The following is a 72,089-nucleotide window of genomic DNA, read 5'->3' as shown; positions in this document are numbered from 1 at the left end:
GTACAACCTTCAGTTCTATCCCTCTCTTTCGTTCCTCCTCTGTCATTCCTTTACTTCTGCTGATATCCATTAGATTAGATCAGATTAGATTAGACAGCTTTATTAATTCTCTGAAGTGACGTCACCCATCCCGTGCACAGAGTCACACAGGCTCCGGCTCACTATCCGTCACGGGAGAAACTCAGGAACTAACACATGCAACCAAGCAGGAGCCTGCCAGCAACACCCATCCACCCATCCATCCATTCATTTTCCACCGCTTTATCCTCCACAGGAGGGTCACGGGGGTGCTGTGCCAAACTCATCTGACATAGGCCGATAGGCGGGGTACACCCTGGACAGTTCGCCAGTCCATCGCCACACATAGAGACAAACAACCATCAATCAATCCAATCAATAACATCTAACCACTGAAGAAGTGTCCACGGTGAATGTAACACAGAGCAGCCATGCAGAGTGGTATTATTTTCAATCACAGTAAATGTGAATTTAACACTCACACCCCTGAGGATTCATATGTATTTGGCCAAGTTTGAATGTGACCAATATTGTTGAAATTCAATTAGACACAGCGATGATAGTAAAGTATATAAAGCCTATGGTGCAAGGGTTCGACATGACTATTACACCAACTATACTGCAAAGGTGGTTTAGGTTAACCAGTGGAAGCCACTTGTGCATTGAACTAAACTCGTAAACTTGAAAGTCATGCCCTCTGTTCATTTAGACATAATGACCAGCTTTGTCATAAACACCATTCTCCAGGCCTCCAAGATAAATCTTGAGTTACAAAGCCAGGCTTGTATCTTGTGTTTGTGAGCTCTAAAAAAAAAAAAGGAGAAAAAAAAGAAAAGCATGGAAGTACGTCTTGAAAGAAAGTTTTGTATAATTCCTGCATGACTGACTGACTCATGTAAAGTGTGATCTCTGTGGCTTGCAGGAAAAGCATGCTCACTCATGTATGTCCTCATTCCCTGCATCGTTTCAAACAGACAGTTGAGGAATCAGCCAAAGTCAACAGTGGGTTTTCAGCAAGGTCAAATAAACAAGGTCCTTTGGCTCAACAATATAAACAAAGAGTAAATGAAAGATGTTTTCCTCCTCTATAGGAGGCTGTATGTGGACAACATTCATCACTCGTTTCCTGTTTCCAGAGTGTGGTGCTACAACATTTCTAAAGATGTTGCTTATCTTTTGATTGAATATGAACTTTGAACGTTAATACACAGCACAGTGTAAATAACTTCAGAAAAAAACTCTGAAGCATCCAGAACGGCGATGTGGCCGACGCCATGCTGATGTTTAACACCTGGAAGTTCACAGACGTGACCTGCAACCAGGCTCATACCAGCTGTCAGTCACACTGGTGTCCACTCATATGTGCCATACTTTATATTATGTGCTACTGAAGACCTGAAACTAACAATTCATACAATTAACTCCACAGAAAAATGTTTAAAGACATAAATCAGGTGGGTTTCCCGTAGACTTTAGTTTAAACAAAGTTATTTTTGTGACCAGTGGTGTTGCCCCCTGGTGGTTTTTCGATATATTCTCATTTTCTGTTTGGCCTGAAAATAGACCTCCCTTGTGCCTGTGGAGGCCATTTCGTGCCAGTCAGTTCAAAGAAGACATGCAATCATCGTCATCATTTCTCCCTCCTTTAAAAAAAACAACCTGAACTCTCAAGCAATTTATCCTTTGTTTTTATTTCCTAAAAACATAATATCATGAGCTGCATTCAGTCCATAGGTCAGACAATATGATATTCTAAGAATGCAGAGTCAACTTTAAATTAAAAAGACAATAAAAGATTAACAGGTAATGCATGCATATCACACAACCTTGTTTTTCTAAAAATCACATTGCCACACACATTCTAAATAACTGACTTCTCAGTTTCATTTTGTATGGAATACATTTTCTAATGCAAAACTGCATCCAATCTTGTTTACGTATGTGCATATTAAGTATCTGTGTGATAGTCTAGTGGCACTTCTTATGGGGCTGATAACTATTTCCTGATTCGAGTCACAAAAAGCACTTGGAAAGGACTTGGAAAAAAATCATGGCCCCATTTAGGCCTTGTATTAACATCTGTCCTGAGAGCTCCAATCATAAGTGGACAGCGTTAAGTATGGCTGTTTACACCGGGCATTACAAATAAAAACGTAATCAGATACACACATTTCTGTTTGAGTGAACAGAAATGATTTGTTTGACTGTACATGATCAGACCAGTGGACGCATTCAGGACACATTGACCACAGACCTGTTCAGACCTGTACTCCCCTCTTGAGATTGAATCACTCGGTCAGATGTTAATAGCAGGTCTATACTGGGTCCAAAGTCTCTCCCCTCAAAGAATTGCAACCTCCTCTCCATTGCAACATGCCATAAAATCTTGATTATACCACTACAATCCGCAACAAATCTTGTGATGTTTGGTCTTGAGCTGGTCTCAAAGTGTGGTCTGCTGACTGCACGACTCCCAAGTCTGCGTGTTAAGAAAGTCGATTGGTTCATTAAATCCTGGGAGGTTTGAAATGAAGATACAATAATAAATTTAAAAAAGAAAAGAAACCGCTGCTTGAGCGAAAATGTGGACATAACAAGAACATAAGGTGCAGTCTGGAGAAGCACAGTTGTAGCCAGATGACTGGAACACGCTTGTGTTGTGAGGCAAGTTTCAAATGATTTTTTCACTAATTTTCCACATATTGAAGTGACTCAGAGCTGCTGTTCTCCTGGTCTGAAACTATTATACAGTTTTAAAGGCGCCATATGTAAGAATGTGGCCAAAAACGGTTACTACACTCAAATTCAAAATACAGAGGTCTTTTAGGTTTCGTTTTCTGACGTAACTGGCAACCCGTGGTTGCTCGGCAGATGAGACTCTACTGACTGCAATGATTGGTAGACGACGGTAGGTGGCGCCCCATGAGAAAATATGATTTCAAAACATAAACATGATTTGCAGTCCGCAAAATATATATTTTTAATGCAAATATTTTGGCTGTACTGTTGTTGTTGGTGATGTATGTTATATGAACATTATTACTAAGTCTCTGTGACATATTTGGAGGATTTTACGGCCAGTTGCTTTCGATTTATTACATAATGCACCTTTAACTGGAGCTGGAGCATATCTCCCATAACTGGGATAATCAGTTGCTGATCTGCTCATAAAATGTGTTTCTCTTGACATGACAGCTGAGATCTCCATCATTGCTTACCAGCTAAAGTAGGAGGTCAGAAATGTCCTGTTAAGTGTGACTTCAAGGTCCAATATCTATATGAGATATCATTACATGACATGAACTACTAAAAAGCACAACTGTAAATGGACATTCAGGTCTTACAAACAATATATAATCAGATATTTTGATTGTTTGTTTCCATGCCTATTAGTGATCCATTGATTTAATTAAAGGACCAGTTTGTAAAAAATAAACAAATGGAGGACTTCAAGGAACGTAACGGTTCAAATAGCAGAAGGAACCCGCAAGACATACTGAGTGGGGGTGTAGGGCAGATTTTGCTGGATGGTGAGATGGTTGGAGAGATGGTTGGACGTGGCAAGCAGAATGATGGAATGTTCTGATAGCAAAATGGAAAAGTAGGCAGGCAAACAGACACAGCGTTCTTTCAGGGACACAGAGAACTGATCCCAAATTCCAGTTTTAAATCAAATTTGTGTCACTTAAAATTCTGGTCTTAGATAAAATATATATCCAATATGTGGCCATGCAATATGACAGTGGTAATCCATGCAGCCATTCCATATAGGCCTGTATACATGTGCTGAGTGTTGACATCTGTCCAGCACAACAGCAAAATCAAACAGCAGCGGAGGAGCGTGTTGTCTTCTAGTGCTAAATCTCACTCACAAATTCCCTTTGATTGCTTCCATTACTGATTCTCACCCATCGAGCACTGGGCATTGACGTCACGCAACTCAGGTAATGCCTCTGACGCTCCACGTGCCCGGGAAACAACGCGGTTCATCCCATAGACGTCTGCAGTAGAAGGTACATAAAGCAGGCAATATGTCAGAAAACTGGTGGATAGATGCCAAAAAACAGTCCAAGTCAGCCAAGCTAACGGGAAAACGTTTTACCAGATCCCCACAGAGACAGCAAATGTGAATCACTGCTATGAAATGTGCTCACAGTGAGCAGCAGAAGACAAACACAAGTGTTTTGCAGTTAAAGACCTTTTAGATACTCAGTACAAGTCTGCACAGCAATGTTAAAGTGATAGTTTGGATGGAATTTTGGACATAAGACCTATTTTCCAACTCAGCCGGTGTGATGGAGACGTCTGGAGACGTTTTGAAGAAACTTAATTCAGTTCTTCTAGTTGCCGAGTTCCCTGGTGCTATGGCTAGCGCAAGTCAATGGTACCTGCTAGCATGGCATTAGAAACACTCATACCGACTCCACAGTGCACCCGAGGCAAATCAATTGTCCCGGCAGACTATCGATGTACATATCTGTGTTGATAGAATGTTTGAAATAAAACCAACCTTGCAATTTGAAGGATTTATGTCTCAGCAGCAGCGTGTCATTCTTCCTATTAGGCTATGGCAGCGGCGGACTGATTCCGGTGCTGCTGAGAAAGTAGTCTCTCAAAAATGCATGCGATGCGAGATTAGTTTTGTTTCAAATATTATTCTATCAACACAGATATACATCGATAGTCTGCCGTTACAATCGATTTGCCTCGGGTGCACTTTGGAGTCGGTATGAGTGTTTCTAATGCCATGCTAACTTGTACCATTGACTTGCGCTAGCCATAGCACCAGCGAACTCGGCAACTAGAAGAACTGAATGAAATTTCTTGAAAACGTCTCCAGACGTCTCCATCACACCGGCTGAGTTGGAAAATAGGTCTGATGTCCAAAATTCTGAACTATCCCTTTAACACAGCAACTATTTACATGACACTACCCTTTGCAAATGCTAATGTTATGCTAACGCAACACTTACCTGCCCAGTGACAACAGCGCTATCTTTAGCCGGCTTCAGACTCCAGAGTTGAATGTTGGTCACAAAGACAGAAATCGTCCAGTTGTTTCCCTCCAGGCTCTTGTAAACTTTCTGTGACTCTGCGGAGTAAAATGGAGGGAAGTTGAAGATGTCATTGAAGCTGCAGGTCTGAAATAACGGCCTCTCCCGTTGTTTTCAAACTCTTAAAAAGCATTATTTATAAGGATCAGATATATATTCACTCACAGTGAACTCTGACACGTCAAATCCAGCACTGGCGCCGTTCATTTTTCCATATCTGAGGCTGCCAACATGGAGTTATGTAGTCATAAATGTATGGAAAGAACTGGAGAGAGAAGCTGGGGATTGATACTGCAGCAGGTGAGTGGTAATTAGGATGATGGGCAGCAGGTGTGCAGGTGGAGCAACAGGAAGCCACACCCACACACAGTTAAGGACACACTGGGGACCACCTGTGTAATTTGCATAGCAGAAAGGACGATGTACTTTGTTTTTGTCGTAAAAACCCCTGCTTCAAAATGCAAAACACACATGATGTGGGCGGCTAAAGATGTACATATAAAGGCTTTTTCTAAAGCTACATAACTCAAACAATTTGTATTTTAAACTTACGTATGGAAAGTATGTTCAATTCCTGCCAATAAACCTTCCCACGCGATGACAAAGTGGACCTTTAAGTTGGCTAGAATATACAGCTATGATAACAGCCATCTATCTCAATGAGGTGTTGGGGAAAATCCACCTCAGTTTGTCATTCTGCATCAAAGGCTCAGCAGAATACAGTATGTCCACCTTCTTTAAACACATTAGCTAACATGCACTTATTGACACCTCTGAGTCCAGTTACTTTCTCTGATTAAGCGATTCCCTCTTTCAATGAGCGGTGACGGGCCTTCCAATGAGCGAGCAGCACCGCGTGCGATGGTAATGTGGGGTGAAATAACTGAGATTGACTATTGATCAGGTGGCCGTGTTCGGCCTTGAGGCAGCTCAATACAATCACTTCCACAGTTGTTCTGTCTGCTCGTGAGTGTGGCTGATGGAGTGATGACAGCGGCGGCAACCACGCCGCGCCGGAGCGTGATTTGTCATAATTCAATGCGCGCAAACACTGCGCGCCGTCTCTCGGAAGCCAGTTATGAGAGTGAAAACTGGTTACACTCACTGATCCAGACGCATCATAACATAATTGTTTTGTTCATCCATATTAAAGGTGTGAGATGTAGATTAAATAGCAGGAAAATGCCTGACTGTACTGAAATTGAAATGAGACTCGGTTCCATCCATTGAATCCAGGATTTTTTTTTTCTTCTGCAGCACAAGTTTAATTGAACTGTGTCAGCAGTGTTTAAAAAAAAAAAGTGGTGGTCTGGCTGAAAAAGAGAGTGTCTGAGAGGCATATTGATTAGCCACTCCTGGAGGAATGGATCCTCCTCATCACACTTCCTGGCATCACATCCCAAAGGGCATCCATCATGTGATATGACAACCCTCAGCCAAATCAAAACTAAATCTGCACATTGATTTCAACATTCAGAGTCAGAGTTGAAAAACACTTTTCTGCTTTATACACACACAGCTAGAAGCAGGGGGTGTTTGTCTTGGTGAGGCTGAGGGATTCCTGCTGAGGCGTTACACAACGAGCGCTGGATACGCGTTGTACTTTGCAATATTTTCAACTAAACGGCCCATGGAGTCATAAAGGTTTAAAGAAAAAGGTTACATCAATGAAAAGTTATGTTTCAGCTTTGTTCCTCAGCGTGAGTTTTATGTCGTAATTTAATAACTGACCTCAGACAGCTAATTAATCGTCATGCAGAATCCTGGTGTTTTTGGTATGCACCTGCCAAAGAACATACCATTCCAGTTGCGATGTTCCTCATGTGTGTTTTTTGGGCTTTTGGCTCAGACCTGAGGAGGCAATAAAAAGTCCAGACAGCAACAAGTTTTGGTTTCAGTTGACTTGGCCGCAGAATGTAGAATAACGTAATGACACAAGCAGAGCTGATGGTGTTCAGCTCACCATTTGATACACGGATTAACGGCATACCTGAGCAACCTGAGTGCGTGTGAGTTCAGCTGTGTGTTAAATGTGCTGCATTACTCCTGTGACTGAGACGTGTGCACAGTTAAACTTTATGTCTCTGAAATGTCATCGTTTGAGAGAATTATTGAGAAACAGCTGCGAAAGTCGATTTCAGTAAAGTTTCATGTACAAGTTGAATCGGTCACTGATGTGTTTTTACTTACTTCACTGAAAAATGTTGAAATAAAACTTTAAGGGCTATTGAAAACATTGAAGGACTATGAGAGTATGTATGTGTGGATATTATGCTATATATAATTATAATACCCTGGTATTGGTGGTGTGAATTAGCACTAAATTAAATAAATAAATAAATAAATACAATTAATATTAATAAAGGTTCACCCTTGGAAACAGAAGAAACAAGTCCAACACCATTGGGCTCTTATTCCAGGATGGTGCTGGTGTCAGAGGCACCTGGAGAGTTATGATAATGTTTAATTATGATAATCTTAGGTATGTATTCAAATTTCCATTTCTATTTCCATTTCTGTCCTGATAATGACAACTGTGCATACTTAATATACGGCGGAAATACTGTGCGATGTGAGCAAAGCGTCAGAATGAACACTACATGGACTTACACTGCGGTGACAAATCCTTTCATAAACGATGAATAAGACAGTGCTTAGTCATTTCGGTGACTTTTCTTCAACGGTTTGCAAAAGTCAAGGCCGGCACTGTTGTTGTTGAGTAGGTGAGAGTGTGTGTGTGTTCACCTTTATTTGAGTATCTTTCTGTGTTCTTTGGTTGCAATAATGTTGGGGCAAAACAACCCGACACACACAACACAGTGTCTCTGTCAATGTAGCCGTCAGTCCTTGACTTCACTAAACTGTCAGTCAAAAAGAGGGCGGTTACTTTGTTACTTGTTGTAACACATACTAACACATAAACATAAAAAACTGTGATTCACAGAGGATGATAAGAGGGACTGGAGAACCTGTTTCTCACTAGTATGACGCTGCGTACATAAACATAACCTTCCCTTGATAATATATGGGGCAGTTATGAGCACACAGATATGTAGATATGTACCATATTTCACACCAAATAAAGATGAACCTTTTTGGCATGTGAGGTGTTTAAGGAACTCTTCTTGTTCTTGTTTTTTAGTGTCACATGCCGATCCTTTCATGATTAATACTCTGAAAACATGGCCGGTGACTTCTTAATTAAGTCAATTGAAGGCAATTTAGAAAGCGTGACTTTTACACTTTAATTCTTCATTCAGTATATCTAAATTGAAATGAGGCTTTTAAAGACGTTCCGAGGAAACTTCTTGATTTGTGTGTTCAGGGGAATAAATGGAATGAAAGGCACTGGAAACACGGCCTGTGGCCCATGTTCCTTCAGAGAACAACATTCGAGGACATTTCAGGACAGTGCCAAAGATATAAAAAAATAAAACAACATTAAAAAAAACAAAAAAACATCCAGACTGTGTGATGATGAAAGCAGCATGTGTGATGGTATGGGGGGAGCATTAGCGCCCATGGCACGGGTGATTTGCATATATGTGAAGGTACCACTGATGCAGACGCTTAAATTGGACTTTTGGAGAAACATATGCCGCAGCGAAGATGACGAAAGACGACGACAGCAGGACAATAATAGGCCTCATTCTGCTCAAGTCACAACAGCGGGGCTCAGAGACACAGAGCGCAAGAGCCTGACTCGACCCTGTCCTATTAGAAATGTACGGTGCATTATAAAGAGAAGAGCCTGTCGACGACAACCACGGAACAGCTCAAGCCTTGTGCACGGCAAGAATAGGCAGACATTAGACATAAAAGAGGGTCGCTGCTGACATAGGGCGAAAGGTGGGGTACACCATGACAGGGCCACATAGGATCAAATCCACTCTCACGGTCAATTCAGAGTGTCCAATTTACCTAATCCTCAAATCTGCATGTTTTTGGACTGTGGAAGAAAGACTCTTGTTCTGACCACGTCTCGAACCTGGCTCAACTACACCATTCTAAATGTGTTTCATGAATAGTTAAAGGTCCATTATGTAATAAATCTAAAGCAACCGGCCATAAAATCCTCCTAATATGTCACAGAGATTTAGGATTAATGTTTATATAACAAACTGAACTCACCAACAACAACAGTACAGCCAGAATATTTGCATTAAAAAAAATCTTTTGCAGACTGCAAATCATGTTTATGTTTTAAAATCATGTTTTGGCATGTGGCGCCACCTACCGCCGTCTACCAATCATTACAGTCAGTAGAGTCTCAGCTGCCGAGCAACCACGGGTTGCCAGTTACGTCAGAAAACGAAACCTAAATTACTTTGGTATTTTGAATTTGAATGTAGTAACCGTTTTTGGCCACATTCTTACATATGGCACCTTTAAGGTTGTCATTGAAAACACTTAAAATCTTGCCTTTGTCCTTGCGTCCGTTAAATAAAGGGTCTCGTGAATTAACAAATTAAAGATTTAATTGCTTTTTTTTAGAAAGGGCCCCATACTTTTATGGAAATAGGATTGAACATAACCTGATTCAATGAGTCGCGTTAAAGCGCAATAAATGACCTTGTTAGAACAAATCATTGACTTTAATTCATCAATAACAGGCTGACCCTTACACCTAACCTTACCTTAACCTTTCCTTAATTTACACCTTAATCACATCACACTTTACCCTATCCTTAGCCAGGACATCAGAAATGATGGCATTTGTCCTCATTAAGAACAGGCTTTTACTTCAATGAGGTCCCGACATGGTTTGCATTTACACAGGGAAAAGATTAAAAGATCCTTGTGAGTGAACAAAAACATGCTGATACACACACACACACACACACACACACACACCCTCGTCCTCTTGTCGAGCACCTTGAAAGTTACTATAAATCCTGTGTATAGTGCAGATAAATATTCCAGATAAAAATGGGTGACATGTAATTAGCTCTTGGGTGATTCTGTCTTTAAAGCAGAGCCACTTGGGTGAATGATGTCGGAGCGTGAGCAGCTCTCTACTTTAACTTAACCCTGTGGCTCACTGGTGTAACTGAGGTGCCACTAGATCAAGAGCAGCTCCGTGAGTTTTGTGCCTCAGCTGAAATCCCTCTTGCCATTGATTAAATTGGTCTCTGATTCAATAACAGTTTTTCAGGTAATTGCAGACGCTCATTGAATTACACCATCAACCAATCACGTCCGTTAGACCAAAACAAACGCCGCAGTGCTCATATATCATGACATCATTTCACGTCTGCATCTATTGGTCTTGTCTGGGAGGCGGAGGCGATTTACCCGCTAAAAGAAACTTTTGGATGGAAACAAAACAGAAGGGTAAAAAAACAATAGATTTCCCCCGTATCAGATAAGGACACTGACATGCACACTCATATAACATCAGCGATTATTTCTTATACCGACTGCAGTAAGCCTTCATGTCAATAATTCCCTCGTGCCTCTACGTCTCTCTGCTCTCGCTGATATGAAAGAATGCCTTTGACTTCACCACATGAAGAAGCTGGGAGCTGAGTGCTGTCATGTGATGTCTCCTTCTCCAAGTTAGCCTACGCAGATGCTTACGTCACCTGCCGCTGAATGAGTGCCTTTGAGAGTTCACTCTGCAGAATGTATCAATAAAATCAATTGCCGTCCATGCAGAGTGGGACTAACAGCTGTACCTGGAGGCGGACACGGGTCTCCACCGTCCTGGACGAGCACAGGGACTTTTCCCAGCGCCTCAGTGGAAGTTTACCTTGATGACAAAAGCACACTCAAATCAATCAGTGGGTTTTAAGCGGACCTAGACCGGAAGTTCCTATTAACGCTGTTTTTTAGTGTGTATCTGCGTCATTACCTTGTTTAAGAAGCCCTGAAGGTTAAAAACAAACAGTTCAGCCATTGCTGAGAACGCTGTGTTTTATTGTAATCTCGGGCTCAGCGAGATCTCTGAAAAAACTCGGTCCGGTTACGTAAACAGCGGTTCTCCGGAACAGCAGATCGTCCTGCTCCGGGCACTAGTCCGTGCACATCAGGTTGCGTACATTGAACCGCAGAAGAAGAATAACGTCCGTTGTGGAGGTGTTTCACGAGCGACAGTGTCTTCTGACTCTGGGTCTGACTCTGGGTCAAAGTCTTAAAAGGGACTGCGGCGGGGAGTCGTGAAGAAGCTATTTTTAAACACTTTTAAAACAATGTTTTTATAATGAGTAGCAGTGCATCCACCGTTCCAGAGGGGGGAGCTGTGCTTCTGAGAGCTGGTGTGCTGATTATGTCACTTCCGGGTACTGGCCAATCACAACACACTCTGTCTTCTGGGTGCAAGAGTTGAGTCTGAAATATCGCGGCTGGGGAACAGCGTCAGAAAAGAGGATTTCTATCGGCTCGTTTACAGCAACTAGGAGGTTTTTGACCATAAAAACAAGTTAATGTATGTAATTAGACCTCCATAACTAACATATATGTGCAACAGGACCACTCTATGTGACCTTTAAAGCTTCATTCCTGTGTTCATTTAGAGGCCATGTTTGTGTTGTGACTTTGATTCATTTCCATTTTGTTGGAATAGGAGGAATGTAGTTGTTGCACATGAGATTATTAACAGCATGAGCGGCATTAATATTGCACAACTTTAAATTTATAATCATGCCATTAAATGTGCTGAAGACTATTTGAAAGTAAAAAAAAACAAAACATTTCATTTAACTTGGATTGTTCCGTTAGGGAAACCCAGTTACAAGTTGAGGGTCGTCTTCTTTTAGTATCAAAACGGGGCCAATCAGCTCTTGAAGATTCCCACCAGCAGCCCCACCGTGCTCTTTAATTGGCTAATTACAAACTGTGTGGTACTAACTGAGCGGCTCAGGGGAGGATTGAAACAACTTAGTAAAATCCTAAGCAGAAACATATAGAGCTTTACAGACATTGAGTGAAAGTCAGAGACTGCGGGGATTAAAGGATGTAGCTGTGGCCTATTTTCCCCCGCTGTCATTTGTTTGATCACATCTATACGGAAGCGGAAGAGTGAGAAATCTCACTGATACATTCTGCAGAGAGGAGAACACTCATTAATAATGTTGTGGACGAGGCTCAAGACTCTGCAACACACCGTCCACAGCCTAGTAACACTTCAGTATCATCAACTGCAATGTTTTAAAGCTCCCATAGTGTGGTCCTATCACACATATGTGAGTTATGGAGGTCTATTCACATACATTAACTTGTTTTTATGGTCAAAAACCTCGTAGTTGCTGCAAATGAGCCGATAGAAATCTCTCCTCACTGATGCTATCGTCAGCCTCGCTGTTTCAGACTGAAATCTCACACCCCAGAAGACAGACTGTGTTGTGATTGGCCAGCCTATGAGAGCTTTCCCAACTGTCTTGTGATTGGCCAATACCTGGAAGTGACGTGCACTCAACAAAAATACAAACGCACAAAGAAAAACTTGTAGTTATTGTTATGTGACAAAACTATCCAAAAATAACAGTACAACTTTATCAATAAAGTGGTTTTAATTTGTGAGCATTAGGATCAATTTCAAAACAAAAGTCCTGGCGTAATGGCAGGAAGAACACAATGGGGGTCGATTATCCAAGTTCACAAACTTCAATAACGTGTGTGTCCACCATTAGCCTCACGCAGAGCGGTACACCGGCGACGCATGGACATCACCAGGTTGTCGATCGTGGCCCCGGGGGATGTTGTCACATTCCTCCTGCAGAGCCACTTGAAGTTGGCGGCCATTCTGGGGAACTGGAACTGGAACCCGCTGGCGGACACGCCTATCCAGAACATCCCAAAGGTGTTCGATGGGTGACATGTCTGGTGAATACGGCATCATTCAGTTGTGTTGCCACAGCTGTAACGCTCAGCATGCCAATGGCACGCTCCCTCATGATTTGTCACATCTGTGGCATATTGACAAGTGACAAAAGTCCACATTTTGGTGTGCCCTTTTATTGACCAGACCATAAGGAGTGTCTGTGTACTGGTCACGCATATTGACCACCACTCTGCCATGCTCCATGACTCTGGTGAGTTGAAATACTCAATAGGAGTGGCCAAGTGACACTGGACTACTGGGTTTGAGCAAAACAAATCATTCCATAAACAAATGCATCAAGAATCTGAGCAAATGTCATGACATTCTATTTTTGTTCACCATTTCAAGTTTGTGTGTTTAAATTTTTGTTGAGTATAATTAGCATGTCAGCTCTCAGAAGTGCAGCTCCCCCTCTGGAACGGTGGATACACTGCTACTCATTGTCAAAACATTGTTTTAACAATGTTTAAAAAATGGCTACCTCCACAACGGACATTCTTCAATGTACGCAACCGGATGTGCCAGGACTAGTGCCCGGAGCAGGAGGATCTACTGTTCAGGAGAAGTGATCCTTACTTAACGATTCCAGGCTTTTTCAGACCGCTTGCTGAGCCTGAGAATACAATCAAACATAGCGTTCTCAGCAGTGGCTGAAGTGTTTGTTTCGTAGCTTTAGGGCTCCATAAACAAGGTAATGATACACACCAAAAAACAGCGTTAATTGGAACTTCCGGTCTATGGGAATCCACTGGACTACAAGTAAAGGAGTTTCTGAGTGTTACTTCAGATTCAAACATTTTGCTTTTAATATTACATAATATCTCTTAATTTTACTACTTCCATTTTCTGAAGTACATGGATTATTCATGACTATTCTTACGCAACCTTTATTCACGAGCAGTGGGTGGGGGTCAGGGGTCAGTGTGGTGTGGATGGGTCATATTTTCTTTTTTTGAGAAATAAAGAATGTGTTGTGTGTGGACACATTGTGTTGACTTGTTTTACGCATCAGTGTGAGCGAGTCGAGCGCTCGCTCAACCGAACTATCGCAGATTAGAGGCCGTGGAAATAAACAATGTTCAGACTGTCGCTGCACCCTAAAGAGTGAAGAAACCTATTTACTGCACACAAATGTGTGTCACATCCGTGTCCAACATTCCCACCACATGCATCCGTACATGAGACAGACAAGACACCAGTGTAGCACGAGGAACAGTGTGTCGACCGCACATGCGTCCAGGTCAAGAGTTCAGCTGCATTATCAATGCCCTGTGCTCAACAGCAATGTGACGCAGACAACAATGAGAAAGCAGAGGTGTTGTAGCGCGGTGTACGTAGGCACAGCACTCAGCTGCCTTAGGCCCAGAGCTGTGAGGAGGCCCAACGAGAAAAGCTTATTACCTTAAGCCTCGTTTCCACCTAGTGAAAGAGTTACATTCAGATCGGTGCTTCAGGCGATTAAAGCATTCCCACTGTACCAAAAATAACAGATCCGTGCCATCCCAAGTTTTGGCACCCTCCTGCTGGGGGTACTAAGCACAGTAATCTGGCTCCTAACGGCTGGAACTAGACACCGTGTAGTCTGTTTACTCGTCAACAAAGAATGATCGCGTTCTGTGCAACGTGTTAAAGCTCGTCTTCTCTCCTCGTGATAATCAGCCACATACCAGAAAGAAACAATACAGAACACTGGATGTCCTCCATTGTTGCTCTTTGTTTGTGGCTGTTTGTCTCAACAACGTCAGGCTTTGTATGAGAGTAGACAGTGACGCTTTCCCTGTCGACCAATCAGCTGGCTGTTGTGGGCGGAGCCTGTCTAGCTCTACTTGTACCGTACCATTACTCTGGTACTGAAAAATGGAACGGTTGGTGCCAGTTATTATAGGTATTATTCATAAAGGAAACACAACAATAATATGTGCTGTGGATTACCGCACCATTCCCCTTGGTGGAAACACTGTTTTAAGACAGCAAGTGAATCTCAGCTTCCTCTAAAATGCGGTCAAACATGTACCGTGTTGTATTTACATTTCAATACTTGACGTGCGCTAGAATGCGATTAGAACGCGTCACTAGTTCAGAATCAGATGTTTATCACAGATGATGGATCGTCTTACGTGATTTTCGTATTCCCGTGGCAGCCTCCGGATTAAAACCACTCGCACTTGAAGGTCAGCTTCAACTGTCCTCTAGGTTGTTTTGCTCGACAGTAATGTGGCAAAAATCATCACTTCCAGGGAAGCTCGGCTTCCACAGAAGTGGATGGAGGGGTGGGCAGACACTTGCCTTCTGCATGATGATTAGCAGTGACAGCTGGTGATGGAAAATGTTGGGGGTGGGAAGGCATAATTGTAATGAAATGAAAAAAGCACTACACGAATCAAAAGAAAAAAACAGCTGAGGCGGATAGACGTGACGTGTGGGTGATCGATTAAAGATCAGACACGATGATCGTCGTTCAGAGCTGTGAGGGAGAGACACAGAGAGAAAGAGAGAGAGGCAGAGTTTGACGTACACAAATGTAAATGAGTCTGTGTACGTGCTCTTTAAAGACATGATGGAGTCAATGATCATCATGTACCGGTACTTACCGGAGTAAGATGTTAAAGTGGACCTGGACCGGAAGTTCCAATTAACGCTGTTTTTTAGTGTGTATCTGCGTCATTACCTTGTTTAAGAAGCCCTGAAGGTTCTAAACAAACATTTCAGCCACTGCTGACAACGCTGTGTTTTATTGTAATCTCGGGTTAAATTGAACACCGGTTCTCCTGAACAGCAGATCCTCCTGCTCCGGGCACTAGTCCGGGCACATCCGGTTGCATACATTGAACCACACCGGGTCAAAGTCATAAAAGGGACTGCGGCGGGGAGTCGTGAAGAAGCTATTTTTAAACATTGTTAAAACAATGTTTTGATAATGAGTGGCAGTGCATCCACCGTTCCAGAGGGGGGAGCTGTGAGTGGGTGTGCTGAATATGTCACTACCGGGTATTGGCCAATCACAAGACAGTTGGGAATCACAACACACTCTGTCTTCTGGGTGTGAGAGTTCAGTCTGAAATATCGCGGCTGGGAACAGCGTCAGAAAAGAGGATTTCTATCAGCTCGTTTACAGCAACTAGTAGGTTTTTGACCATAAAAACAAGTTAATGTATGTAAGTAGACCTCCATAACTAACATATATGTGCATCAGGACCACTCTATGTGAGCTTTAAGAGCAAATTTTCATATCTGAAAAGTATCTATATAACGTATATCTGTTTGTTGGGCGCAAAGTTTCCTATCTTTTGTTTTGGAGGGGGGTCTACTGTTCATGCACCGTTTATAATGGGAATGCTTTAATCGCCTGAAGCACCGATCTCAATGTAACTCTTTCACTAGGTGGAAACTGGAGGCTTATGGTAATAAGGAACAGGAAATACGTCACTGGACCGTTCACTCGCTGTAAAAGAGTGAGAACATCTTTAAACTACATTTGAATGCAGATTATCCGTGGCACTCACATGTATAGCTAATTTATTTAAATTCTGTTCTCTAACTGTTGTTTTTGTAAAATTATTTTATGTGATTCCTATTGGAGGAAGTGTATGAAAGGCGGAACCAGTTTTTGATTGACAGCGCTGCAGAAACATACACCACAGCAGAGCCTTTTCTGCCTCAGTCCTGTGTGGAGATTGGGAAGGAAGTTTGTAAACTCTGAGTGCGGCCTTCGACACAATCTCTCATACCACCCTCCTCGACAGACTACAATCTATTGGCATCTCCGACACGCCCTTGGAGTGGTTTAAATCTTATCTCTCTGGCCGCACCCAGTTTATCCAGTTGAAAACCTTCACATCCCAACCATCTCCCCTCTCCTCTGGTGTTCCCCAAGGCTCTGTACTTGGCCCCATCCTGTTCACTATCTATCTCCTCCCCCTTGGTCAGATCTTCCGGAAATTCAATATCCACTTCCACTGTTATGCTGACGACACCCAGCTTTACCTTTCTTCCAAACCCACCTCCACCTTCCCGCCCTCCTTCCTATGTAACTGTCTACAAGAAATCAAAACCTGGTTCTCTTCCAATTTCCTGAAACTCAACAGTGATAAAACCGAGGTTCTCCTCATAGGTTCCAAATCCACTCTCGCCAACACTCAAAGTTTCACAATCCCCATCGATAACTCCTTTGTTTCCCCCTCCCTACAGGTTAAGAGTCTGGGTGTCGTCCTTGACGGCACTCTCTCATTCCAGACCCACATCAATAACACCACACGGTCTGCCTATTACCACCTACGCAGCATCAACCGTCTCCGCCCATCCCTTACTCCCAACTCTACTGCTATCCTGGTCCACTCCCTGGTAACATCCCGCCTGGACTATTGTAACTCCCTTCTTATTGGTCTTCCCCACAAGTCCATTTATAAACTCCAATTGGCTCAGAACTCTGCTGCCCGGATCATCACCAGGATCCCTTCTATCAATCACATCACTCCTGTTCTGCAACAGCTTCACTGGCTTCCAGTTAAATTCCGCATCGATTTCAAAATTCTGCTTCTCACCTTCAAGGCCATCCACAACCTCTCTCCCCCATACCTCTCTGACCTCCTTCAGACCAACACCCCTTCTCGGTCACTAAGATCTGGCTCATCTATCAGCCTCATTGTGCCTCCTGCCCGTCTGACCACCATGGGGGCCAGAGCGTTCAGCCGATCTGCCCCCCGCCTCTGGAACTCCCTCCCCCCCGGCATCAGGAACATTGTTTCATTTGCCATCTTCAAATCCCACCTGAAAACCCACCTTTTTAAACAGGCCTACTCCGTCTGACTCTTTAACCCTCTACCCGTTGCTATTACCTTGTTTTTTTTTTGTTTTTTTTTTGTTTTTTTTTGTTTTTTTTTGTACGGCGACCTTGAGTGTCTTGAAAGGCGCCTTAAATATAATGCATTATTATTATTATTATTATTAAACGAATAGCTGGTCATTGTGTGTTATTTGCTCGACGATATAACCCACTTCCATTTGCACATTATACACTGCAAATAAAAACACTATTACAGCAAATCAGTTTTACATAAATATCGCGTTGCCTTGTTCTATTTGTTCATTTACCGAATTTATGCATAAATAACTGGGCCTGAAATGAGCTATTTGAAAGACCAGCGACCGCCATTGCCAGTGAGCTACACTGTGTCACGTTCGCATTGACGTCTTTAGGGGGTGCTATTCCAAACAGTAACATGAGAGAGCTGAGCTGCTCTGTACAGCTCGGTGGAAAGGAGGCTTCTGTCCACAACACAAATCATTTTGTAAGAAGCCCCTTAAATGGCTGTTTACATCGGACTGAAGAGACACACTGACTGAAAACCTCCGTACATGGTCCACTGTAACTGTAAATGTAAATGACCTGGTGTTAACATCTGTCCTGAGTGATCCCATCATGGGTGATCAGCAGGTTCAGATCATATCACAAAAAAAAACACACTTGGAGGAAGTTTGGAGAGGCATGTGGTCACATCCTTTTACATAATGTGAACACAATCCATCCTCAGAAGTATTAAGAGACCTCAGCTGACATCCTTGTTGCCTGGTTGAACGTTTTATTTCTAATACTAATCAGCTCCCATATGTAGCCAGAATAACATTAACACTGATCAACCTATGACTTGTATTTTCTAAGGGTTAAACTCTTTATTTAGACTTTTTCGATCTCTCTCCGATATACAACCACGTCTGTCCGGTCAGAAACAAAATACGATGTTGATTAGTGTGTAATATAATACATACTTGAGAAGAGTTGTGAAGAGTTGTAACTCGCTTTGGTTTTGCTTGGATGTTAACTCGTCCTAATCATTTTTCCTGGGACCCACACAGTCTCATGAGACGCCCCTGGTGGTGCAGCCTTTGCTGTTAATCTGCACTCATGGAGGAAATAAGAGTGTATATCTAGCAGGCATATCTCTGAGCTTCATCTTGGTTATAAAATTAAGCAGTCTGGTTTTGTATGAAAAACTACTGTGCGGATGTAAGGAAGCTCATTGCCGCTGCCCACTGCACTTGGTGCTTCCTGTGCAGATAAAAACACAACCACCACTCATATTTACTGTGCAGATAATGCTCGTGGCAGCAGCTTCTTTAAATCAGATCACAAACGCAGAGTGTCAGTCGCAGTCCTTGAGGCTATGAAACCACATGCTTTATGTAAACGGGCCCAAAACGACATTTTGGAACTTTAAAGATTTACTAGTGATCATCTGTAAGTGTAGCACAGAGGCCATAAAACCAGCAAAGCCTGTGTCCAGTAAGCCACTTGTTCACTGTCCTGGAAACACCTCCACTTTATCCACCCCGCTTGAGCGAGTCGCTTTATCCTTGAGATCCATGATAAAAGAAAACGTCAAAAAATTCCCAAAAATGATGGATTAATTTTGGCATTAATTCTCTGTGATCTCAGCATCTTAATGCAGATATGTTACAACAGGAGAGTGAAAGGGGTTTTTGTAGCTTCCCGCTGCTCTGCAAAGCCCATCAATGACATGCACATAATACACTCACTGCTGCTTTGACTGCTTTGTTTATCTTAGCATACATATTGGTTAGCAGTTGCTGCTTTACAGGATTAAAGGATGAAGTCACTGCACAAGCGTGTCACCCTCTGAGCTCATAGTCACTGTTTGTCTCCCTCTGTTGGCTGATTCATCCATCATGTGATGAATGAAAAACATAAACACAGACCCTCAAAGGAAAGAAAGACTCCCAGTGAAAGTAGTATTCATGCTTGGATTTTGTTCAGCTGTGGTAAAACACAAGGAAACGCTCAGCTCACAAAACGCAGTGTAATTTAAAAAAAATCTACTTTAAGCAAAACTGTCATTGTGATACATCTCACAAGTCTTTGTTGATTTATTTATTACCAGTAATCCAAGTGGCAACTGGTTGCTATGTCACCCATAAGAATCTGAAGTGCCATTATAAAGTCTTGAGATTTTCAACATGACCAGCACCATGTTGAGGTTGTTTTTTCCAGACATATTATTTACAGACGTCAGCCACAAGCAGGCTCCTATTGGACAATAAAGCTGTTTTTCTAGCACTGGCGTCCACTCATATGTGCTGTGCTTCATCAATTTCAATCTAAATGTGACCACATTTTACATAGTGTTCTAATGAAGAGCGGAAACAACGATTGAGACCATTAGCTCATCAGGAAAAGGTTTACTGATGTTAAATCAAGAGATATGTAGACTTTTCCATAGACTTCCATTCAGATGAGTTCTTTTTGCAACCAGTGAAGTCGCCCTCTGGTGTCTGTTCAATATATTTTTACTTCCTGGTTGGCCTCAATCAGCAAACTGTAAAGCCTTGGTTATGCTTGTGTGCGACCCAAGAATGCACGGAGGCATTTATGCTCAACGTGGTGTTTGTTGCAGTTTTTGTTGCAGTTTTTGTTGACTCTCTCTGCGCTCTCGGACAGAAGAGTCATACATGCCACTCATGGTTCTCAAAGTTGATTTTGTGAATTTGTGTGGGCACTATTTCAAATCTGTAAAATGTAGTATTCTGCATCCATTAAGGAGTTAAATAAAAAATAAAACATAAAAAAACACTACTCTGTTATCTTAAATCCTTTAATATATGAAAGAGGCATATTTTAACACATTATACAGTGTAACAGACCATGTCCCACAGTTTTCATGTACAATTCTTTACAAGGCTGCCCATCAGAGCAGACGGGTCTGAACTCAAAGAAATAAGATAGGCAGAACGGGTTTTTGTTGTAATCTGCTGCAATTGTGATACAACTGGAAAACTAAAAACAAGGTTTTTTTTGCTCAGTTACAAAGATATAAAATAACTGTTGCTGTGTCTAAAAAGGTCACTAAACACTGCATGTATGTTCAACTGTGAGCCACTGCACATCTGTAAACATGGTACGTCGTTCACAGACCATTATTGTGTGTCGTTGTGCTCTGATGTGACCAGAGTATGAACATGAGGCGTCATCTGCTCACCTCGAAAACAAACAAACAAACAAAACATAGAAGAACAGAAAGGCTTAGACATTTGCAGACTTGGAGGAGTTCACAGGGCGGATCAGATTAGTCACTCTGTAGTACATGAGTAAAAGGCAAAGAAAATCAAGTCAAAACGTTCATAAATGCATATGCGAAAAAAAAATCCCAAAATAAGTTCAATATCAATAATAATAATAATCATCCAAACACATAAGTAATGATTTTGAATGCTATTTAGAAATCGTCAACATTGATGCAAAGATACGGCGGAGACATGAAAAGGCAAACCATCGTTAAACTGGTTGTTTGTGGTAAGTGCAATGCTTTGTGATTGCATAAAAATGTATGCCTATACCATACCTATGGTCTACAGTCTGCTCACACAGGTGGAAACTGAAGAAATGGAATGCTCATTTGCTTTCATGCATTTAAATTAAGAACCTGAATATCATTGAAAACATAAAAGACACGTCTTAAATCACATTCCTAGACTTCACTTGTTTTGTGCACTGCGCTGCAAAAGGGTAAGAAGATAATTTCTTACTGAGCGTGGAGCACTAGAGTAGGTCCATGCTGATACACACTTAAACATTCATGGTATGCATAAGGCTTGTCCTCAGGAATGATTTAACTGCCCAGATGGGACAGCGGAGAAATTAAGAGAGTGTTTGATGATGCAAGGCTGTTATGATAAAGGACAAAGCACAATTAGCATTGTTCGCTCCCCCACTCCCCCCCCCCCCCTTACATTACATAAAATGAATACAAAACCAGGAGCGGTTTCACCAAACCTAGTGAGTTGCCTTTGTAGAGTCTGCATATTTAAGTCCTGCCATGCTGCTACCACAGATTACTACAATGGCATCACCATCACCAAGGTGACTTTCTGATTATTGTCAGATCGGTCCAAACACGGCGGTGGCTGCAGAGAGAAGGACAGAGCAAGAGAGCGAGGGAGAGAGGGAGGGTAAAGGAGAGGGAGAGTAAAGGATAGCGAGTGCTCCTGTTGCAGAGCTGCAGCTCTGTACTGCAGCAGAGCTGACACCAGTGGCCTCCGTCTGCCTTCTGCCAGACCCTCAGCTTCACTCAAAGGGCAGCAGCCGCTCTGTTGCATCGTGCTCAACACAAAGCCTCCTCATACGCAACATCAGAGTTCCTTTTCAATGTGGAGAAAGGGTGTTTAAGACCCTGAGAAAACACTTTCAATTAAGAACTAATAACAAATTAATTCTAATTGATACGAACACAAAGAAACAAACAAACTTGCGTGGTTCTATCCTAATCTTTCATATCAGAGGGGGACAGTAAGAGAGAGCAAGTAAGAGAAATAAAAGACGCCCACACACTTTTACAATAACAGGATGACAAGGATAAAATAATAACAACAATAATGTCACAACAAAAGCTGCAACTTTAGGTGAGAATTTACTTGAGCTGCGAGTTCCGTTTTATCCTGTAAATGTTTTTACATTTAACTGAAGGGGGGAAAAAGAAAAGAGGCTCTCTCAGACCGCTGCAGGCACCGTGTTTAAAAATACATCAAAATGACAGGCTCGGAAACATGTGCAGTCTGATCAGGTAGTGTTATGAAGAGCGCACATGTGGGGGGTGAAACAACCTGTGACATGTAGTGTACACGCAGCAGGAGATGGTAAGGTGCTGAATGTATTCCTCTATATACAGACTCAGTGAGGTGGGAGGCTTTAGTGTTCTCTTCAAAGATTATTAATGCTACTCATCTGCCACCTTGTGTGCGTTTCAATTCAAAACATGTTTTTTTTGCGTCTGTATATATGGATTTGCAGAGTTTCACTCCCTTACCATCTGCCTGTGCTACATAATAATGGATACGGATAATTGACAATTGAATGATAATCATGCTTCAATCAAGTGGACCCATCTACACAACATGACGACAAAAGCTTCAAGGGCAAATTATAATGTGAGCCAAAGGGTTTTGTCCGTTTTCCTTTTTTAAAACATACAAAGAACAACAAAAGGCAGGCAGCGTGTGATGAGTACAACGTGTAAACATAAACAAATGAAGAATATTTTCTCAAACCGGAAAGGATAACAACATGGCAGATTGTTAAAATGCCTTGACATGAGCTATGTTACTGACCTACATATTGCAAACAATAATCTAGTCGAAGTAAAAGCAGCTTTCATGTTATATTGACATTGTTGCTAACTATGGTAACAGCATGTATTTTTATTTATTAGTATTCTATTTTTCCTTAATAATAGAGCAACATAAAATACATGACAATGAACTTGCACTTCCCAAGTACACAATAAATTCACATTGTGGCAAGAATCAAGAAATGCTAATCGTTGTTGGCATTCCTAATAAAATCTGAATTGTTGTAGACAGATAAAATCTTGGCAGTTAGCTCGCGGCCAGCTACATATTTGGTCTCCATTAGGACTGCTAACAACATCAACAATAAGACGATATTCTGCAGCTGTGTGGTGGAACAAAAGTGAAACAGATGCCTTTTGAAGTCAAAACAATGAACCCAGGATATATATATATATATATATATGTCTATGAAAGGAAAGAAGATAAAGCATGAATAAAAGACAATTTAAAAAGAAAACAAAAAAAAATATATATATTTTCATAAAGCACAGAACAAAACATAAGTATAAGACAAGTGTGGTAACATGAGTCAAGTAAAAAAAGGCCCCAAACTGGCAATCGTGCCTGAGAGATGCTCAGAGATAAACAATAAACTGTCTTTAGCATAGACTTACGATCCGAACCACACCAGGCCATCCAAACAATCTAATATCCTTCAGTAAATCAACTGATAATAGAGTTACTGTAGGGCAAACAGGGTGACCTTCGAGGAACTGTCAGTGTTCTTATGCATTAAGTTAGACTAAGTTCAACAGACATGGATGAAACAAATAGATATGCTTTTTACCAGTGGCAGAAAGCATAAAACAGTCAAAACCACAAGTATTTAGACAGTCGCACATTTTATTCTCCAGGCTCTGAGCTTCAGCACCTTCATTTGTCAGTGGCCTTTCAGCACATAGCACCTACATTTGGAGGTTCAATAGAAATTGGACTGATACAAGAGGAACTTAACGTATGGGGGTTTACTATGGTTTGAATCTGTACTGGTACACAACTGTACATTTTCTGTACTCTCCTCTCGTGTAATAGCAAGAACATAGTTAGAAGAAAGACAAACATGTTTTAGTGATAGTTACAGATGATAATTAATTTATAATGTTCTTTTACTCATTCAGCTGTTGGCGCAGCAGAAGGGTTGGCTTACTGGTGACATCTGACAACACCGCAAGTGTGCAAAGCCGCTCCGGTCAGATCAGCTAAGATGACAGATGTTTCCCTGACCTGAGTGCAATCTAAATTCATAATTTAATTAATCTAAACTATGAATGTTTTCTGCATGTTTTCTGTTCAAGAGAAGATGAATCTCTAGAAACACGCTGCATTGTGTGAGGGTTTTTTTTTTTGTCTCTCCCTGCGCTGTCAGCCAGCTGAGCACAGAACACAGCGAACACCACAAACACCACGGGGGACAGCCCTTGAAATGATAATCAGTTTTAGGTCACGTTCCATCACACTGGCTGAGCTTTTTATTTATATTTATGTGTTTTAAAGGTCATTTCCACTGTATAGACTTGTAATATGGGAAAACGAGCAGTAACTATGCTATGCACAAGGGAAACTCACTGCAGCCTGTGTCTGTATCACTATGAATCTGTACTCATGTAGACCAATGTAATTTGGTCTGTACCATTAAAATGACCGAGAATGGTACCAAACCCATATATTTCCCTGTCAATCATAAAGAGAAATCTTCATGGTCCTAACCTGAGAGGATTCAGCACGAGACAGGAACTGCAGAAACAGAAAGGCCAGTCTGCAGTTCAAAAAAACCCAGACAAATCCAAAAAGCCTTGGACCTATGAAATCCAACCTCTAACTAAATGATGGAAAGAGGCGACGCTCAAAAGCCCATCTGTCAAACATGCTGCCGTTATGGCTTGGACATGTAGAGTATGAGCAGAGTACGGCTCCAGTGAAAGTGGCACACTGGCATTTAGTGATGAATTCACTGCTGACAACACTGAAGCAACAGGTTGAGCGTGGAGGTACAGGAGCATTCCGAGCTCAGATCAAGCTAAAAGCATTTTCATTATTCAGCAGAACAAAGACTCTCAACACAGGACAGACGCAACCAAAAGCTTTTCAGAATGAAGAGGTGAACCTTGACTGGCTGAGTCAGTTACCTGAGCTCAGTCCCACTGAGCAACCACTGATGATGATGGTGATGTCTGTGGAGGACTTTTATCAAGAAATAAATGTGAGGGGTTTGTTGTACGTAGATCCAATTACTTTTGAACCCCTAAATGATAAAACTGATGCTGAATTCAAATTTGCTCTTTCATTATTTTATTTCAAACTGTCCTGAAGCTCCGAGTCTAAAGAACAACTGTTCAGATACTCCCAGTATTGGCTGCGTTTTCGACCAGACCCTGAAGTACTGTGTGGACGGGTTTTTAGGGCAGAGAATCGCATAAAGAACCGGCAGGAAACAAAAGCATCACTGGTAATTAATGGCACTTTCTTTAAACGTTTGGATAGAATTTAAATCTCCTGAAATTATTTAAAGTTGTAGCTGTCTAGTGTTTTCAGTGGTCATGAAAGTTGAAAAAAAAAAGGAAAGAAAAAGACGTGCGTTTGTTGGCCCGCTAACCAGCTAGCCCCCACCACCCTCTGCAGCAGGAAGTGAGATTTAAGCATGTTAAAACTGGCTGTTTTTAAAGAGATATTTAACCCCTTTCAACCCCTCTAAAGTAACACTTGACCTAAAAAAAAAGAGGGACTTGTCCCTTTTGCATCATTATGTTGTTTCTTGCTTTCATTCATGGCTTTCAACCTTAAAGGTCATTGTGCAACTCCGCCCCATAAACAAAACGGTCTGAAGAACAAAATCAGAGGAAAGAGGAAAAGAACAGAATCTAACTCTGAAGTACGCATGGCCATCCTCCGTATATATTTGGATTTAAATCCCAGCTGAGTGGTTAAAGTGTTGACAGTTTGGTTTGCATGGGATATGTTCCCCTCCCCTCATTCAAGTGTCACTGATAAACAGGGAAGTAAACGCTTTGTGTCAGTTTCTTCTGTAAGTGACAGTGTATATGTGCTGCTTAGCTCAGTAAATGAGAGGACGGGGTTGAAGGCTCGAGGCTCCTCTTCCTCGCCAGAGTTTTGGTGTGCTGTGTTGACCTGGTGTCAGCCAGAGAGCAGCTCCCCTTCACTTCACCTTTCCTGTCACCAGTTGGCCATGACAGCTTTGACATCACTCACTAGGTTTTGAGCCAGGCAGATACCAAATATCTGATGAGGAAGGCACACAGGAAATTTGACAAAGTCACATTTACATGAAGTGAGGACAGAATGCAACACTGTGGGGGAAACATGAGCAGACTGCTGTATTGCAGGGGTTTGATTGATGTTGCCTCTTCTCACCACTAGATAGCAGTGATGACACAAAGTCAAAACTCATTCACATTTTTTTAGTTTGTTTCAAAATGCATGTTTTTCAAGGTTTTAAATGCGTTTTCCATCGTGTAAACATTAAAGTTACTTGAGGTCCTTACCTGTAAAAGTGCAATACCAACAAAGATTCCAGCTACAATGATCAGGTTGTCCTGAAGCCACTTCTCAAACTGTCCCACACAGCCCTTGGTATAGATATATTTCTGACGATCCAGCTCCTTTTTAAAAAACAAAACAAAAACACATATGAAGCAGCTCAAAATGAGTGAGTACTTTGTTGTTCTATTTTTTCCAGTTGCATTGAATTGTCCCTCTTGGAGAGAGGACACTGGCCTTTTGCACAATTTAAATAAACAATGTACTTCTGACCTGATCAACATATGACTAATGCAGAACAAAACACAGATACGGCTCATTGACTCCTTCTCCGAAGAGAAGGGCATAGGACGAGTGAGTTATAGTTGAGTCACCCTTAGATCACAATGTGTGTCAGTGTCTGGACATTGTGGAGAAAGTAAAGGCTATGTGTCCACTTTCTGTGTGGACACTGTCTGACTGAACAAACAGGGAGAAGCTGTTTCCTGTTACCGGACAGATGGTTGTTTGCTTTGTCAGATTCAGCTGGTGATGTACGCGGTCTATTCAGAGATAGAAAATAAAAAAGGTGTCATTTAGAGCTGAACACAAAGTGAAAAGTGGAATGAGAATGGGTGTGAACGAGACTTTACAATGGTCCCTTTGTTGCTCTTCGAGACAAGTCAACCAGGGAAACCCTTTGTTCTGTTGCAAAACCTGAAAGCTATCTTTTAACCAATGGGAGGTAAAGCCCCATGGCAGCCAATAAAAACACAGGAAAGAAACACTATGTTGTTGGTGGTGAACTTCCCCAGGAGCTATTTCAGCTGTGCGTTTTTTGTTGTGCTGCTGTCTTTACCATGTCTCCCACTCTTCCTGTGCCTTACCCTGCAGTTTATTTATATATATATATATATATATATATATATATATATATATATAAAAAAGCTGCACAGGAACTGTAAGTCCACCACTGATGGGCAAAATGTCAGCAGCCAGGGCAGTAGCAGGAGAGCACACTGAGAAAATGAATTCCTAACAACTCTGTGGCAGGTGCTTCACTGTATTCCAGTGTGCCTAGCAACAGCAATCTTTCAGACTGCAGTGCAGTGAGTTGTAACCACCACACCCACACACAGAGGAAAAGGGAACGGACTGGCATAACCCACTGAGTTGCCAATTACAGAGTGTAGTAAGGCTGCTCTCTGGGCTATAACTGGAGTCTAATTATCCCCGTTAGAAGAACAATCTGTTATTAAGGCAAGAAGCATGTAGAGGAGGCTGTGTGCTTCTTAACCCTTCACATTCCCCATGTCTGCTGTGTCAGCAAACTGGCTCTATGGAAGCATTTCATTTTTGTTATGCTTCTCACGTAATATATATGAATCTTTGTGTAGGATGACACATACATCAAAAGCTCAAATCCATATTTACAAAGAGTTAGAAATAATAGGGTTTGCATAGTCAGGAACCCTGAAGATAATACCTTTAAATATGTCAGAAAAACTGCAAACTACTCTGTATACATCAACATTAACAAGCAAACACATTTCCATATTCATGTCATCAACCAAAATCTCTACCGTCTAAGCGTTTCTCTCTTTCCCATGCACTCTCCATTGTATTTGGCAGAACAAATGAGGCCATTTCCACACACAAAATTGTTGGGGGATAACACAGTCAGCGTGCTTTGAGCAGGTGGGCCTTTATAGCCTTGAATGGCAACTCAATACCCTACAATACAGCATAATACAAGGACACACACACAAATATACAAACACACTAGCATCTCATGAACTCACACATCAACGTTCCTGGTTGGTTGGTAAACTTTGAACTTAGTGGTAAAATAAAAAACAATCTATGAGTAGTGGTTATGACGGGGCGCCTTCCTACGAATACTCATCAAGATTCACATCATGTGCCTCAATTCAGTTCTGAACTGATCTCGACCTCTCTGGGGCCCTGAGCTCAACTCTGCAAAGGGCCCCTCTGACCTAACCCATGTAAACCATTTGCCATTGAGCCAAACCTGACACCCAATGCTACCACTGAACCCCTCCTCTCTTTAAATTCAGTTTGTTCCATCTGTTCTGTTTAATGAGTACACATATTACAATGAGTTAACAAATGTATAATATTTCCTATGTTTTGACTGTAACATGGAAATGGAATTGTAGAAAACATTAAATATCAAAAGAGAAGAAAGTACCAGTAAATTGCAGATACCAACATCACTATGATAAACTGCATAAACCATTCACACTGGTTGCCTCCGATTCTCAGATTAGGTTACTATTTATACTGTTGCTTGGTTAATGGTTATTTGATGAGTGTTTACTGAGATGAGCGTCCATATTTATATTCACTATACCAAGTGTAAACCCATTAATCTATCATTAGTTTGAAGTCTTAATTGAATCTTGCAGCGGTTACTTTTATAGACTCTCTGCAGTGCTTCACACAGAGGTTGCAGCTGGAAAGCTCCATTTTATGTTTAGTGCGTTTCTTTTCCAAGCTGCAGCTTATAAACACCCTTGTCCTTTAACGTTTATCAAACCTAATAAATAGATGTGGCTCGTCAAAGGAGGGCCCTGGAGGTGGTTGGTAAGATAAAACACAATCTCATAGACACATGGCACAGATTGTTAGCGAGACAGGCAGGCAAGACAAAAATGCACATTCATGTCGCTCTTATTTATTGACATCTGAGTTGAAGAGACACAAATGTGTCAGATGACTGTCTTTTTATGACCAGACTAATAGTTCCTCTTCATCCTCTCAAAGTTGCAAACACTAACACCTGCTTTGGCACAAGCATGTAAGGCCACCTGGCTCTGACTCAGTGGTTTCACACTCTATGTGACACATGTGTAGGAGTCTGCACAGGGAGTTTTATTTTGTAAATACCCAAGAGGTTGTATGACTCTCCTGTGTCTGATTTTCTGCCCAGTTCCATCTGCTCTCAATTGTTTGATGAATCTACACAGAAATGTTATGAAGATATACCAAAAAAAAATCTACCTATAAATTGTATATAAATCAACAAAATTGACAAACAAATAGAAAAAAAGCAACACATTTAATACCTCGTAAAACTTTCAATTAAGATGTTCTCATTCTTTTGAAGGGCTTTAATTCTTACTAAACTGATTGATTGCCTTCTACTTTTTAAGACCCAACAAAAACCCTGGACAAGCAATCAAGTCCAATACAAATGAAGCTGATTGTCACTCCACTCTCACAACAGCACAGATCCCTTCAATCAAACAGCTGAACAGCACATCAATCAACTCCGCCTTGGGAATCATTCCACTCCGGAGCATTATGTCAGTTTAACAAGAGAGGCTGGCTTTGGTTGCTAATCATGCTCCAACAATGCCACTGACCAAATCTGAGACACAACATTTCAGACTTCAGAGAGCAACATCTCTAAAACAGAACAATAATAAGTGAGGAGAAAACAAATACAGGGTTCTATGGAACATGTCTGTTGATACTCACCAGTTGAAGCCGGACATCATAACCACACTGCGTGTTAATGACATCCTCCTGTAAAAAGGAAGAACAAAAAAATGTGAATTCCCCTGTCAGATTATCATATCAGCATCTCATCTACTGATCAGAGATATTGTAAATGTTTGACGACTATCATGGATGAGCAAAAGACGATATTATGACAATTAAAGCAAAAAAGGTGACTCCTTCATATGGAGTTCATAATTATTTGTTTATATATAACATTTATTTATTCTAGGAACAATAGAGTGTTTTACATACTTGATGCTAAAACACACTCCATACCTAAAGGATATATTGCAGTCGTTATTACTCGTGTGGTGCATTTATGTAAATCGACAAATATTACATACAAAGCCAATGCAAAGACACAAGTTGTGTCAAATTCTGCAGTACTGCATGAATTATGCAAATGATGTGATGAGAATAATGTAAAGACATAATTTGCATCATTTGCATTACTCTCGACATGATCTGACATGAACTGTGACATGATGTGATGTGTCATATCTGTGACAGCCAATCAGCAGTGAGACCGAGACCAAAAAGGGTTGAAATAAATGCTGCCCCGCCCCAACCCAATTTTCCACAAGACAGGTTGAATATCTGTTGTGTTACTAAAGTAATCGTGAAAATTCACCTACATTAATTACATCATGTGATATGATTATACACAACTGATCGTGTTTTTTTAATTAAAGTAACTCACCGCAGGGTCTTTGACACAACAGGAAAAGGGGACTCCACAGCGCTCCCTACTGGGGTTCAGCTCAGTACAGTTGAAGTAGATGTTGAGGTTCCAGTCATCAGGCCCGTGAGCGCCACAGCATGACCACTGAGAACAGCAATGATAGGAGATTAAACTGCCAGTTCTAACTCACAGACCTAACTCACAGACCTTGTTTATTTCCTCTGATCTGCTCTGGAAACCGTTCTGAAGAGTCTGGCTCATGTTAGCTTGGGCGTGTAGCAACTAGAGTCAGTTAGACTTGCATTGCATTTACAGTATATGACAGAGCCAAGCATTTTGACAAGGGAGTCAACTGTCTAACCTGCTTCATTCATATAATCGGATAATCATTTGAAGGAAATCAAATCACATTAAACCTGATATATATTGCACAGCTGCAGCAGCTGACTTGTCCTCGTGTCCACCCAAAACTGAGCAAATCAGTTCTGAACCATTTAAACAACTACATTTCTAAATTAGGGAGAGACATTTTACAGCAAAACACATGACATAGAAAGGGATGTGTCTGTTTTTCTTAACAATTAGTCACACACAACTCTCATTCAGTATGTATGCACTCACATATTCCTGGGCAAAGTCAATGAGATTCTGCAAGTCTATGTCATCACGGTAGGCCTTCACATTATTGTTGATGAAAAAGTTGAGCTGGTCTTTGATCCAGTCCTTAAAAACGAAGGCTAGGATCCCGGCAGTCAGTTCCATGAAGAAGATCAAACCCAGGAACACAGAAAACTGGGAAGTACATCACATACATGAGGAAAAATCACAAACACACACAGATACGCAGCCATCCACCCACCCAGAAAATCTGTTACTTCAATCAGGAAATTTCTGTTTAAGAAGGATGAGAAAAAAATTATATTGAGCATTTGTTGTAAAAGAATTAAAAAGAAAAACAGCTCTCATGTGTGATGACCCTGTGTAACTGTGGCTACAAGATCTGTCCTTACAGCCAGAGTGAAAGCATGGCAACATAAACCGCAGTCCCAGAGGTACCGTTATATCATCCCTTTACAGTAAATGTAGGGGGAGACGGGGCTAATGATAAATGCACAAAGCCACATTAGCTGCTCACTCTGACGCCTGACTTACTGCTACTAATGGACATAGGCCTGAGTTAATAGCTACTCAAAATCACAGCCAGCAGCACTGGCTGCTTTGTCTCCGTCAGTCACATGTTGGTCAACATAAACCATAAAAATGGTGTTGTCATAGCTCAAGAATAAGTGCAGAAAAACATTACTAAAGTGAAACTGGCACTTATGTTGAACAATATTTTGGTGGTCTGTATGGAAACGATTTTTCTGACTATTTAATTCTGCTAGAAAAGGAATTATCTTGGGGATGTTGCATCACATCAACAGCATTTGGCTTGGGTGAGTCAAAGTGACACCTGCTACACTGACAGCTTCAGCTCTGGTGTGAAATGCAGATCTAAGGGGTGTGAAGTGGTTAATATAGTATCTGTGCTCAGAAAATGTGGTGCTGACTTACAAATTTAAGCAGGAAGGTGTTCTCTCTGAGTGCTCCAATACAGCCAGCAAAGCCCAGGATGAACATGGTGCCTCCCACAACGATGAAGAGCCACACAGGATCGAAACCCCCTAGATCTGTGATGGACGACAAATTTGCCAGCACGCCCTGAGGGAAAAACAGAAAGACAAAAGACAGTGGTTCAAATTGTGACGATAATATTTCCAAAATGAGTCCCTGGCATCTCTTTTAAAAGGTCTCACTGAAAATGTTCACCCGTCCATAACAGACAAAGAAAAAAAATCACAGTGATGAAGCAGCCAAAAGGGCAACTAGAGTTGCAGTGTTCAGAGATGCAGAAAAAATCTATTAAAATGTAGTAATCTTATCTGATTAGAATGATATCGATCAAATATGTTTTCTATATAAAAAAAAAACAAAAAAAACAGGGAATTTTTCATTAGTTTATCTACACAATTTCACTTTCTGGCAGATCAATGTCTAAAATACAAAACAACCTACTTTATCTGAGACAAATGTTCACAACGGACATCTGTCCTTCCTCTTTGTCCCCACAGCCCCAAGGCCATAGTGTGTACAACATGCTTTCCTGTCATTCTGGCCTCCATCATGCCTTACACTGACATGGAAATGTTTTATCTCAAATGACAGCCCATTTCCCAAATATGCATTACACACTGAAGTTGACTGGAAAATGGGCTTTAATTTATTTCTGTAAAGGCTACACAACAACTTTAAAAGAAATTTAAATAGATTAAAAATCATAGACAGGAAATTACCACAAAATGTCACTTTTTATTATTCATGGGTATAAAAGCTTGTTCAAAATGTAACAGGTGCTCCAAGTCTCTGACCATATTTCTCTCTCTATGTCAACCAACCAGAGTTATTGTCTGTAAATATGGGCACCTGCTCTCAGGTCTGACATCTTCTATGCTTTCAAAAGCAAGTAAAGCTCAAGAAGCCAAAATCTCACAAGCTCTCTTAAGCTTCTCTGCAACAAACTAGGATAATAGTGCATTCCTGTGTTTTTATGACACTTGTGCAACAAAACTGCCTCCATTTGAATTTATGGATAAGACCCCGAAACAATAATGTGGTCTGGGTGCACACAGCAGGCTCACCGAGGCCCAAAGTCACCATTAGAACTTTCGAGTAGCCGCTATTCATCATTTGGCAAAATCCTTTTAAATTATTCACCCTGTTCCACAAAAGGTACTCAGGGGCTGGCTTATTTGGAGAGTTGCTCGCCAGATGTTACAAATGAGTACATAGTTCCACAGCATCAATGGAAAACAATTCTAACCAATAAATTAACAAATTGACTGTAAACACAGATGAAAGAAATTTTGAATGTGCACAGTGCACATGAGAATGATCGCTGCATTTTACACTTGTGGTCTATCCTGTGGAAAATAAACAATAACCTGTTTCCATACAAATTTTAAGGCCCAGTTCATTTACGCTGGAATAGTTACTGTTCTCATTTCAACAGATGAGCCGCAGCAAAGTAGTTCATTTTCTAAAAAAGACTATTATCAGCTAATGTGTATTTAACTGTTACAGGAATGGTGCTTCTATTTTTGCAGCACAGTTATCATGCTATACAACCTAATTTTGGTCAGAAAGGGGAAGAATGTGAGCTATGCTGTTGAGGCAATCATGCTGGAGTACCAGTGTGTGTTAGTGTAAGTGCATGTGTTTGTACTTACCTTCTCCGCCCATGCCCACAATCCTATGGCCAAGAATGTTGCTCCTAGTAACTGTAAAGCAAAGCACAGAGAAGAGGATCTTCAGTCAGATCAAAAGCATATTTAAGTGCCAAGTTTTAAACACAAGATGATGTTCAACTGATTTGGTTTAAGCAACAACATCACTCAGTGAAATTACCACTCAGAAGTTTAACATTCAGAAACTTTTGCCAGGCCTACATAGATGATGTTCACTTGATTTTAATCAACTCAAAATGTCATCAATCTCTGATGTTTGTATGGTTTGTTAAACTCTGATTGATCTATAGTAATCCATGACATTAAATTCTCCCCAAATACAGCTTTGTCAAAAAAAAGGCCACAGCAAAGAAGGTCTATCATTGATATACAATACCCTCTAAGCACTCTACAACTGACAGATAATAGTGTTCATGTTGAACTCTAATCACTTATAGGAAGAGGATAACTGAGAAAACTGCCTTTAAACAAAAGGGAATTCTCTGAGGATATATTTGTCGATTAGCTTGCAGTGGACAGATTGAATCATTATATTTGCAGCAGGTGATAGCAGGTTAAAGTCATCGCACTGTGCTGTCTTAGAGATAGGAGAATCTGATAACCTGAAAGCTAAGGTAAATCCCTCCTGTATTCTCCCATCAAGGAACGAAGAAAGAAAGGGAATTAGGGCTCAGTTTAAAATAAAGCAAGTTGAAGAACTTCAGAAACTAAAGTGTGATTGCCTCAGATGGCCACAGCACTGAACCCCTGTGTGGAAATTAAATTTCACAAATTAAACCTACCTAAATTAAACAAATTTGTTGTTTCAATCGCGTTACAGCCGTGGCACGTCAACGGCGCGGTTTTGCACAGCGGTGCCTTAGGAGCCAGCGGTATTCGCGGAAGATCACGAGACAATCCTGAACGGACGCGAGATTCCGCGATAGATTGTGCATATCAAGGAAACAACAACAACAGCAACAACAGCAACAACAACAACACATCTTCTTTCATTCCCAGACGTGGAGGAACTGTAGATCTGGTGTCATAAATGATTTTATGTTTCTCCACTTCAACAATCAGTCTCTCGTCGTACATTATGACTTTCTGAGACGCTCTGATTAATTGACTGCACCGGTCACGGCGTAATGTTGATGAGAAGCTGTGATAAGCTATATGACCTGCGTATTGTGTTTTATTTTGAAAGGGGGGCGGAAGTGTTTTACTTTGAGTCTGTGTCAGACCGTCTGGTGCGATCTGCTCTGTTGTACTTGGCGGGACTCAGCAGCGGCAACGGCAAAACTAGAACTGCTACCTATCGATAGCACTGCAGCGCGGTGAGCCACTTCAAGGACATTGCTGAGACGCGCCGCAGCATTCCATGGTTGGAATGGAAGTGATCGGCAACGCCAACTGCGCCGCTGACGTGACGCGGCTGTAACACGTCCAGTGGAAATCCGCCTTAATAAGACACACCATTAAAATCAGGCACTTTTCTTTATGTAAAGACTGAGAGGTGGATACAGACATATAAGTGAGTCTTTAAGTTTATATAAGGCAGTGTGTCATTAAAAGAAAAAAAATCTTAGCTGAGGCACATTACAATGGAAATTACAAACTGGGTTAAAGTATACTGCTGGGGAGCTGATTAAACCGAGAGAAGCCAGTGAAGTGATGACAATAAATCAATACATACTTAATAACACCAACAGTGTAACCCAAAAAATAAGAACAGCAGCAACTAGGAGGGAATGCAGCCGAGTTTACTTTGCAGTTATAAGTGACTGTGAAGAATGTGGTGGCTTGAGTTTGAAAGTGAAACACAGGAAGAGTCAAGCAAGCAGCTAGAGATCAGCCAAAAGCGATTAAACTGACAGAGTGGGACTATTAATCCACTAAAAATAATCCACACAGATTACTAAAACCAAAAATACCCAACATGACAAAGACAACAGCTTTGAGGTAACAGGTAAATCAAATGTTGTGAGGACACAGTTAGATCTCCAAATTCAAAATTAGTTCATCTAATAGAACATCTGGGTCAAATTGAAGAAATTAATTTTGAACTGTATCAATATCAAACAAATAATAGCAGTTTTGGTGAACCAAAATTGATTTTTTACATTTTGGGATTTTAAAGAGAAAAACCTAATCTGCATGCTAACCATTGAGGCATGGTATTTTTGCTACTTCTCACCGACTATACTGCCATGCTCTCCAACATGTAGGCTTGGTAAATCAAACTCGAGTCTCTCATTTATGCATAGTGTCACTAAATAAAGCAGAACAAATGTGCATTTATAATAGGGTGTGAAGTGACTTGCCGAAGGTACGGGAACTTTCTAAGAAAACAGCCCACAGAGGGAATGTGCTTGGAACCACCTGAGGGCCAACCTGAACCTGCACTTACAGTTTAAACTTTCCTAAGGGTGCCACTAGGAAGCTGCTCACACAGAGTATATTTTAACATTTTAATCACTCAGCATAATGGCTGATGTTATCCCTGTCTCACACACCATGCTCTGTACTCCACAAGAAATGTGTCAGTTGATGGAAAAGAAATGCACAAAGTATTTTCATTAACTATATCCATCAACCACACAGGCATTTCAAAAGGTGTTTCGTAACGTTTTGAGGGAAAGCAGGCATTTATAAGTGTATACAGAGCTCCATACTGATGTCTCGTTCTTTTCCTTTGCTATTTCACATTCATTCCATGAGAAGATAATTTATATAGTTAATATCACTACATTGTAGTGTCTTCTTTCTTTAGCACTTCATGTCAGTCTCGTGTGAATTGTTGGCACCATAATTAAATAAACATTTTTTCTGATTAATTGCTCTCATCACCACCATGGTCTGATGATTAGGTACAGACACTTCCCATCTCTCCTGCTTATTCTCTACTGTGGATTTCACTAACTTACTAAAAAAATGAGCACAAAAGCACACCACCAAGGCCACTGTTTACAACAGTGTCAATATGACACATTTCAACCAAACTACATTTTTAGCAGAATTATAAACAAAAATGTAAAAAAAATCCCAAATCTAGTCAGGTTTACAATAACATCCTATAAAATATCTCCATATCACCACCAAAAATCTAATAATCTCTTCTTTGGGCCATAACCTACATACCAAGGAGATTTCATCAAACTCCATCCTTTCATTTTTCAGTTAAGCTGCTCACAGACCAACAGACAAACATGGCCTCTTGTTGAAGGTAATAAAGCAGAGAAAGAAAATTGCCTCTTCTTCTAAAATAAAACACCAGCCATGTGGTAGGAGGAGAACCTTTTTTATATGACCAATTTTGTTATTATTTCCAAACAACAGTACTTCAAAGCATGTCAAGTTCCATTGTTGCAGTTTAGGGTGACCTAAACTGAGACAGCTACAGAGGTATCAATGCCTAGACTATCATTTGAAACTACCATGTAATTTTCAGTCAGTGAACATTCCCAAAAACCAAAAAACACAACCACACACAGGTTAGCCCTACCCACCTAATAGCGCTAACAATTGAGCCTTTTCAGAGAGAACATAGTGAACAAAACCAAAACATTCCATCCATCCATTATCTACCACTATCCTACACCAGAGGGTCGTGGGGGATGCTGTGCCTATCTCAGCTGACATAGGGCGATAGGCGGGGTACACCCTGGACAGTTCGCCAGTCTAGGGACAAACAACCATTCACTCACACTCTCACACCTACAGTCAATTTAGAGTGACCAATTCACCTAATCCCCAAATCTGCATGTTTTTGGACTGTGGGAGGAAGCTGGTGAACTTGGGAGAAAAAAACATGCAAACTCCATGCAGAAAGGCCCTTGTTCCAACCAGGGCTCAACCCGGGTCTTCTTGCTGCAAAGGCAAGAGTGCTAACCACTACGCCAACCATGTGGCCCAAAACAGTCAATTAAATTTTAAAAGATACAACTGCTATTACCCCGGTGAAACACAGTGCAGAAAATATGCAAGGAGCTCACAAACCCAAACCGTGAGCAAAAATCTTTACTCTGTTGGTCTCTTATCTGAAGTCCAAATTAATCATACTCTCACTTTACATAGTCTGGAGATGGTGGAAGGTTAGACTGATCCTCGTCCCGTAATCCTTAAGTTTGTTACCCGTTTGTTAAACCACTTCGTCACATTTAGTAAAAGCAAGAGCAGAAATGTAAATACTGACTGCAGTTCACTTAATGGCCACTGGTGTCAAAAATAAGAAGGCTTTTCTAAATGCTACATATACAGAAGAGCCTTCAAGCTAAATAAGATGAATCAAGTTTAACTAATTTATTTTATTTTCCAGAAACTGGATCAACCACAATTTTGAAGTACAATTAATTGAAGTTGTTAAGACTCTGTTACTGTTAAAGTGGAACATGTAAACATAAAAGATAATATTGTAAAGTAGTGTCAGCATGTTTGCCATATCTGCACAGTTTCTGTTTCGGGACAATGTGGTTAGGATTGAACTGAATTGATTGAATGAGTACATTGAAACTGGACTGAACTTTGTATAGGACTTAAGTTGTTTTTCCTAGCAGGTACTGTGAGCAGGCAATGTGAAATTTAAGGTCAACTGATGCAATGAAACACATACACTACACTACAAACCATTGTTTTACTCTACTGCTGTGAGAAACATTAAATGTCCAAATAATCTGCTTTCATGAAAAAAAGTGAAGCTGTAACATGAAAAGATCATCTCTGTACATCCACAGATAACATCTTAACAACTTGACAATAAAACCAAGAACTGTTTAGTACTGATACCTTTTTACTCGTGTGATGAAAATATGTTTTAAAAGATTCTTGGGTTTCTTTAAATCTCACCTGCTCTAGTAAGATTTGCTTCCCAGTCCTCTGTGTATTATTATCCGACAATTTAATCCCAGGGCTTTTATCACTGTACTACTGTTGATCACTAAGCAAATAAAGTCTGAACTTGGATGCATCTTATCTACCTTGTTATTCAAATGGGGCTGCTGCTCAGGTGACTTCTCTGTCAAGTACTGCTGTCAAATGAGTATATCCCAGTCCAGAGTAAGAGCTTTCTCTGCACATTGACAGAGAGATTATTAACACTTGAGAAGATGGCTCTCTTAGCCATCTGATCCCATTAACCTTGACTAAGTCGCAGATCAACCAAGCTTCACAATGCCTAAAAACACACACAGTATAGACTTTCTCAAGTGCAACTGCCTTTTGTACTAAAAAGCTGAATATTCCGACAGGCATTCCACTTGATACGATTACAGTTGCACTGCCAACAAGGCTAACAAAATTTGAAGTTTACCTGACTCAAAAGTAAATTAAAACTTAATAACACCACAATCTTGGTATTCATACTACTCTGCACTGCTGCAAAATCAGCGTACCCATTTGGCTGATTAACTGCAGCAATGAGACAAGAGTTTGGGATTGGTTTCAGGTTCAAAATATATTTGACTGAAATGAACTAATGGAGACGAAATCATATCTTGGTCAATGCCATCATCTTTTAGCCAGAGACATTGTGCAGTGTAGACCCAGCTGAGACAGACTTCAGTTGACACACTTAACACTATCAGAGCAGAAATCACAACAACTCGAAAAAGAAAATCCCCTGAGTGGACTTTACTTCCAGGTTTACACTTGATTTTATCTGTGATAGCAAATACAACTGACCATAAATACATATATAAAACACATATTAAACTTTAGAAAAAAGGATTACAAATTGTCAGGGGTCTTGCCATGTACCCGGTGAGCATGGAGATAACAGTGATATGAACACTGCATATCAAATTACACAGCAGTGTCTTGCATAACGTCATGCAGATACAGGTCAGGAGCTAATGTGAAGACACTGATAAACACATGATTGTTGGTGCCACAAAAGCTCGTCTGATATAAAGTGCTGATCATCTGGTATATCCTGGGGGTGAAGTGGTGTGAAAACTAAAGACAGACATCCACTGAGCACTGTTCTGCAGACAGAATAGCCTTGATGATGAGAGAGGTCAGTGGGAAATGGTCCCACCGGTTGGAGCTGACAGAAAGGCTATGATGACCGCTCTTTAAACTGTGGTGTGTGGCAAAGCATCTAAGCTGAAACAACACCTCAAACCTTTTGGTAGATCGACCACAGCTTCATCAAGACTGTGACTTTATCAATATATTATATTTGATTTATATATGAATATCTACAGCCTTGCTGTACTCTGCGTCTGAATAATCCAACATGACACATCCAAATGCGTCTTCAAATATCTGCATTTACACCTCTGCTTTCCCCTGTGATGTGATCCCCAAACACGCATTTTGTTGCCAAATGCGAACAGACATTTAGCGCTGTAGCTGGCTAATAACACAAAAGCTGTATCCAACCAAGTCAGTGCCGTGGTTACAGCTTAACAAGCTCTTAATTACAGCACGCAGAGCTTCCAAACATTTCAGCAGCTCAGGCAGAAAATGTGATTAATTAAGTTGATGTGAGGAATGTGTCTATTCTAGGGACAAGAGAATGTATGTTGTTCCTGGGTGAAAATGCCTGGCAGTAAACAGTGTAACCGGTTGCTCCAAGAATTCTCATAGAGAAGAAGCACTACCGTTTATTGCTCCATTCCGTTCACAATATTTAGGGTCTTACAAGCATTCCGTCTCAATTTAGGCAGCATTTTCGAGCCTGACAAGATCAGGATGAGAAAGACAAATGGGTTGATTTGTGGAGAATAAACCCAATCTCTCTCTATTTCAGCAATGCACTGGCTTGTCTGTCATATCCAGTTTCACAGCATACAGACAAGAGAACATCTTCTCGTGATTATTAACGGAAACATCCAGCGAGCTGGAACTTGTTTCACAGAGAGCTCAGACACAAGACAGTTAGCTTACCCTGAGAGTCCAACAATTTGAAGGAGAAAAAAAGGAAAACAACTGCTATGAGTCAGAGCTAACACTACAGCCCTATGACTCAACATTTCCTGGGTTTTTTGCTTAATCCAGTTTAATTATAGGGTGCTTCCCATTTGCGGGGCAAATTGTAAAATGTATCTTCACATGTTACACTGACTTGTAGCATGTTTTGCAGTTCATACAACCTCACTTGACACAGAGGGGGAATAATATGAGAAACGGGAAGTGGTGATGAAAACAGGGCGAAAAAGGAAGATCACCAGTTGCACGAGGATACCATGGGCCTAATAAGTTTGAGAGCACAAGAATACAAGGGGATAAACACAGAGTCACACCCAGAGCCCCCCAAATCTTTGTTCTCACCATCGTCTTTGTGCGTTAGTGGGTGTGTGAGTTAAGAGAAACAATGGTGTCCCACCGAGTGTGAGCACTATAATGGTGGAGGGAGTGAAAAGGGTCCTTGGAAAGTAGAGGGCCGGGTGGTATTCAGGCCTGTGTGGCTTTTTCCTTCAAACAGTGTGTGGGTAGAGCCTCCAGGCAATACAGACACGCCATTCCTTCACCCACAAACATTGTACTACACCAGTTGCACAGAGGCAGTGCAGATGGGTGATTAGGGAGGGGTGAGAGATACGAAACAGAGGAACTTTTCAGACTGAGGGGGATAAATATGGTGGAGGCATTGTAAAGGAGATGTGGGCTCACTTGCCACTGGCCTCACAATGTAGATTAGCCTCATGCCATTTCTCAAGCTCAGACACAATAGTACGACTGCCCACTGCCAGGTCAATGCAACGAGACAAAACCAACATCAGACAGGCTTCAGTCTGTGGTTGCTTATGGTCTGACAAATCAAATCAAATCCAATAACAGAGGTTTCTCTACAAAATATAATTTTACATACTTCAACACAGACAAGCACTTTTATTGGACAGAACTTCCCTGATTTTAATTGACTTAAATTCTCTACTTCTGCCTTCACACACTTAAATTGATATGATGAACCAACTTCTTTAACCAGTTCCTCTTAAAACTGATCAAATTATATAAATTGCTGAATTTTATGACCTGGTTGTTTTTGCTTCTCTATATTGGGAAGCAATTTATGAAATTATTTTTTAATTGCTCTATAAATTAAGTAATAATAATAACAACAAATGGAACTATTATCATCATATAGTAATATATAGGTGTGGTTGTGACTGAGATTTATTTACCACGACTTAATAAAGGGAAACGTTTCAGCTACCAACAAAGAGAAAAGGCTTGATATGCTAAAACTAACAGTATTATTGTTTTAAAGTGTATCAGAAGTATTGTGACATAGTGCTCATTTATAACGTGTTAAACTTGTTTAACTCTTTCCTTCTGAAAGCCAGGTTTTACGCAAGTTTTCACATATTATTTCATTGCTCAAATCATCAAAAGACACATATGGAGTGAAAATAACTCCGACAATACACTGAACAGATAAACATGAGTTAACCTGGTTAACTCAACTTAATAACAACGGCCAGACATTATTACATTATTTTTAGTTTAATTCGCCAACTCCACCAGGGTTTCCCATGTTACTTTACATTAAGCAAATTAGTTTTATTATTGTGTTAGAAAGAATGTGAACAGTTTTAAAGACAGCGTTTACTTACCCAGAATAGAATGTTGAATCCAAATAAGAAGTATTTTACACAGCAGCTGACTTCTGCCCCTTTTATATGATGGTGTTTTCTGCTCATTCTTTCAAGGATAGTGGTGGCTAACGCATAAGCTAACTTCCTAACTGCTACGATACTTAAAATGTTTACTCAAAGCTGCAGTTCTTGAACAACTGAAGCTGGCGTTAGCTGACTCCATTAGCTATCAAACAAGGCATAGTTTACTCGACACGGAGTAAACCAAACACATTTGGCGAACTGTCTTTTCCTCGCTATGCCAATTAGCATGTGCTAGGCCAGCTAGCCCACAACTTCTTTGGTTAGCATTAGCAGCTAACAACAACAAATCCAGGGACATTCATCTGCAGTCCAGTCTACAATTAAGATGTCTGGCGCTAAAGTGGTCGCGTACAGCGGCAGACAGAGGTGACGAGACCGAGGGGCTTTCAGCTGTCAGTCTTCTCCATTATAAGTGCTTCTGTTCGTCGCTTGAAATGTTCATCCTTGTTGTTTTGTGCTGTAAAACAACAAGCCACTGCTGTCAAACCCTGAACGAGGAAACCACTGCGCTGATTTTCGCCCTTTTCACCTCAAGAGCGGCACCTTGTGTCTAAGTGAGGCTCTTCACGTCCTTGCGTCGACAACATCACAACATTACATGATCTTATGTACAGTCCTTATTGAGCACAGAGGATGTAAGTGCTTGTATGTAGGATAACACATGCATAACAGGTGCAACAGGAACTCAAGAACCTCAATAAATACATTTGCAGATTGTGGTTCATTGTTTCAAGATATTAAATGACTCTTGCATAAAATTAATTTGGGAATCAATTTTATTCAACATACCTTGGTAAAAAGCTGGTTTACCTATTTAGACTTCAAGCATTTCTCTTGGAAATAGCTGGTTTGACATTTCAAAATAATAATTGGTGTAAAGCAGTGATGATATTTATATATATATATATATATATTTGTCGTCTTAAAAACAAATGATGTAAATAAAAAAATCTAATCTAATGTCTAATCTAAATCCTGTTTTATCTTTTCTATATTTTTCAAGCATTGCATTTTAATCTTCCTGTAGTTGTGTTTTTGTGTGTGTATGTGCATACATGAATAGGGTGTATAGGGGTCATTTACCTTTTAAATTTTTAAATGATATAGGTTTAATGTTGACCTTATTTCTACACAATAAAGGCTTTTTCCCCTGCACATATTCTGATATTTCATTGGCGTAAAGTAAAACATTAATTAATCATAATTTTGCTTTTATAAACTCTGCAATGAAAAGGTTCTAATGAACCCAAAATGGTGTATATTTTTCATCAAATTGTCCTCTAAACTTTTGTTATTGCTTGTAATTTCCTACTACATTTCCTTGCAAGAGTAATTGCATCATGAAAAAACATAAAATCATTAAAAGAGCTCCATGACGCAAACTGTTGCATTTCCAGAATCAGCTCAGTGTTGCTTCATTTGAACTTCTGTCTGGACTCCAACAGATGGCAGTCTATGAACCTTTCTAAGTGTGGCTTTGATTTTTTTTTTTTTTTGGTACCCTGGGGAGTTGCTTGTTAGAGGGCATTTCAGCCTAATAAGTATCACCACAAATATGTAGAGTGCTGCACAGACAAGAGTGCTCTACATTCAACAGTAAAGCCAAACAACATAGTCTGTGCCAGTGCTGTGGTTGAGCCTGAGCCTCGACATTTGTCATTCATTTTGGTAACAAACAACGCCTGTGCAGATGTTGGTCTTGTTGCCAATGTCTCTTAAAATAGTATTTTCTTAAAAGCTTGTTACGTTACTATTGAGCGACACTAATATATTGTTTTCTTAATAGACTGCCACGCAGCTTTGATAGGGGGCTGTTAAATAGGTTATGAAATATGAATCTTTGTGTGGGTGGCATTTGCAGGATTAATGTTGTCCCTAATGTGATACTCTAACCTTAAATACACCAAGTGCATAACAAAGGGTGAATAACTTAAACCATAATAATAAGATCAATGAACATTATGAATGGAGAGTCGTGTATATTAATTGTTATTGACCTATTGTATAATAAAGGGTAAATAACATACACAATAATACTCATTTGACAATATAAACGTTTGGGCCCTCATGTGTATCAATTCCCTAATGTTTAATTTTGATGAAAACAAAAATGAAAGGGGAAATGATCAGCATACATCAGTTTCAGTTACCATTATTCATGGTGTTGAGATACATCATAACAACAAACTCTAAATAATTTAAACTGCGTCATCACTTTTTATTTTGCAATAATTCTCAGAAATGTTACAGTTATGAAAAAACAATGTGAGCTGTAATGATAAAAATGCAGGAATGCAATCATTGAGGAAAATCATCTTGGAAAAAGAAGCGTGTGTTAAAGCCAAGAGGTGAACCAGGTTGAAACTAATCCGTGACAGTGATATTCTTAATCCTGCTGAAGGTGCCAGGCCAATATATAGCAGATGTCCCTGCCACTCCAAAACACACACTGAAGTAAATATTCAGAAATGTGCTGATGCATTTGGCCGGGGCGTCAGGGAATGAGAGAATGATCTGTTGTGTGCTGCTGGTGGTGCTGGTGGTGCTGGACTGGGCAAGATGCTTGAAGATGGATTTCAGCTATTCCACATTTGAAGCAGAGAGCTCACTGTGGTTTGAAGCTACCATCATATCACCATGTTTTATGGTGCAGGAATGTTCTTTTTTTTTTTTTTTTTTTAAAGTGTTTATTTGCTGGTGTTATTGTGACTGTGACCCCTTGGGAAAAATTCGGTTTTAAACAATGCAAACTTAGCTGCGGAAATGGAATGAACAGAAGTGCAAATCAAGTATAAAATCAAACTTCAGAAGTTAAAGATAATGCACATTATAGTCTTACATGTACTTAAAATCCTTTTCTTCTGCTCCTTTTCTCACAAACACATCTCCTAACATACAACATTCTACTAAACATTACTGATACGTGATGATCATCAATCTCCAAATTGATTATTAAAATTCTGCCTTCCATTTTGCCATTAAATCTTCAGGAGACATTTGTTCAGTGAATTGTTCGTCATCAAAAACCCTTATATTTTGTTTTCTGAAGCATTGAAACAGTGCTTCATTGACTAGGTTCTCTGCTCCTTTTTACCCTCACATAATTCTTCACCTCCACTGCCCTTTCTCTGTCTGTAAAGCCTACATTCATTTTAGCAAATGCAGCACATAAAGCAACACATAGGCTGTACGTCACGTTAAACTGATTATTGCACTGTGATAATAATGCACGTTATTTATTGTCCATCGAGTAAAATGGATAATAAGCTGTGGTGAATACTTAAACCATGATATGTGAGTACTATGTGTCCTACCTACCAGTGTGTTTTTGTCATGGATAACAGATATGTCAACTAATTCAACTTAATATCTTCTAAATCAGTATTCATTATGAATCTGCTAGATATGATACTTTATCAATACAGCACAAGGATAATGCCTCAACCAAAGCACTGCATAGTCAAGATATAGAATACAGAGATATGTATTTACAACTATCAGTTTGTCCCTTCTATGCCTTCAAAGTTAAAGTCTCCCTCCATTTTTCCTTGTGCAAGACCAGTAAATACAATGATAATTTAGTAATGATTTATCAGTACAATACCCCCTTTTACCATGACACTATTCAATTGCAACAGTGACTGTAAAGGTATATTTGTTGTGAAGATTAATTTCAAGTAAGTCTTTGGTTATTTTGAGTCTTTGCACTTTTTTTTGGTATATATGAAGCATACAAGCCACAACAACTGCATTATGTAAAAAGCTTGTTCTTGTCAGTCTGTACTAGAAATGTGAGTCATTAAAATACTAATACTACCTCCATCAATTTTCCACAAAGCAATTAAAGTTGCGGAAAGGTAACTTGCTTAACATTAGTTGGCTGAAACGTCACACATCACACATTTCTTACTGTTTGATGCAATGGCACAAAAGTCTATGAACACATGAAGTCAACCTGCTACACTCTCACAGATCAGTGGAGACGGTGGTTCTCTTCACCCTCAGGCTGCCGCCCCAGCCTCGGGGACAGGTGTTGTAGGAGTGCGAGCCAGGCGATCGAAGGCCAGAGTCTTCAGACTCGACAGAGGCATCAGAGTCTGTGAGCGAGCGAGTGTTGTAAAGCCTCACAGGAGAGCAGATCCTCTGTGTCGGGGTGGGAGGTGGGCTGGTGAAGATAGGGGACTGGGCACCCAGTCTCCGTGACTGGAAGGGGCTTGTGGGTGGTTTGTGACAGTCGTAGCCATGGTGCAAATTTCCCAGAGGCGAGATGGGGAGGTTGTGACCACTGAGTGCACCAGGGGAAGGACTGTTTTTACGTTTTGCTGCATTGATGATGTTCTTTGCCAGGAGGCGGTGGTTGGCCTTAGAGTCTAAATTATTATTGACAATGGGAGACATGCATCGACTGTCTTTGGTTTGGAGAATAGGAGAGGTGGCAGAGGATGTGTACAGAGGTTTAGTGGTGGAGAATGATAAACCACTATGAGAGAGTCCTGGAGACTGGGAACGAGAACCCCAAGGAGGAGAGATAGGAGATGTGTTCTTTGGTGTTTGGGAGGGTCTGTATGTGGAACTGGAGATAGAAGAGGAAGTATTCTGGCTTACCATTGGGGACTGGCATCTTGACCCCCAAGGAGGAGAGATGGGGGATGTGGTTATAGGTGTTTGTGAGACTCTGGGTGTGGAACTGGCGATGTTAGTGGAAGTATTCTGGCTTACCATTGGGGACTGACATCTTGAGCCCCATGGAGGAGAGACTACAGCGGTGTCTGTGTGTGTCTGGGTGGGTCTTGATGTAGAAATGGAGACATCATGTGAAGTATTATGGCTTACCATTGGGGACTGACATCTTGAGCCCCAAGGAGAGCATGGAGAGGTGGCTCCAGATGTTTGAAAGGGTCTGAATGTTGGTGTAGAGTTAGTTTTGGAAAAGGGGATGTTCTGATTGGTCATGGGGGACAGGCATCGCGTGACCATGGGAGAGGAGACAGGGGAAGTGACTGAATGGATTGAGCTGGAGGCGTTGGTGTTGGAGGGGCAATTCATTTGGAGGCTGGAAGTCCAGGTTCCTGTGTTGGGACCCTCTGGGCTGCTGAAACGTCTGGCAAGATTAGGCATCCTGGTTGGCGTGGTAGTCTCACTGGAGGTCTCGACTGTGGTTGAGTCCTTTGATGTCTGTTGGCAATAACAAATACTTTAGTTTATTCTTAGGGTAGATGGTTGAAACATATATGCACATATTTAACATGCAAAAAAAACATGCAAATCATTTTGGAAAAGTTAAATGTCCTTGTTTTGAGTGACTGTTAGAATTTTGTTTATGGTCTACATTAACCCACAGAAGACCAACATTTCCAAGTATATTCGCTCAGTAAATGTATTTTGATGAAATAATATATGCAGTACGTGGTCAGTCTGAGCCTCAGTGTATTTATTCCCTTCTCCTATTTGTGCTTAGCCTGGCCACCAGTGTACATACGCCCGCGATTTGCTGTCTCTCTCAGGTTACTGTAACCTGGCCTCTCTGAGGTGGTTAACCTTTACGGAGATATGAACTTACTCAACCGATCTTGGCGTTCTGTGCTTTGCTAACCATCTATGCTTGCTTAGCATAATAATATTATGCCAGTCTGTAGTTAAAGGCTGAACTGAGTTATGGTCTTTTAAGATGTGGTCATGTTTCAAATGTTCAGGACATCAGTAAAAGAAACAAGACCCAGGTCAAAGGTCATATCATTTGTCCAAAGGTCTAATCTCCTGAAGAAACAAGACCTCAACACAAATACACACGACTCAGATTCTGTGTTAAGCATCTCCCAACTAGTTATTTTTGAACTTAAAATGTTACAAACTGTGTTCCTAAATACATCTGGCTTCTTCTATAAACTACTTAATGATGACATTGGGTTGGATTTAATGGTGTATCCATGTTTTTGCAGTGACAGGAAGAAACAGGAATAAGCAGAGAACTTACAGTCAGTGAGAGGAAGTCAGTGAGGTCAAGAAAATGAGTAGAAGGAGGAAGAGTTCACAGCACAATGTTAGCACAGCTTTAATCAGAGAAGGGAAAATGCAGTATAACACAACAGAAACAATGACAGCAGAAGAGAGAAGTAAATCAAGCTTTATGGATGGAAACGTCCATAAACTGTGTCGTCTTAAACATCAGTGACTGATGACATCCTGTGAAAATATACTCGAGGAATAACTGCTTAATGTCACAAAATAATAAACATGTAGGCTCACGGTGTAAATTAGTATGCAGCCTGTAGATCTGAAACATCACAGAATCAGAGTACACACCGTATATTTAGGTAGGAAAAGCTAGAAAACAGAGTATATAACCCCAAAGACATGGAGACATAAAAGGAGCTCTCTCACTGTAACTCTCATGTCAGTGAGCAACATTAAATTGCAAATCTTGGATCATAAAGCAGATGCCAGACCATCTGTTAAAGTGCTTTGTGAAGCAGCAACACCCTAGTGACCACAGAACTGGGAGGAAAAGCGGAAAAAGTGTGAAGTTTTCTCATCATATTTTAGAATGCAATTGAAATAGAAATGAAGTGCTGACGTGCATAGCAGCTTTGGGTATAGCACTTTAGCGATTACTTCAAGGCACAGTTTGTTTTAGAAGATAGAAATATCTTTTACTTTTAGGTTGTTTCTTCATACAGAGGCAAATATTGAGAGCATATTTGTGATACATTCACATGACATTGGCTCTATTGTGTCTATCATCAATGCCAGAGATAGTACGAAAAAGAAGAGGCACAAGAAGTTGAAGAAAAAGTGCAATAAAGTCATTGTAAGCCTTCTGAGATTAGCGCTACGACTGTGTGCAAAAAAAGACCCAAACTCTCTAATGAAAACAAATGTTCTAAAAACGATACAGAGAAGGTTTCCACACCTGTGGTGTAATCCCTGCCTTCTTGGCAGAAAATGTTGGCTTTGGTGCCTGGACCCCTGACCGGGGAGAGGACACTCGCTCTGGAGAAAAGGCAGACATAGCAGATCTAACCCGTGGCTGCACAGAGGCTGGATGTGAATAATACTCTGCTCCTCCTGTGGGGCTGAGGGGCAGCTGAGCATTGAAGTGAGAAGGAGGTTGGCTAGATGATGAAGTCTGTCTGGAGAAGGTTTGGTTGCTGATCTGGCTCTTGGCTTGTGGTGCTCCTCTGGGTAGTGTACTCATCGGGTCCTTGACTGGGGTAAATGTGAAGAGGGACGGGTTAAGCTGGTAAGGCCGGTGCCTTGACAGGTCCATCTCTATCTGGGAGCATCCGTTCTCTAAAGGTGGTGGTTCTGGAACTGGCGGCGGTGCTGGAGCTTTTGGCCTTGGTTTTTGCTTCACGGCTTGTTGGGTCTTTAGATTTTGTGAAAACTGAGCTGTCATGTCAGAATTTTTAGCAATGGCCTTGACCCTCCCAGGCATGTTGGATGGGTAAACCCAAGATGGTGGCAAAGACATTGTGGGAGACAGAGACCTCGTTTGATTTGCACTCTGATTATCAACAACATATTTCTCCATCCTGGATTGACGCTTGGCAAACAGCTCAGCCCCCTTTCCTGAAACGTTGGTAAGGTTCTGCTCGAGTCTGTGCTCTGCCCTTGGTTGAGTCCTGGAGCTCTTAAGGCATGAAGCCCACTCTGGAGCTTTAGCCTCCTCTGCCTTATCTTCTTCCTTGGCGAGGAAGTTGGAGGCCTCTGCACCCAGAGCCAGTAGCTCTTCCTCAGGTGTAGGCTCAGGCACCAATCTTTGTCCGTGTTTCTTCCTTTCATCCACACCTTGCACCAAAGTCAGCAGCTCAGGGTTCGGAGCTAACACGGGTTTCTGTTTGAATGTGAACATTGACTTCTTAGTTGCCCTCCTTGCAGTCCCTTCCTCAAGTATTCCTGTTTTAATTGTTATTATTGACTTCCTCTCTCCGGAGGGCTGAGGAATGAAGGTGGACGGCTTTGGGGCTGTGGGAGGGCAATGGTGAGGTACAGAAGAAACCGGGAACTGAGATGGTGGATGGGAGGAAGGTGACGTCACAGGAGACACCGGAGGTGGACTGGAGCAGTAGGTCTGTCGAGGTTGGTTTGTGAAGGCTGGGAGAGGTGGCATGGGATATGATGGAGGCGGAGGTGGAGATGAGAATGCCACAGGTGGTGGAGCTCTGAAAGCAGGCAGAGGAGGAGTGCTGTAAGAAGGAGGAGGAGGAGGTGGGGTGTCCATGATAGGGTTGGTTTCCTCTGAAGACTGCACTGTTGGTGGGGAGAAAAAGGGTCTGGCAGTTCTGTTGCCGATGATGCTTGTCTGCTTGGATGTGGACACATACACCCTGTCTGATCCAGAGGTGCTGTGACAGCCACTAAGAAGCACTCCACTGGGAGTTATCTCTGGCCCCCCCTCGACATGCCCCATCATGACTGGATCACTGCTATAATTTCCACTGGGAATCTCATCCTTGACTTCTTCCTCGTGAATTGTATCTCCTGACTCTTTGTCTTCATCTTGTTCTTCCTTGACAGGAAGGAAGTGCCTCTCTTGGATAACACTCTCCTCTAAGTCATCTTCTCGGTGGAAATCTTTGTGTGGCTCCTCCATAATATCACCTACTGTGGGGACCTTTATAGGTGTTGGGTAGAGTGGTTTTGTGGAGCTATTCTTGAAGTTGAGATCTCGATCTTTTTCCTCACGGCTCCTCTCTGCCCATGTTGGTTTGTTAGACGAGGGTTCAGTTTTCACATTCTCTGCCCTGTCCTCCTGTGACCCCGCTCCACCGCTTTCAAGCGTGAAGGCGTTGACTCTCTGCTTGCGGCGGTTGAAGAGCTGCACGCCTCGGGAGCTCGAGTTGGAAGGGACAGTGAGCTGAGTGGCGATGATCTGGCTCCTGACTCGAGCCTCTTTGAGTTCCTTCTCTGATAAACTGGCACTCCGAGTCAAATCTAAAGTGAAAGATACAGGGAGAGAAAAAAAGACACCCTGATCAGTGAGATAGAAAACAAACAAGAGCATTTTTGTGGTTGTTTTTCATAACAGAAATGTTTGATTAATAATCAAAACTGTCCTAACTTTTGGGGACTTTTGTGTCTTATTCAAAGAAACACCACTCCCTCGACATCTAATTAAAGCTCACCACAGTGCTTTCATGTCCAAATACAGAGATTCAGCAGGGACAATTTTTTAACAAGTCTGGGGTTGAATATTCTCTTTACAACCCACATAAGTGTTTCTGAACCATATGCTTTTTATTATTCTTTGCAGAACTTTTTATTTCAACCTCTCCAGCAACTTAATACAGTTTTGAGGACACTTGAATCAGCAGACTGAGGCCACAGACAAATAATTAACAGACATAGGCAGAGAAACACTTCAAATAAACTATTTAATAGAAAGAAAAGATAGAAAGGTTGCCTGGTCCGTATGCATAGAACTATCTGGGTCATTGTCTGCTGTAGGACCAAAGACGATCATCAGTGTAAAACAGTGATTCTTGCACTTTGCTGACTGCTTTGAAATTTACAGCTAAAATATGTAGAAGTTATAGCTGACAGTTTGTTTTCTGAGCTTAAGAGCTCCATTCCAGGCAGCGGAGCTATTTCCTCTGCCATCTGCAGTAGTCCCTCCCTGAGCATTCCTCCACTGCTGAGAAAACTCCCTGCCTGAGCTTCCAACATGCTTTTGGTTTCCCTCTGAAGTTAATTCGTGCAACACTGCAGCTTAAGCCCTTAATAGACAATTTTTACAATCTGCAGCCTCCAAAAATGAGACCTTTCAACTGCTGTCTATAAACATACTATACAATCAAGTGTTCCCATCTTAAATATAGTTTGTGTGTGTGTGGAAAAATCACCAAAAGCTACATCTTGACTTCTTTTTTTAAGAGAATAAAAATGGCTGGTAGCCTGTGGAGGATATTAAACCCCATTTTATTTAATAATGTGGTATATTCCACAGCTACATTATTTGATAATAATGTAGCTGTATTTGATTGAAACTAACATGATCACTCCTCCAGTCAAAGGAATAATATGCATCTGTCATTAATTTTTACAGTCTGCCCTCACAGTTATTCATTTAACTCTTTGTGAGCTCGTATAAACTCTATTTAACTTAATGTAATGTTCTTTTTCATAGAGTAACAATGGGTTCCATTTAGATTATTTATTTCCACTTTAAAACCTTTGATGGTGACTGTAGTCTTGTCTGCAAGGAAATGCAGTGTCAATTTATATCAATCAACCCGACACTGACAGAGGAAAGATGGAGTGTGACACCACCAGGAGGGAGGTAGATCAACCATTTTATATCTTTGTGACAGCAATATAACAAGGATAAAACAATTATCACACAACCTTTTAAACAAGCTCTCCCCACGGTGATATTGGCAAGAGCATGAATCACTTTCTTTTTATAAGTTGTGCTGCAGAGACATGAAAAGAGTCCTATCACACAGGTGCTCACTGTACACTCGCAGCCTTTTATCAAGGTTGTCAATACGAGTGAGGAGACCTTCACAGGTCCAAATGACCACTTTTATTTGTCACTTACTGTTTATGACGCATGCTTATACCAGAATATACCTGAGCGGCGAGGCATGAAATGAAACGTCTCCACTGTAAACACCAACCTCTGCTGTGAGCCAGACTTAATCACGTAACGTGCAGGTGCAAATCTCATCAGTGAATAAGCCCGTGACCAGATTATAAGTGTTAAACACACTTTCTTCATCTGTTGAGTTGATTTAATTTGTGTAAAACTTAAGTAATATTAAACAATACAAGCCTGCACAGATGAGATGTTATCAATAACCAATAAATTAATGGAAATTAGTTGTATATTACAGATTAAAGCATAAGCCAAACATTAAAAAGAATCAGACATAACTTTTTTAGTTTTGATGAAACTTAATGGAGGGTGTCCTCTGTTTCAAAAGAAAAACACTTTCTCAAACTTAAAAGGCAAGCTCCAACTTTATATAAAACTCCATAATTCAGAGTTAATAGAAAGTTAAATTCCTCTGGCTGGATTTGAATCTAATCTCTTACCTTTTTCATGTCAAAACTCAGAGCTCCGCTGTTTTCTAGTACCTCCAGGAAAGTTTTCAATTTAACTGCGTCTCATCGCTTCACACCCCCTTTCTGTACAGAGACTGAGACATGGGATCCAATTTCTTGCTTTCTACAGTCCAGCACAGAGACCGGCAGGGAGAGGAGGAGGAGAAGCAGGAGGAGGAGGAGGAGGAGGAGGGAGGAGGGCTGTAGCTGGAGGCTGTGCTGTGTGTCTGTCACTCAGCCTCCAGCTCTGATTCACTATTAAAAAAAAAAAAATCTGTGCTACCACCGCCTCCACAGGGTTGGAAAAAAAAAACTGAGACATGCCTCTGAGGGAAAAAAAAGCTTCAGTTGAGAAAAGTATTGAAGTTGAAGACTCTGTTTTGACAGTTCTCCAATCAATGGTGAGCATCGAGCGGCTAATCTCTGTCTAATATCCTGTGATGGTAGGGGAGAGACTTTGACCCTTGTTGCACTCTTTGAAGTGGGGAAAGGGGAACCTCCAGCTTATTACCACTGGAACACCAGAGCTCCAGCACCTCTGCTGTCCTCCATGTCTGTCTGCATATCAACACACCATGTGTGTGTGTGTGCGCTTTCTGTGAACTCTCCTCACCCCAGTATCTGCCCTCTATGACTCCTCTGGGCCATGAGCTAGAAAGGAAATTCCTTTCCTGCCCTCTAAAAATGACAAACTCAGCCCTTGATGATGCAAGAGCCTGCTCATCTCATTGTCCGCCCTCCATTTTTCTACCTAGCTTACTCTATATCCCGCTGCCCTCGATCCCATCAACCAAGACTGGAACACTCCCCCACAGTGGGAGGATTTAAATCCGGGGGCCAACCAATGCTTTTGTGTATCAGAGGTCAGATTACCCTGTCGGATGTTTTACTTCTGTGGGCGATGGCTGTGTGGGATGACAGCACAAGCCCCCGTGGGTGATGTGTGAAACGGAATGGATAGACGAGGATTAACAGAGGTCCTGGGATTTTTTACCAGACTGAAAAACTCCTGGTGGATCCCGTGGGGGGGGGAACACGAATCCAGCTCTGCTGCTAATATTGTTGCTCCTGTGCTTTATGACCCTGGTCTCTGGAAAGGTGGAGTTGACGTTTGTTCCTTTGCAGGATTTGTGAGGGAACCAATTAGTGCATAATGAGTGATGAGAAACGCATTGAAAGTGCTGGGGCGAGATGTTTATCAGGGCCTTGGCGACATAAGTTATTTAATGGTCATGACCTTTCTGTTTCACTTCCCCACTGCTCAGTGTCAACAATGACTATTGTTTTGTTGATGAAGTTGCTGTTTTAATAATGCTTTCTTAACAGGGTAATGATGTGGTATTGATGTTACTTCCTTCTTTTTGGAGTTGACACTTGTGAAAGTAAAAGAGAAAGGTCTGACAAAGTTTCCACACAGCTTTCCTCCCCCCTCCACACACACACACACACACACACACACGTTTGCCTATTATTGTCTGCGGCTGTGCTGTATATCAAGTCTGGCCCTTAGCATTGATGCATGATTGCATTTCCATTTCTGTTAGGACAGCCTGTCTCCTTACAGCATGGAAACAGATGTTTCATTGAGCATTTCACTGTGTCAAGTTGCACTGATGAGGCAGCGTTGCCTGTTTTCTTTATTTGCCGCCTACTCCTCTCAGTTGTTATCTGTCATAATGATTGAAGTTAAATGCTGTAGCTGTGAGGCTGTAGCTGCTCTGCAAACAAACCCCTGAGATGTATTTACAGTGACATTTCTGCATTAGGAAGTCACGGAGTCACTGCTCATGCTGCTCCTTGAGCTCCTCAAATTAAATGCCAGATAAACAAACACTTACTTGTTTTCCGGCTCATCTGTTCTTTGTTGAATCCCGTCTTCTCCCATAATGCATTGCACTCTGTCCCAGGAGTGTCCGTGTCTTGTGTTGCCTCAAGAGGTTTCCTAATCTCTCCTGGACTCCAGCTCACCCCTCTCCTGACGGACGTGTGTACCGTCTTCATCTCCATCGCTACCCAAACTTAAAAAGTCTCTGCTGCAGCAGGAGGAGAGAAAAAAAAGAAGAAGAAGCCCACAGCAGGAGGAAATGTGCAGTTTCGTTGTTGTCAGATAAATCTTCTCTCCTGATAAGAGGAAACCACCAATTCAGTTGAAGGATGGGAGGTTTTACTCCTTACTGGCAGACAGCAGGAAAGTTTGAGAAACACACACAAACACAGTGAGAAAAGTTCACTGTTACAGGTTTGCTTCCTCCGATCATGGAAACCCAGAAATCCTTCCAAATGTTGCTCAGATAAAATTTAATGAGAGAAGCGTGCTCTCTTTTTGGTCATCATGAAGTGTTTCTCTCTATCTTACAGTACCTCCCAGCAGGGTGAGCTTTGTCTCTTGGATGAGTTCCCATGGACAGCTGCCACAAAAGCTGCACAAGTTTGTTGTGCTCTGTTACATATCATCTGTTCCTCGAATGACAAAACAGTCCAGCCTTCTCTCTTTGAGTCCTCCTTTTTCCCTTTTCCTAGACTTTGCTCTTCCCTCTCTGCTATTTTGGTCACCAAAACATGCTTTTCGTCTACATCCCTATCGCCGGCACGCAGATTATTTTTTCTCTCGGAGAAAGGGATCTGCCCTTTATCTTCGGGATCATAACTCTACAGTGACGTGAAGGCGGACTGTGTATATGGCAACTTCCTGCTGTTAGGTGCATGTGAGGAATAACATTTCACTCTGGAAAGGTCATCCCATGGACTGATTTCTCTTCAGAGCTTCAAAGCAGCAGGGATAGTTTTGTTGATACAGAAATGCATCCAGAATGATGGATTTGTCATGAATTCAGCAACTTAGTGGGCAGCAGCTCCTCCATTCAGACTTAAGATTGCTCGGTTTTTCGGTCTAAAATCGACTTGACGTCTGTGTCCCGACTCTTCATTCAGTTTTGCATTTGATGAATTGAGATGAGGAAAGGTCACTCCATCTAATCTCGCTTCACGGTCTGGGATCACCTGCAAAACATGAGAAATAAGCAGGATTAGTTCCCAAACCAAAAGCATTCAAATGTGAAATGTACACACACAAAAGCCGGATGTTATATCCCAGTTCTCAGTGATATTCACACTGTTGGCAGACTTTTTCATTTTCCATCAGTTTCTTTGCAGAGACTGTAAATATAATCATGATATTTTACACACAAATTGAGACGTGGTTAATGAGAAACAGGTCTGAAGAGCGTTTCAATATTCTCAGCTTGGCTCCAGAAGACAACATTTGAAAAAGTCAATTTTTAGAGACAATAAAAGTCTTTAAAGATCATGATGGGCGTTCTCACTTTGAACTTAAGTCGCGCTTCAAGGAAATGAGAAGACACTGCCATAAAAGTCTGATAAAACTCAATAATATCCCTGAACAAGGAATAAAGGTCACCATTTATAATGGCATGAAGGTCACAAATCTGTATAAAACCTGCCAATATATAATTAGCCTTATCTCAGAGTCTGCGTCTACGATAAGACACAGAACACACGGGTCAAACGTTTCTATGTAGCAAGAAGTGAAAGAAAATTGAATATCCTGCAGTGACATCCTCTGCATTCCTTCCTCTTATTCAATAAACCATAACATTACACCCACAGTGTCGTTTTTTCACCTTCACAGATATTAGGACCTATACTGGCGGAGTTTGAGATGATAATTTGTGCTTGCACGTCCTTGTCCTTGATCAGACTTGCCTCTCCTTGGATCTGATCATTTGTTTTTGTTAGTGAGTCACCACTGTAACACCCGAGAGTGGGAGGCCGGCGCTGAGAGCCACACACACACACACACACACACACACACACACACACACACACACACACACACACACACACACACACACACACACACACACACACACACACACACACACACACACACACACACACACACAATCATTATTTTTCATTTTCACAGGTCTCTCAGAGGCATAGCAACCGTGCCCATGTTCATCTTTTCACAAGGTTTGCAAGCACGCTAAATTTGTTTGCATCCCTTGAAGACTGTGTTCTGTGGAGATGCTTGTCCGACACGACATCTGAGTCATGGCGGTCGTCTGCGCGAGGTGCTGCTCGTTGGCCCCTGAACACAATCGACCCAAACAAAACAATGCCCCCACCACCCCACCACCACCACCTCCCCGCAGAAGAGACACAAAAACGGTCCACAGTTTGGCTGACTGTTGTAAATGTGCCAAGTGAGTCGAGATAAAGGCCATGACTGTTTAGACCTTCTTCACAACAGCCCTTTGATTCCTGCAGATGTGCAATCCACGCTGCGATTGAGCTGTTACATACATTGTGTTTTTGGATTCATTTGAATTAGGACAGGGACAATATGCATTTGTTTTCTTCCAAAATTGAATCACCAATGGTTATGAAATGTCAGTCTGACATTTTTTTTTGTTGAATGGCACAGTGGTACATAACATTTTTTTTTTAAGTAAACAGCTACTGGCCCCTGATGATAGTAAGAATACATTCAATAAGGCCAAGGAGAAAATAGTGTTTGCTTGTTTTTGTAGCTTTGCCTACTCAGTGTAAGAAAAGAAAAAGAAAAAGAACAGATAATCAGAGAACAGAACACAGGACAAATGTGAGCTTTCAAATGAACATATGTCAAATCAAACTGGAACATATCTTTCCAAAGATAACACTGACAAACTGAACTTCCAACACTTTTTGTGGTCAATTTGCAAAAACTATAGTAGAAATGTTGCAATTTTACCCCCCTGAAATCAAAGAGAACAGAGGTCAACATGTGTCAAAGGTTTCCTCTGGTCCTCATGCTGTAACACATTGATTAAAATATGCTTTATTATTCTCTCTTAGTTAAGAAAGTGTTGGATAAAGAACAGATGGAGGAAAATGTGACATCAGCAGGGAAGCACAATCACTCTGGGCCAGAAAACAAACATATGGACTCTGTAAATTCTTACTCTTTAGTTCTCTTTTCTTTTTTTTGTCTTTTTCATCGCAGTTTCTTAATTTCCATCCTGGCTGTTGTGGTTCACCCGGACGAACTTGTGATATCTACTCTGCCCTAACTGATCCTATCTACTTGCCATACCTAAGATCTGATGTCACATCTCCTCCCCCCCCCCCTTCTAACCTACAATTACCTTGAAGATCAAAAAGGTATTTTTACGGTGCCCACCTGTGCCGCTCGTCAGCTTCCACCCCTGCACACTTTTCCTGTGCCACACACTGACCTCTATGACTACAGCCAAGGATATCACTTACACTCTTGCCCATAGGCCAACTTGAGCGTGTAATCAACCAGTTCCTGTACATCATCAGCACACGACAGATTCATATGCAGACAGCAAATCTATCCCACAGCTCCCAGCAGCATGTCTCACATAGTGATGACACACAAAACAAAAGGCTTTGGCAGCTGCGCAAGCCGTAATTATTCATCTGTCCCTTATGGCCGTTGTCTTATTCGTTTGTTACACATCAGCATCAGGAACAAGAATATGGAAAGGATGTCAGTCACCTAATAAAGGAAATTCATTCCCACCTCATGTGTGGCATCTGCTCCACATGTGTGTGTGTGGGTTTTCTCCGGTTTTAAACTGACCGTAGGTGTGAGAGTGAGAGTGAATGGTTGTTTGTCTCCATATGTGGCCCCTGTGATTGACTGGCGACATGTCCACGGTGTGACCCCGCCTTTTGCCCTATATGTCAGCTGAGATTGGCACCAGTGACCCTCACGTGGAGGATAAAGCGGGAGAAGATGAGTGAGTGAGTGAGTGAGTGAGTGAGAGGGAGTACGGCGGCATCTGTACATCATCTACTGCTCTGAGTGCACGTGTGAGGCTGACTTCAATGGGAAAGTGGAAAAACGCATTCTGGCCACTGAAAGGCTGCAAAGTCTATCAGTCAACAAGTGTATGATGTCACATGTGGTCAGGACACTGACGAGCAAACCTTTATGACTGAATCCCATGGAGGAGGAGCTGCCATGTGTCTACTATGTCTTTGGCATGCAAAAACCATTTAGTTGTGAATGGCAGATGAGCTTTATCAAGGCCCTTTGCTCTCTCTCCTCTCTCTCCACTTTCTCTCAGACACAGGAGCCATTCAAGGGCCCTTGCAGCAATATGAAATATTTTTGGATAGTGCTCTGAAATTGGCATTCCTGGTTCATAATTCCTCAGGAGGCTGTGATAGTCGACATGCCTCAGCTTGTGCTGGCTGATGACTGACATCTAAAACATTGCAGAGGCACAGACGCCAATGAAAGTCACAACTGTCTCCTTTCCCCTCTCTCTCACTCTCTCTCTCTCTTTCGGGACGCCTGCGCGTGCATTCATAAATCATGCAGAGGTAAACCTTGTAATGAAGTGTCTGCTTCATGTGCGGCTCATCCTGCTCTCGCAGCCGCAGGTGGGGAACTTCAAGAGGCAAAGATAAATACTTGAAGTGAAGCGTGTGTGATCTGCTGCCAAGAGGGAGGAACCCTCGAAAAAACCATCAGTGTTATGATCTGAAAAGTGTCAGACATGAAAGGAAGGAAGTAAATGCGTGTTTTAAAAGTGTACGAAAAGTGTGTGCAAATAATATTAACACAGCAACAATTGTTTGGAAAATGTTAGTGAGGTTTTTCTTTTGGCACATATTCACTTCATATCAAGAAATTTGACACAATAGTTTTCAAAACATTTTCAGACTATCATTCACTGATATATACACACAAAACCTGCCACTGCCCCCCTGTAAAGCAGTTAATGGGTCTCACCTGTTGTGTTAACAGGAAGCAATTACTTATATATGTAAGTCAATACAGTCTCCAGCGGGTCTTTAATTAGATACACACTCTAATGTTACACAGTGCAGTTCAACTCTATAACCTGGGCCAAACCCCAGGCTCCACACAGACAGGACAATAGACTTGGATATCAGTAACCACAGTGCTAATGTGGCCCCGCCAACCCCCTCTCTGCAAGTCTGCAGCTTTCAACGAAAGGGGGGGGCAAAAAACAGCAGCCAGATGTTTGTCATCTGCACAGACAAAGACTCTCAAAAGTTTCCCTCCTCTTCTGTGTTAGTTCACCACATTCCCTTTCTCTCACTCTCCAAGCAAAGATAACGTCTTACCCCGTATAGATAAATATACTGGGCTGCAAGGTGACAAAAGTCTGCAGCGATCACAGTCTCACAGCCACAGATAAAATTCCAGGATTTGATGCTCCTTCCTGTTTGGTGTGTGCTGGCTAAATCACGCCGCTCACCTGTACTGTAGTGGGTCTGTCTGTGTGAGGCAGCACGAGTGCGTACTGCCCCTTTTCAGTTCCTTCGTCTCGACACACACACACACACACCCTCCCCCTTTTACCTCTGCTCTCGCTCCCTCTCTCTCTCTCCCGATTGAAACAGACGAAGGATGGGGTTGGAAGAAGGGGTGGGGGGGTCAGTTGGAACACAGAGGGTTCTTTGTCTGGGAGTTTTTCATATGGTTTCCTTCAAGCTTGCATACTGAACACATTATGCTATAATATATTTTCATATTCAACACAAGGATGTTGAGGGACCAGTGGGCCCCACTTTCTGTTCTCGTCTCCTCGCGTCCTTTCGCTTTTTTTTTTTTACAATTTTTCCCGCCGTACACGCCAGGCAGAGAAATCCAAATAAAGAATTCAAGAAAAAATGTAAGACTAAAGTTCCTGCAAAAGCCACAGACTCTGTTAAAACTTAAACACAGAAAATGATTTCCTCTGACATGGAGGCACCAAGGAGCTTTTTCTTGTTCTGCTTTTTTTTAACCATGCGTGTGTATTGTTCAGGACAGTAATTCATAGACATTCATGTGTGACATGTAGTACACAATGTTTGGCCTCTCTGCAGGGAAGTTAAAACCCGAGTGCCTGTAGCTTTTAAATATAAGAAAACGTCTGTTACATTCAAACCATTGTTTAATGTGTTCACACGATTAGGCGAATAAGTAATCAGCTCTATATATGGCAGTGTTTAGATCTTGTGAACAGTCCCGCGCTCCACACAGGAAGTGATTATTTTTATGTCAAGACAGTCTGAGGAAACAGCAACATTGTGCGAGTAAAGCGAGACGTCTGCAAACGACTGAAAACACAAAGAGGCACGTAGGACAGGAGTGAATTTTTAACTGCTCTAAAAATACCTGATCATTCATCGCTGTGACAGGATAAATGGTTTTTGACTTCGCCCACCCCGACGCTGCCAATGTATACACACACACAAATGTATACACCTCAGTCAGGTCTGGTAGTTTTGGCTGACAGCAGCATACAAATAATGTGACATTGTTCCTGTTCACAAAGACCAAACAGAGGCAGAATAATATCATAAATGATATATGAATGTAGGGAGCCACGATAGTGCAACTATTCAGCCTGTGATTCGTCACTTTTTGAAACAAAAGTTTACCAAAAGGTAAAGCACTTCTTCCAAGATCACTTTGGAACATGAGCATGTTGTGAAGCACTGGAAAAACCATCTCTGAGTCCTCAGTAATTCAGAGGTGAGACGTGTTGGTCTGAACTTTACTTTTCACCACCTCGCCTCACCTGATGGATGCTCCTGCCAAGCTATTCAGACAATCCATCACACTGAGTCTCGTTTAAGTAGCTCCTCAGCCTTGCCTTCGACATCACGTTCCTACTCCGACTCAAGATTCCTCTATCAATTCCCGCTCTTTCCTCACACGCCTGTCAAACCAGATTGATTTTTACTTTTCCTTTCTTTATGGCCTCACATCAGACTACTTGTTCTGATTTCCCCCCCCCTGGTCTCCCTCTCTTCATCACCATTCCTGTGTGCTCTCTCCTTTGACTTAGCCCCTCCTGACATGTTTATACTGTATGTGTAGAACCCCTTGCAGCTGTAGGAGCAGCCATTAGCTGCTGCGTCTGTGGGGTTTTTTTTCTGCTTCTTCGTCTTCTCCCTTGCATTTCAGTCGATGGCTTGACTCTGGTGTTTTGGCGTGACTTTCTGAAGGGCAGCTGTGTGTGTGTGAGGGGAAACTGTAGCGCACATTCCTTCAGAAGAACCCTAAGTGATCTGGTTTGCATTCCCTCTCAACTCTGATGCATCTACAGAAGTTATTAAAGAGCGTTTGCTCCAGCCAAGGCTAAACTGATTAGAATCATACACACAATCTGTTTCTTGCGGCCATCCCTCAGCACATCCCACTGGTTGTAATGGGATACAGCCGCGGGGCTGTTCAAAGGCACAGCTTCAGTATAAACACAGAGAAATGCAGAGAGAGAGCGAGAGACACTATACGCTATGCATGTGGATGTTTTGATGAGTATGTTCCTCAGTGATTATGAGGCATAACTCACCCCTGATGGCTCATGCGTGTGTGTGTATGAAGCTACAGCTCCATACCGACTGTATTTATCGCGGATCCTCTGGAAATGTGCGTACGTTAAGACGCAGCTCATGTTTAAACACGGCCTCTGTTTATTTTCAGTCATGCAGACATCTGTATTCCTCATACACTACCTCAGAGGGTGTTGTGGTCTGAAGCAGCGATGAATAAAGCCTGGTAGATTCAGGGTGTGTCCCCTTGCGGTTTCGATGATGTGCTATACTACTGTGAGGCCACATTTGAAAGAAGCAGTCAGTGCGGCAATCTAACTCGTTCACAGAATCCGTCCGTAGCAGTGTCTAATAGACAACTAATTTCAGCATTTAAAAGTACAAGCAGCCTCAGGCCAATTTGGTGCCTGCTAATACCTAAAACCTCACACACAATTCGGAATCCAATATATATGCTAAATATACTCACTGGCTTCACTACGACATAGTTTTGTGGTCTTAATTGCTTCCACAGACTGGGCAAGACATTGCTAGTCGATGCTGGATGTGTGTGTGTGTGTGCGCGCTCACTTATGAAGTGTATGTGTGCCAGACTTGGACCCACACTATGAGCATATGGCGGGAGCCCCGGTGCATTAATCCACAGACTGAGCCCAAAACCACAATCAGCTGGCTCAGGCTCTGTGTCTGGGACTGTCGACACACACACACACACACACACACACACACACACAGAGGGCCAATGCTGATTTTTATGCATAAAAAAATGTATCAGCGATATCACTGTTGCTCCCTGAATGTGTTTGTTTTTGGCAACAACACTGCTCAGACGAAAAGTGGCACATGTATCATGGGGCTACAATGCTACAGGACACAATCACTGTTTCCTTCACTTCGGCATGTCTGGATTTGATTTTGCAATGTTTGAAAGTAATAAATTACCAAAGTTATCTGGTTTAAAATCACACTCATCAGTGTTCATGCTGCTACAGCAGCCAATACAAACAAACACCGGATGTTGCAACAACAAAAAAAAAAAGTGTGGTCGATTTGATTTCGTCTGAGTTTGTTAATGAAGGAGCAAACAGGCTTTTTTTTTTTTTAAAGTCCTGGTTTCCATGAATGGACACAGCTCCACCAAATAGAGCCCTGTCGCAATGGCATTTATATTTTCAGTCGGGCAGAGATGAGGGATCTACTGACATCAAACATGGGAGACGTGACCTGGAAACTCATCTAGCAGACAGACAGCCACAACAAATTGCTGGACAAACCAACAGAGGTGATTGTTGCCGATGACACAGAAATGCAGGTCACAGATACAGTCGGGTACATATCCATGTACTGCAGTTATAGCTGGACTTTGCCATGTAATTGGACCACTGTCCTTGTCACAGTATACAGCCACTAGTGGGAAATCGACATATTGATTGAATTTTGTCCGACTCGGTTACACTCGGTGGCGACAGCTTGTGAATATGAAGCAGTTTCTGGTTGATTGAGTCTACAAATCCTGGATTTTGCTATGTTATTCTCAGTGTTGTCTTCTTCCTCTACTGTGCTCCAGTCGCTTCTGTTATTTATGAGTCAAAGCCCAAGGGCAGAAACTGTGAAACAAGCGTGCAGCACTGAGGCCAGTGTGGGTCCAGTTAAATGTATACAGTAAGGTACATATGTACTTGGACAAAGCCACACATTTTTGTCATTTTGCCTTTGTGCACCGCCGCAATGGATTTGAAATTAAACAATCAAGATAAAAGGGATTGAAGGACTCAACAAAAGAATTGCATTTACCATTGAGGAATTGTACGCATATCTATACATTGTCCATTTTCAGGGGCTCGTAAATAATTGTGCAATTGACTTACAGTGCTGTGTGATTGAGAGGGGGAGTGGCTACAGTAGAGCGGCGAAAGCCAATGTGTGCTTCTTTTACCGATATATTTAACAATATCTTATACGTATCCAAACAACGTCAAACTTGGCACTTTTACTCATGCCCGTAGCAAGACACCTGTCAAGTTTGAAATCAATCAGACCAGCAGTTAGAGAGATATGTGAATAACACACAGACAGACGTTCCTGGAATTTATAGATAGATGAGGTCAAAAGAGTTTCCAAAGAGGCCATGATTCGGCTGAAAAGACAAAATAAACCTATCAGGGAGATAGAAAAAACATTAGGAGTGGCCAAATCAACAATTTGGTACATTCTTATAAAGAAGGAATCCACTAGTGAAGAACTGGAAGACCACCAATGGTGAAGAAAAACCCCTTTACAACATCCAGCCAAGTCTGGAACACACTTGAGGAGGTAGGCGTGTCCTTGTCAAAGTCTACAATCAGCAGACACCTTCATGAATGTAAATACAGAGGGTTCACAGCAAGGTGCAAACCACTGATAATACTCAAGCAAAAAAATCTCTTAGAGTGGAGAAGGAACAGCTCGTGATCCACAGCATACCACATCATCAGTCAAACATGGAGTAGGGGGCAGTGTTATGGTATGGGCATGTATGGCTGCCAGTGAACCAGGCTCATGATGTGACTGCTGATAGAAGTAGCAGGATGACTTGTGAAGTGTACAGGGTTATAATCCTCTCTGCTCAGATTCAGCTAAATGCCGCAAAACTGATAGGACGACCCAAGCGACCCCAAACATGCTGCAAAAGTAACACAAGAGCTTTTGAAGGTAAGTAAATGGAATGTGACGATGTCAGTCACCTGCTCTCATGCTTTTCAGTTACTGAAGACTAAAGGCCACATTATACTTCTCTGACTGCGCGTGCGCTATCCGACTGCGTACGCACTGCAATTTCCCTCCCGATCAGTAGGGGTCCCTACGCAAGGTTGTTGTTGAGGAATAACATTGAAACAGTGGCTGTTTCTCACCTGAAATAAATATTTTTCTGTCACGGAACGCAGTTTTAAGATCATTTGAGGCGAGAAATTAGCCATTTAGAGTCTAAACATGTGGTGTGCGTATTAAGATATGAAGTATATATAGTTTGGCAGCGACGTTGTCGGCGGTGTAAAGCGGAGAGTTCACACTCACATCTTGATTGTTTCATTTCAAATTCATTTTGGTGGTGTACAGAGGCAAACTGTGTGTCTTTGTACAAATACCTAACTGTACATGCACTTGCAATTTGACTCCCAACCACATTATCCAACGTTCCAACTTTTCAGAAATGCAGTTTCAGTCGGGCTAATACATTTACGTGTTTTTGAAAGTCTGGTTTAAATCGCAGTCATTCAAGTCAAAGTGACGCTTTGCTGGAGGTGAATTCCAATCCATGCAGTCTAGTCGTCAGGGACAGGACAAGGGCAAGTAGGTCACACATTCACTTTAAATGCCACACACAGGGAAAGTGTTTCTGATAGAGTGGGTCAGGCTTAGTGCGGAGTCTCGTACCCGCATTCTATCTTAGATCAGGGTTTTGGGTGTGAGTACATAACAAGAGGTACACGTCTTTGACATGTAGTCATGGTTGTAATCTGTACAGGACATTAGATAATTCACTGGAATGTCTAGCAACACTTTAACACCCTAGTTTCTCTATTGTCAGTAAGCATTAAGAATTAGGGGAAATGGGTGGGAGCTCCAAGAGAAAAAAACAACAACATACAACCTGTCACTCTGCTGCAGCCAGGCCCTCTTTCCCATGCTGTGTCTTTCCAACCTCAAAGCTTTAGCACCAAAATAATTAAAACTGAGAATCTAATAGCAGCATTTTTCCCATTAAAAGAGGGTTATGCACAAGCATATGGATCAAATGATGTGACATTCCTATCAGATTCTGTTAGTTTCAGCCCATTTCCATCTAAATGCCCTCCGCTTTGTTGCTGGGCCACTGCAGATGGGATAAGAACAAGGCAGGAATTATTCTCCTAACAAGAGGCTCACTCTTTGTTTGGATCAACGCTCTGCAGAATGTAATCAAAATTTACCAGAGGGCCAAAACCAAAATGCCAAACAGTGCTCTGGTTCACCGCCACGCAAGATGAGGGCTTAATGCGTGTCACACAGCACAAGCTCCTGACAAAATATATTTATTCATCTTACCTCCTGCAAATGAAATCAGTGTGTGTGAGCCCAAAATATCTGCCGCAGTCGTTGCGAGGAGGCAATGTGGTGAAATGTCAGGAAATCAGAGGCCCCAGTGTCTGAAGGAGAAACATGAGAAGATGAGAGAAAATTCACTGTTTCATGTTTTTATTTCCAGCTCCAGCTCTTCATATATTCATACTTAGTTTTACAAGTGGAAGTTTTATTATAGCTGAACCTTTTAGATACCAGCAAACCACAGCGACTTCCAATAATATTCATCAGAAATCTCTCAGGTTGCACCGATGTGTCCCCCTCCCTACTTGCATTGCGTCTGGAACCAATTAAAGTCATACCTTCATACCTCCTGCCATCTGGGCTCTACTTGGTATTTTTTACACTCTGAATTAAGAGAATATGTTGGATCATTTTTCATCCTGTGGGCCCATTTTCACTTTCTGGACACTAGAGTCTTTGTTGGTTCAAACTGACCCTCATTTCACATTTCTCAGTCAAAATAAGCCACTGGAGAGGGTTTCCATCTTTCACCTGGGAATACGTTACTGTAACGGGATTTTTCGGGAGTCTAACGCAGCTGCAAAAACATTCATGTCAAATGCTGCCGGGCCATATTTGAGAATGATCTCATTCATAATGCAAAATCAGTATCGCAGGTCTCATTCAGACAAAAATGGGATCAAAGAGCAGAAATTGAGGCTCAGTGTCATTTTACTTGACTGTTAGTGCCTGAGGGTTAGCCAAACCAGTGAGTCAGGCTTTAATAGGTGCTCCTGCTGCTCACATTTAAGCAGAGTCTCCAAAGTATATGTTCTGCTCATTACTCATCACTCCACGGCCTTAATGGTCTTCCCCTGGCCAGCAGTAGATCCCAGTTCTCTGAGGCGAGTGAAGATACTGGCAAGAACATGAGTTTTCCGGTTGGGAGAAAGTGCTAAAGGAGTCCACAGAGGCCGGTGTGTGGGTCACGGAAAAGCAGCTACACCAGAGGCCACCGGGGACAGTTATTTATCCTCTCCATGCTCAAGAGACCATGGGAGATTGGAGACAGGTTCTAAAGAGGACCCCAGTGAGCTGTCCACCAGCCGCCTGACAGATGGGACAGAACAGGAACACACACGACTTCCTCCTGTTATCCTGCAGAGGACATACTCAAGACCTGATATGAGCGCCTCACTCTCACTTATCACTTTCTTGTTAAACAATGATGAATAAAAAAGTTTCCTCCTAACAGGAAGCAATCAACACTGGCAGGGGAGGAATCTGCCTGAAGAAGAATTATGAAGAATTGCTCAATTTTACAAATCCATTCATCTTCTACTGCTTTATCCTCCACATGTGGGTCGTTCGTGAGGGGGGGGGGGGGGGCTCTGGTTCCATTCCCATTTGTCAAATTGAACAATTCTTCAGAATTATTCTTCAGGCAGATGCCTCTCCTGCCAATGTTGATTACTTCCTGTCCGGAACAACTGAAAAGGGAAAAGTCATCCAAACCAGAGGTCACCAGTCCATCACAGGGCCACATAGAGACAAACAACCATAATTTAGAGTGTCCAATTTGCCTAATCCTCAACTCTGCATGTTTTTGGACTTTGGGAGGGAACCGGAGAAACCAGAGAAAACCCATGCACACACGGGGAGAACATGCAAACTCCATGAAGAAAGGCCCTTGTTCTGACCGATTCGTGAACCTGGGTCTTCTTGCTTCAAAGGCAAGAGTGCTAAGCATGTGGCCCAAATTTATCAAATATTAATGGAAAAAGTCTAACATCCGAGGTCATCCTATTGATGATCTCAAAAGAACAATAGCTTGTGTAAATGTTACAGGCCATGAAATTCAGTTTACATGAAAAAGCTAGTGAGACTTTCAGATGTGAGGATACTTAAACAAAACAAAGGCACACTGTAGAGTGTTTTGAAAGTAGTAGGCAGCCACGCTGCCAAAGCATTATAACCATCACTTCAAGATTTACAGTTTTTGCGGTTACACAATACTTGTTTTTTTTTTTTTTTATTTCATAGTTCAGGGTGAGAATAATGTGTTTCCACTACAGACTGAGGGAACTGGTTTGGTTGGACAGATTTTAGTCATTGATATGGGAGCCGGTTAAGCTCGTGTATAGTTCAGATTAATTTATTAAGATTGACTCCAAGATGGCAATAGCAAATTAGTCATGACAATGACGGCGTTACACTGGGCCTGATTTATCTGCACAGACTTGAAGGTCTCTGGCGGCCGGGTGATAAGTTGTATTGACAGTGAGGATCTCTGTTTGTATCTCTTGTTTCACGGCCTATTATCATACACCACAATCTCTATTTGGCTAATCTGGTTTATTAGGCGGCTAATGAGCTTTACGTGCCTGACAGTTTCGGGATGCTGAAAGGAATTAACTTGTGTTGTTTTCAGTGTCCTCCCTGAACTTGTGTCAGTGCCAGTCTCAGCTCAGTGGTCATGTAAGCACTGTTGGCATAGTGACTGTTCCCTAAAGATGCAGTTCGCCATTTACTTAACACGCAAATAACTAGCTGAAAGACAGCCCTGTTTATCACTTCTGCTCCTGGTTGACGTCCACAGCGAAACGCCATATTGCCAGTATTTTTATTTTTTTTTTTTAAAGAACATTTAGCAGTTATTTTTAATGATTACCAAAACAAAGCTTGTCCCATATTAGTGTAAGTGCTGAACTGGCACATAGCATTACTTTTTATTGCAGTGTAGTGTTTAAAGAAATAAAGTGCGACTCATGAGTGCTGTAATGGATCTAGTCTTAGTTTTATAATCACTGCTGGACTTGTTTCTTTAATGTGTATTTTCTTCACTAAAAAATACATGGAGCTGTTACAAATGTACTTGGGCTGCGATTATTGTGAAACCAAAATGTAATGGTACGTTTCTTGAGACAATAACCCATGACTCATATTTTCAAACTCAATCCACATCACCGGTCTGTCAGTCTGACATTTAAGTCAATTGAATGGGACAGTGGCACATAATACAACACTATGGTTAAATGCTACATTTAGCTGCTCTTGATAAAATAAATACAAAGTAGAAAATAAAGGTTGTTTTGTTCAACTTAATATGCTTCAAATAAAACAACGAAAATGTCATTTCAAATTAAAATAGCAGAAAACACTAATAAATAGAAATTTTAACTGTTTTTATACTAAATTGGCAACTGCTGCTATTCGCTCTTTCTGTTCATCAAGCGAATCATGATCATTTTTCTTCTTCGATTAGTTCTACTGTCTCTGTATTTCTTTGACCGCCCAGTTCCCTGATGTTAAATGAAAATTACAGCCTCACTTGGCCACTTGTATCACGCACGATGACAGATTTTTAGTCTTGTTTTCTCCTCTCAAATACAGTACGAGGAAAGGAGCCAGCGGAGTTCTACTCCATCAACTGTGACTCTTAACGACACATAACTCTTTGAACTGCTCTTGTGGGAAACTAAATACCAGACGGGATTGAAAACATTCTTTCATACCACAGGAAGGTGATTCAGTCTGTGGAAACACAACGTCAAGGAGCATTATCTCTTTGAAGGGGCTGCACCTCGCCTCGCTGTGCCCCCCTGTGAGCTGTGTTTGATTCTGGCCAGCTCACTCAGACGACTGGAGCTTCACTCTTCACTATGTGTGCATCGGAGTGCACGTGTGCTTGCTTGTTTATGTTCAGCCTGCTGCACCTTGGTAGACGTGCCGCACACAGATGTCTGGAGAAGACACCGCAGCTTTGACATCGCTGTCTCTCCCCATTAAAGGACTCATATTATACCCTATTTCTCCAAGTTAACCTAGTTCCCTGGTGTCCTAATGAACCTGTCTGTGACATGCTTTGGTCAAAATACCTTAAGGATGAAGCACCACTGCAGTTCAAACACCCTGCCAAAACAGTCCTGTTCAGAACGGCCGGTTTTGAGTGCCTGTCTCTTTAAATGCAAATGAGACACAGGAAACTACGTCAGCGTCACTGAGGCACAGGCAGCTAACAGCAGTTAGCATATTGAAAAGCCATCATTGCCGCCATATATAAAATGTATCCACTGGACACGTAAATCCTCTGAGGCTGGAAGTTTGTGTAGAACTCTGTGGTGCACTGTGCAGCCAAGAATAGAACACTTCACGGACTTCTGCTCTTCCGGATACTATTGCCCTTTCCTGCACTCGCATGTTTTTTTAGGCAACAATTTTTAGGAATGTCTCATTGTGACGTCACAATGAGTGCAGAAGTCAACATTGCATGTTTTATCTCCTGTTCTTAGACTGAGGAGGACCACAGAAACATCAGTGAGTCGTATTTTCTTCACACCTTGCCTACTCATAGGGACTCCAGAGTCCCAAATATACGTATAACAATTATTAAAAAGTTGATTTTGCATAATAGGTCACTGACAGACACTTAGCAATGCAGGTCAACATAGAACAAATCCATATTATTCACGCAGCATGCAGAGGAAGCGTCCTTTCTATTTTCAGTCAACTCATTTGTTATTGTAAAGAGGTAATTCCACCTTAGGCTATCCAAGTTGTTTATAACTTATCTGCCTATGAATGCAGTTTGGGTTTAATCCCATCTGCTCGGCATATGACTTTTAGAAGGAAAGACTCGTTCGCTCCTCACACCGGCCAATTAAGAAAACATGTTTTTTCACCTGATACAAATTGTAATGGAAAACCCATCTACGCCTCGGGAAAACCTCTCATCCACTACCGTAACCTGCCACCCACCCGGACAATACTTTTGTGGGAGTTTCGTGCCTCACAATGCAGAGAGCTAAATGAAAACAGACACCAGAGGAACATTTCTTTTTTTAATTGTCTCGCACAAGCTTATTTTTAAGCTTCAGTCCCACTGGCATGACTGAGGGAGTAATATACTTCCTGCAAAACGCTGAATCCCCATAACCTTTCCTGTGTGGATGCCATAGCCTGCAGCTCTTTTGATTATTGCTCTTCCAGTTAAATGCAGGCATTCCAGACAGGAGCAATGACTGTGTTGTAAATAGACCAAACATGCTCCAACAGGCTTCCTAC

The 72,089-nt window shown here is 41.6% G+C and overlaps 2 protein-coding genes across 2 annotated transcripts; both read right to left on the bottom strand.

Annotated features, from left to right (window-relative positions):
- Positions 1-25,900: 25,900 nt before the first annotated feature.
- On the bottom strand, positions 25,901-42,671 carry tspan17 (tetraspanin 17). The gene is made up of 8 exons (XM_083890696.1): positions 42,537-42,671; positions 33,982-34,032; positions 32,270-32,416; positions 31,337-31,507; positions 30,734-30,859; positions 30,010-30,057; positions 26,532-26,648; positions 25,901-26,268 (listed from the first exon to the last, which is right to left on the bottom strand). The coding sequence occupies exons 1-8, from the start codon at positions 42,621-42,623 to the stop codon at positions 26,203-26,205; spliced, it is 813 nt and encodes a 270-aa protein (XP_083746822.1). The 5' UTR covers positions 42,624-42,671; the 3' UTR covers positions 25,901-26,202.
- A 2,125-nt stretch (positions 42,672-44,796) lies between these two features.
- Positions 44,797-55,655, bottom strand: synpo (synaptopodin; the record flags this gene model as incomplete). The annotated part of the gene is made up of 3 exons (XM_083890802.1): positions 44,797-47,777; positions 49,513-51,536; positions 55,487-55,655. 3 exons carry the CDS (start codon positions 55,653-55,655, stop codon positions 46,569-46,571), a joined length of 3,402 nt encoding a protein of 1,133 aa, XP_083746928.1. The 3' UTR covers positions 44,797-46,568.
- Positions 55,656-72,089: the final 16,434 nt, after the last annotated feature.

Source organism: Microchirus variegatus (genome assembly GCF_963457635.1).
Source record: "Microchirus variegatus genome assembly, chromosome: 6".
NCBI lineage: Eukaryota > Metazoa > Chordata > Actinopteri > Pleuronectiformes > Soleidae > Microchirus > Microchirus variegatus.
Note: the sequence above shows the minus strand (reverse complement) of the source record. Positions and strands in the feature narration are given on the sequence as shown.

Excerpts from the sequence above, each read along its gene's own strand:
- tspan17 (XM_083890696.1), bottom strand. The coding sequence starts at position 42,623 with ATGAGCAGAAAACACCATCATATAAAAGGGGCAGAAGTCAGCTGCTGT. Across the intron at positions 30,860-31,336 it reads TTGACTTTGCCCAGGAATAT|TGGTCATGCTGTGGCGCTCA; the intron begins GTGAGTGCATAC and ends TGCTGTTCTCAG. Across the intron at positions 30,058-30,733 it reads GTTGTGTCAAAGACCCTGCG|GAGGATGTCATTAACACGCA; the intron begins GTGAGTTACTTT and ends TCCTTTTTACAG.